At 48.3% G+C, this 71,659-nt stretch overlaps 1 protein-coding gene across 2 annotated transcripts; it reads right to left on the bottom strand.

Annotated features, from left to right (window-relative positions):
- Positions 1-28,845: 28,845 nt before the first annotated feature.
- On the bottom strand, positions 28,846-71,414 carry ACTL8 (actin like 8). Of its 2 annotated transcripts, none has more exons than XM_048824718.2 (3): positions 71,246-71,414; positions 30,951-31,339; positions 28,846-30,275 (listed from the first exon to the last, which is right to left on the bottom strand). In XM_048824718.2, exons 2-3 carry the CDS (start codon positions 31,314-31,316, stop codon positions 29,511-29,513), a joined length of 1,131 nt encoding a protein of 376 aa, XP_048680675.1. In that variant the 5' UTR covers positions 31,317-31,339; positions 71,246-71,414; the 3' UTR covers positions 28,846-29,510. The 2 variants fall into 2 exon arrangements, with proteins under 2 accessions (XP_048680675.1, XP_074977171.1); XM_075121070.1 differs by lacking the exon at positions 71,246-71,414 and adding an exon at positions 61,688-61,767.
- Between the last annotated feature and the right edge of the window lie 245 nt (positions 71,415-71,659).

The raw sequence follows: 71,659 nt of genomic DNA, 5'->3' as shown, positions 1-71,659 counted from the left end.
TCCCCCGAGGCCCCACCCCTGCTCAGCCTCTTCCCCCGAGGCCCCACCTGCGCTCCACCCCGAGGCCCCGCCCCCACTCAGCCTCTTCCCCCGAGGCCCTGCCTGCACTGCACCCTGAGGCCCCGCCCCCACTCAGCCTCTTCCCCCAAGGCCCCGCCTGCACTGCACCCCAAGGCCCCGCCCCCACTCAGCCTCTTCCCCCGAGGCCCCGCCTGCACTCCACCCCGAGGCCCCGCCCCCACTCAGCCTCTTCCTCCTGAGACTCCACTTGTGCTCTGCCCCAAAATCCCACCCCCGCTCGGCTCTTCCTCCTGAGGCCTCACCTGCCGCTCTCACAGGGGTGGGGGTGGGCACTGAGAGGAGCACCCACCGGCAAAAACAAGTCAGCACTTGTGCCCTTGGCTCTATTTGATTCCTCCCTGGATCTGATTTTAATATGCACTGGGCTAGAATTCCAAGTGTGCTCAGCGTGCTCTTGAAAACTTGGCCATAAGTGTCCCGGGGAGAGTGCTGCCATCCAGACAGCAACAACCGTCTAGCCCAACAGCCCACGTGGACCGATTTCAAACCTGATGCCAGCAAGGAAAAGGCTCTGTGTCTCTTTCCAATCCCCCTGAGTCATCCATTGCCTCCCATCTCCTACGCAGTCTCTCAGAACTAAGCTGGATCCAAAGCAAAGGAGTCGCTGAGTGCAGGCAAAGCCTTGGATTCTGTAATGGGAAATCAAGGGGAAAGAATGCAAAAAGTAAACAGAGCAAATGGCCTCCTCTGTGCATTCAGCTGCCTGTCTTCGGAGAGAGGCTGTGCTCTAAATAATCTCCAGGAAATAACAACTGGCTGCGAGAAATTAAAGAAAACACCTAGAGTTCTGCACATTCAAAACAAGAGGCTGTGACAGACAAGGGAGAGAGACGAGAGTGTGCAACTCTTCCGATATGGGGAGATAAAGGAGGAGAAGCTGCTTAAATGGAAATGCACATTAACACCCCCACCCCCAGCCCCTGCTCATCCACTTCAGAGACTTTGAAGATGGAAGGGAAAATTGCATCAAAGAGCTGAATAATTTCATTAAATATGAACCTCCGAGGAGGATGAGCGCTAAAAACAAGAACAGAAGATGCTGCCAGAAACCTTTCAAGTTGGGGAGCATGCAAAGCTGCACCAATCATCTGCCCCTCCATCAGGAGACAGGAGAACTGAGCAGCACAAAGCTGCATTCCCCACCTAGCCTGGTATGTAGGGAGCTACTCACAGCCCAGAGTGCTCAAGAGCCTGTGCAAGCAGGTTGGAGGATGCAAGTCTGGCCGTTCCCCTGTTTGTTGGGACATTTCAGGGCGGAACCAGTGAGTGTGAGGAGTGGATGGATGGGGCTTCAGATCCCACAAGGAGACACTCACACTATTTTGGGACTTACGTCCAAACCTAGGAGACAACAGCCAACAGGAGAAATAATGGCCCCAACCGCCAGAGTCTAAACCTTTTCAGCCCTTCCAAAAGGTCCCTGCTGGGGTTAGAGTTCAACATGAGTTGTGGGAAGTTCAAGCTGATTATAACTTTATCTGACAAACTGATTTCCCTGCTTTCACAGGGACTAGAAAGACACGTCATGAGAATGCAAACCACCCATGAGCTAAGCTTCTCAAACCCATTGCCTCTCATCCAGCACCTCCAATTGGTCCATCGTGGCTTTGGGGGAAAGGAACCCATTGCACCGGATTCAGACACTGCCCTCGCTGCTGAAGTAAGCTCAGAAAGTTTACTCATTTGCTTATTCTACAACAGCTCAACAGGGGACTGAGTTAAGCGTGAGGGCTTTGTCTATGACCTGAAGAACTGAGATGGGAGGTTGAATGGTAAATACCTTTTGTGGCAGCCAGCCGTGCAATATTCATTCAAGGCAGTTGTCCCACATCAGTCTGAACTGGTCTCCAAACTCAGGCCTGCAACGTCTTTCCATGGGCACCAGTTGCAAAACGGCGAGGCACTCTGTGTGTGCGCGTGCTCTCGACGCACGCCTGGGATCTGGGACATCAGATTGCAACGCCAGGAGCCCGATAATATTGTGTTCTGGCGGTTTGATGATGGAAGGCATCTGCATTTGAAACCCATAGAAACAGAGTGTCGTAGGGGAAGCTCACCCAGGAGTTCTATCCTCCATCTGTTGACGCTTGTGCATTCGCTCTGGGCAGGACTTCTCTGGGAACACTGCTCGTGTGCACAGCAAATGGAGATCGCCCCCTATACTTGATGGCTGGCTCTTTGGCGTCACATCCATACACACAGACCAGGGAGCCACAAACTTTTGGGGACAAACTGAAAACAAAGAGACTTGCAGATGAAATACTTTGTATTATCAAAGAGCCAGCTTAATTCTGCTGAGCTTCTGCTTACGCGTTTGTTCCTGTCTCGTCCAAGAGCGGTTTGTTTCTCTCTCTTCTGATAAGTTTCATGAAAACAGCTGCTCTCTAATGAATTTATCCCAGCTAGGAAGAGGAGGTAGGGAGGTACCCCAGGATCGCCTCTACCCCCAAGGAGACTCCCACCCAGAGACACACACACTATAGCCATGCCAGGGCCTTGGCCACCAAGGGGATGCCACATGCAAGGTGGGGCGTTGGGGGCAGATGGGACAGCTCTGGCCTGGAGACTGCTTAATGGAAGGTGGTGACTGGGACTACAGATATATTATTTCAGCCGAGTAAATACACGGTGACTGGTGCAGTGGAAGAGCCAAGTGTGAGCTCAGGCCTGGAATAGCCGGAGGTGCTGTCTCTGAGGACCGAGGTGCATACACAGAGCTGGAGAGGGCCCAGAAGCCTGGAGCTACAGATCGTTTTCTACACCGTGATGAGATCTCAAGAGCATTCAGATCCATGTAGGCAGCTAAGGGCAGGGACCAGCAAATCACAGGTCAGATCTTCAGCTGATGTAGACCAAGGTAGCTCCAGTGAAATGAACTGAACAATGCCCATTCAAAACCCCATAAACTGGTTAGGTGCTTCCCCGGAAAGTCAAAGGGAGTTAGGCATGTGTCTGAGGTGCTTTTGAAATCCCACCCAAGAGATCTTTGAGTTGATATAGCACCTTCCACATGAGGATCTCAACAGGCTCTAAAATGCTAATTATGATAGCTTCCCCCATCCCACCCCATGACAGAGGTCAGAGTTATCCCCAATTTACAGATGGGGAAAATCAAGGCACAGAGGGGGTGTATGACTTGCCTAAGGCCACAAGCAACTCAAAGCCAGGAGTAGAACCCAGTCGTCCTGACTCACAGACCTTTGCTTTAATGAGTAGTCCTTCCTTCCTCTCACAGTGCACTCCCCTTCATCACATCATTGACACAAGTAGGATTGGTTGAAAGCTATAACTAAGCTGTTTGGTTTGCCCACGTTCAGACCACTTATTTGCTATCCATATCATTAGGGTTTTGCTCATACAAATGAGGATGGGTGTTCTTTGCTAGAACAGCAGGATTCCCATGAAAACAGGGGACTGGTGTGTACACCAAAGTATTCATTATTCATCATCCATTGTCCTTTAGTCTTAGCCATTGGGTTAGGGAACCAGAAACAATACGGTGTGACTTGTCTAACTAGTGAGCATACGTACAGCTAAGGGCTTGTCTACACTTGGAAGTTAATGTGGATTAAGGTAAGGTGTGAATTCAAAGTGCAATAGGTACTTCTGAATAATTGCACGTATGGACACTCTTATTCTGGAATGAGAGTGCCTTGCCCCTGTTTTACTCCACTTTGGTAGATTGAGCTAGAGCATTGACACATGGAGTTACTCAGGAATAGCTATTCCTGAGCAATTCCATGTGTGGCCATGCCCTAAGACACCTCTCCAAGATGTAGGTGGCCCACCATGAATAATGAATATTGAACAGTTTGTGATCAACAAGTAGGATGACATATGTTCACATAAACTGCTGATGAATCCATGCTAATGGCTAGAGTGGGCAAAAAAATGCAAAAGGTGGACATTTTTTAAAAAAGGGAAATCTTTGACATTTTCAGATCCCTCCCTCCTCACTGTGTTTTCATAGATCCCAAGGCCAGAAGGGACCAGAAGGGACCTCTAGAACACAAGCTAGAGAACTGCCCCAAAATAATTCCTAGAGCAGATCTTTTAGGAAAACATCCAATCTTGATTCAAAATTCGTCAGTGATGGAGAATCCACCACGACCTTTGGTAAATCTCTCCAAATTGTTTTGACCAGCTCAACAGCAAGTCATACTTTTCCAGTTTTCACAATTCTCAATTTTGGGGAGAAAAAAGGAAAAGTCGAGAAAATGTCCTCACATCCCTTGCTCCCTGGTTTGTTTGTTTTTTCCCCCCAACCAGCACTATTGAAAAAGGGTACATTGGCTAAAATGTGATTGCATGCCAATCCTGAACAAATAGAAAGTCCTGAAATTTAGTTGCAATGGCTAATGCAACTCTCCAAAAGAGAGTTACCTGTGTGAGCAGGATGTCTATGTAAAGCCTTAGAACAGCTGTAGAACCAAGGAGCAACAGCTCTCTAGCCGAGCGAATGGGCTCTCCGGCACCTCTAGGAAGGTTGTGGAGTGAGCATTTATTAATAACTGCCATCTCATTTCCTTAGACCAGTTGCATTAGCATTGATGGGACGTCACAGAGCCATGTTGGTACTGCTGCGATGTGCTATGTCAACACTGCTGGGACTTTTACGAGATGTAAACAGCATCGGTGTTAATCTTGTATTATGGAAGAGAACAAATAGGCCAAGCTTTAATACAAGGACATTCCATCTCAGGAGCCTGGGGACTCTCGTCTCATGAAGCGTGATGGGTACGGTACACTTACTAGAAGAGCTTTGTGTCTTCTTCCTATGGACCACTGCTAGATGCTGCCTCATGGCTTGACCACTGCCAGATGCTGGATGTTTATCCTGGTGGATGAGTCTGGCCTTACGTTCTTAAGTTACCAGATGCCCTTGTTGGAAACAGACCACAAGGAGCTAAACAAGAGACAGGTTCCTTATTTCCTGTGCTTATTATAACTCAACAGGACAAGTACAGGCAGGCATTTCTGCTCCACATACTGCATGAGAGAGCCAGGCATGTGAATTTTCATCCTTGTTTTATGTCTTTGCTCCTTGGGGTTTGAAAATGTCTCCAGCGGCAAACCAACATCTCCTCGAATCTTGTTTGCTCTGTGTCTGCTGACTCTCTCCCCCGCCCTTGACGTCAGCATCTTGTCTGCATAATTCAAGCCCCTTTGGACTGTGCTTACATCCATGCCCCGCCGCCCCTCTCTCCCAGCCTCTCACGGTTGCCTGTGTGTCTGGTGCCACGGTGCATCTTCAGTTTCCATGGAAATAGAAAGGATCCCCCAAGAACAGGGCTAGGTTCACTCCACCCAATCCCTTATACATCATGACCCAGCTGGCCTTCTGCTGTAAATGAGATCTAACCCTCCCAAAGGAAGCTCAGCAAGCAGTGTGGCAGGCTCATGGATTTCGCTCTCCCCAGGAGAGGAGCCCAGCATCTAGTCTGAGACGTAAGAGGTCACCGCTACTCTGCACAAGGGGAGCGTTCATTTCTGTGCAGACGCACCGTCCATAATACAGACAGTAATTCAAGGAAGTGCAGCAAACTACGACGGAAAGGCGCAATGGCCCGGAACCAGCAAAGCACTTACACACATGCTTAACCCTAAACAAATGAATTGTCGCATTGACATCAGTGAATCACATGCTTCAAGTTATAGCACATTCATTGCTGATTCAGGGCCTAGATGAGCAGGGACTTTGATCCTTCCAGGCTCTTGGGTCTTCTGGGAATCCATATTGTGATGGCTTCTTCTTTTTGCCATTGAGGTTGAAGTTTCTCAGTGATACAGTGGAGAAGTGAAAATTGCTGGCAAATTCCAGCAGGTGGGGATGATCATTCAAGCATAATTCCATTAAAGCAATGAGAGTTTACACTCTTGTAACATGGTATATTGGCCCCTAAGATCCAGAACACATGCCTTGCTGCTTAATGAGGATTTTAAAGGTGAGGAAAATTTGGAGCCTAATCTAAATGACTTGACAGCTAAGTGACATAAAAAATAAGGGAAGATTTGGGTTTGCAAACCCTAGGGTCTAACTAGTTTCCATAGGTGGGGTCAGGAAGGAATTTTCTCCCCGGTCCGATTGGCAGAGACCTTGTGAATTTTTCTCCTTCATCTGCACCATGTGGGTGCAGGTCACTTGCCAGGATCATCTGGGTACATCTCACTTAATCAATTACCTGCCATTGCAGGTGCCTTGGGCACTGGTGCACCTGTGTCCCTCATGTTTTCTATCTGTGGCACAGAACAGTCTAGTTTCCTGTAGGCTGTAATATCTCGGTCTAATTTTGGTTGCTGGCTTTAGTGTGCAGGTGCTGGGTGGTGTTGGTGGCCACTGCTATACAGGAGGTCAGGCTAGATGATCTGGCTGGTGGTGCTTTCTGGACTTAAATTCTCTGACTTTACATAGCCAGCTAAGAGACATACAGAGAGGAGGACAATCCAACCTGGGAACAGAATGAAGAGAGGTTGAGCTGACACGCCTGTTACCAGTATCTAGGTCACAAACCTAAAAGGCTTCTTGCTGCTAAGCCAACGGAGGGAAGAGAACAAAAAAAGTGAAGTCCAACACACAAACAAGGCAGGAAATAAAAAATCCATCACATCCTATCCACTGCTGTCCAGGCCAGGGCTGCTAACAGATAAATGGGGAAATTGCAGGAAGGTGCATGGTGACCCAGAGTTAGTTCAAAGCGATTATCTGGGATAACAGTAATTACGTTCAAGAACAGAGAAGGTCAAACTGTCCTGTCCTGCTGCTCAACTCTATTGTAAGTGGCGTTTGAATACGTGTGTGTGTGTGTGTGTGTGTGTGTGTGTATGCGCGTGTGTGTATCGCAAAGAGCCGGGAACCAGAGGGGAAATATTCCCGAGATGCAGCCCCCCTGAAATGATGGAGGACATAATTCAGCAGTAAAGCTGGTTGGGAATTTTCCAGCAAACTGTTTTCTTGTTGAAAGATGTCAATTCAGCCAACTTGGAACCATTCGTGGAAGAGGGTCCGTTTGGACGAATTTCCGGACTCAAAAATAACGTTGAAAATTTCAAAAAGTGTCCCTTTTCAATGTTTGTTAAATGAGAACTTCTGGTTTCCTGGTTCAAAACGACTCTTTGTTTCAAAACTTGAGCTCATTATAATTAAACCAATGAAACAGGGTCAAAAATCAACACGAAACCTTTGACGTTATCAAAAAGAAATGTTTCAATGGACCCCCACTGAACTTTTTGCAGTTTCTTGGTTGGCAAAACATTTCGAGAGTCTGGGTTTTTTCAATCCTGACTTGGGATGGACATTTTTTTTTTCAAAATCTTGAATATTTTCCTGGGATGAAAGAACCATTTCCTGCCTCTCTCCCTGCAGAAGGTTAATCAGATGGATTTGTTCATCGGGAGACAAGGTTAAATTTAACCCTAATAACAGCACTGTGCTTTTCTCAAGTCATTATTTTTTACATATATTTTAGCAGAGCTGGTCAGGACGCCATTGTGCCAGATGCTGTACATACACCTTATAAGAGACAGCCTGTACCATTGAGAGCTCACAGTCTGAACAGACAAGGGTGGGAGAAACAAAGGATAATTCCAAGGAAATATTGGAACTCCCAAGGTGAGACTTGGACACTCCGTTCTTGAGGTCATCAAAGCAAGACTAAATGCATTTCTGGGAAATAATGCTTAGCCACAGGAGGGTTACTCGGCTCAGTACAGGGGCAACCAGGTGAAATTTATGGCCTGTGTATAGAATGTAATGGCCTGTGCTATCCAGGTCAGTTGAGATGATCTAATGGTCCCTTCTGGCCTTCAGTGCTATGGCTCTATTATCCCCATTTTCATACATGAGAAACCGAGGCACAGAGAGATGAAGTGACATGTCCAAGGTCACACAGGGGGTCTGTGGCGGAGATAGGAACTGAACCTTGATCTCCAGAGTCTCAGCCCAGTGCCATAACCATAGACCAGCCTTCCTCTCCGTTCATTGGGAACAGCCATTTAATAAATCCAGCCCTTGCCATCTGCAGACATTTCACAGCCCATGCTACTCAAAGTTGCCCGAGTGCTAGTTTTTAGGAGCACACTGGGGCACCGTGTTACTGGCCATGGTTACCTGCCCCTCTGCAGCCCCATCCCGAGTCTACTCCCAGCCTCTGGCGCGTGACCCCCAGGAGAGACACTGATTTGCCCAGCCTGATGCCTCTGCAGCAGTCTCTTCCGGCCCCTCACTTGGCCTGCTTTGTTCACCGGTTTCTGCTTTTCTCCAGCAGATGCTGCACTGCTGAGCTGTCCCCTCCTAGCCCTGTGCAGCTCCCGCAGCAGCCATCCCCTGCCCAGCTGCACATCTGCCCCCCAGACAGCTGCTCTGCCAGCTCTCGCTGCTGAGTCCCCACCTCAGCACCTGCTCCCTACAGCTAGTCATAGAATCGTAGAATCTCAGGGTTGGAAGGGACCTCAGGAGGTCATCTAGTCCCACCCCCTTCTGAAAGCAGGCCCAATCCCCAATTTTTGGCCCAGATCCCTAAATGGCTCCCTCAAGGATTGAACTCACAACCCTGGGTTTAGCAGGCCAATGCTCAAACCACTGAGCTATTCCCCCTGTAAGACTGCTCCGTAGCTATTCTGAGACCCCGTTTTCTCCTTCTGGCCCTGGACGGGGCTTACTGACCCATTCCTCTGACCCCAGCAAAGTCAGGGGAGTGGGTTGATCCTACCTGAGCCATGGCTCTGCTCCCAGGAAAATGGGCCTCTTCTAAAACCGGCCCCGTTGCGTCCATGGCCAGGATGAGGGACCTGGGCCTTTCCCCAACCCCCCTGCCACCTTAAAATGCCCTGGAATCCAACCCCTATGGGGCCTCATCTGTGCTTTGGACCAGATGCTCAGATTGGGGAGGGTCCCTTGTCAACCTGCAGGACCCAGACCTATGCAGAGCTCAGGCTTCCAAAGGAGGAATCCTCCCCGGTATAAGTTTTTTCAGCTCCACTCTGTCATAGCTCCCATTCTGCTCATTCACCGGTGTCCCTCGGCTTGCTAGGATCTGGATTAGCCCATGCAATGAGACTTGTGCCCCCTCCTGCTTTGACAGGTCAGGGAGCCAGCAGATTGCTCACGGGCCCCATCACCACCCCTCTACCGCCCCCACAGCGGATTCCTGTGCCAGCTGGAGAAACATCCCTTTCCTTTACACCAATGACAGCAAGGCGGCTAGTGACCTGGGGAGCCCTTGGCACGGCCCCCTTTTTTTAAATGGGCAAAGGACAGTTCCATCCTCCCTCCCCACACCCATACACACACACATTCGACTCAGCAATGGGAGCATCAGAACCCATATAAAGGATCCCACCCTCAATCCAGCCGGAATCGGAGTGATGACTGTATCCAATGTCTTTAGGGGAGTTGCAGTATTTTCTTTACACAATGTGCCTTCAGTGGGGTGCAAAAATGGGACCCTCAGCTGCAAAACCCCAGGGCTTTATTGCTTGGGCGTAAGAAGCAGCAGGCTGTTATGGTAATTAGGGCCAGCCACTAGGTGGAGACATAATCACCGGCACGACTGGTGAAATTCACCCCATGCAACAGGCCAGCCCAAAGCGCGTGGGCCTGGTGACTTCCCCTTGAACTCTCAGGCACATGGCAGAGAGTTGCACCGCCCTCGTGCCGGTCCTCAGCCCACGGGTGAACTCTGCCCTCAGCCAGCACGTCCCCCACACAAGGTGCAACAAGCAGAAGCCTAGTTTAAAGCGGACATCTCCCTGAAGCGCTATTGAATTTTTCAACACCCATCAGGTCTCTACAGAGCAGCCCAAACACATGAAAATGAACAGGCTCCTGCCGGCTTCACCCTGAACTGATCACAGGCCACGCGCCTTACATTTTTAACTCTGTTTGGATTGGTGAATTTGTTATCATACACCCGTCCGAGCTGGGACTTCGGCAGTCTCCCTGCAGACTCATGAATGAGGCAGAGCATTTCATAGAATCACAGAATACCGGGGTTGGAAGGGACCTCAGGAGATCATCTAGTCCAACCCCCTGCTCAAAGCAGGCCCAATCCCCATTTTTTGCCCCAGATCAACTAAACAGCCCCCTCAAGGATTGAACTCACAACCCTGGGTTTAGCAGGCCAATGCTCAAACCACTGAGCTATCCCACCCCCTGCGGTGCACGGTGATGGTGGGGGAAGAATGCACGTATGTGTGAGCAATTTCATGCAGGGCAAATGCATACACCCATGAGCACGTTCATTCACAATACGCATACCCCTGAGCCTGCTGCAGTTAAATGAACAATATTTCTTCCCTTTACCCAAACCAGAATCAAACAGAATTAACTTGAGCCAGAATGCTAGAAGCAACTGATGCTACAACTCGAGCACTGCACATTCAAGAAATTGTATGCGGTAACTGTACTTAGACTGTCAGCTCAGAGACAGGAGCCATCTGTTTGTTCTGGGTTTGTACAGCGCCTGGCACAATGGGGACCTGGTCCATGGCTGGGCACTACTGCAACAGCAATAAAATGATGCATGCAGGTAGTAGCTCTTCCTTTTGTACGTGGCCAGGGTTTGTGGACACACACTTCTCTTAGTGTCCTCCAAACAGATGCTCTTGTTGTGTAAGTAGTAATCTGAGATGCAACTTTGCAGGCTGTCACCGTCAGGTATGTCAACAACATAATTAAACAGGCATCCTCGAGTTGTAAGTCTTGTTTTTCCACGGGTCTGTAATCAGCCCTGCCATAAACGCAGTACAGTTCATCTCAGCGTCACTTTGGCCTTTTCAGATGAAATTATTAATGAATCTGAGTAACAAACGCAGCACAATTCAGGTCATTGCTAGTTTCCCTGCTTCCGCGCTGTGGCTAGGAACTTTATGATGGAATGCTGGCCTCGTGGGGGTGAAACCGACTATTATTATTAATTATTGGCAATAAAAGAGCACCTACATCCCCTAAGGGAGATCAGGGGCCATTTGTGTTAGTCCCTGCCCTGAAGAGCTTACAATTTAAATAGACAAGACAGACAAAGGAGGGCAGGGAAACTGAGGCACAGAAAGGGAAGGGACTTGCTCAAGGTTAGAGACAAAGCCAAGAATAGAACCTAGGTCTCCTGAGTCCCAGCCCAGTGTACTGTCCGGGAGACCTTCCTGCCTCTCTGACAACCACTACGATGACACCAGCATCGCTACCAAACAATCTTGAGGTCAAGAAATGGCAAAAGCAAGGAGAGGCCTGACAAAGGGAAGAGAGATGAAAATGGCAGAGAAGGCAGGAAGTCATGTCCAAGAGAAGGTGAAAATACTAATGGGAAAGAGGAAGAGAAAGATGGAATCACTTGAGATGAGACAGGAGAGATAAAGGGGGATGCTCCCCTCGTTTGGCTGTGATGTTCAGCACCTCATCTGGGAAAACGGTCTCTGGAAAGGGGTGGGAGGAGAGATCCAAGATGGACAGTGGAGAGGGAGAGAGAGACACACACACAAAGGGCTCCCAAGGCAACCGGGCAAGCGAGTGGGACCAGAGGGTGAAATTCACCCAGGGCGAGGTCTGGTGTGAGTTCCATCTTCCACTTCTGGCCCACTTCGGCTGGCACCGAGGCTGCAGACACAGGGGTGAATTTCACCAGCAGAGAGCAGCCTGCTAAGAGTGGCAGATGGAGAGACCTGAGTGGTGCATGGGCTCTTCACACAGGAGGGCACTTCGCCCTGAACGCCCGGTGCACACCAGGTCTTACAAGGGAGCGGTAGGTTAACGGGAGCGTCGGACAGTCTGAGGGTTCAGGACCGGAGGAGGGACTGCAGAGAGGTCAGGCTGAATAAACTGTGCCCGACAGGAATGCTACGCTGCACCCTCCGTGCCTGCAAAAGGCTGCCAGCTTTGATGAGACGCTAACTGCTCCAAGAGCCACCTGACATCTTAGCACCAGCGCCACTTGAGGTAACTTGTCAGCTTCGCAATCGGGACCCAAGGCGACGGGTGACTCCTGCGTACAATGGTGCAGCAGACTGCTTAGATAACCCTCCCCCGCCGCCCCCTAGGAAAGCACTGCGGCCCGCTGAGTCCCATGCAGCCAAGAGAGAATCGACACGCGTGTTCCTGCACTCGTGCCGGTGGTCAGAAATCCCCGTGGTTAGAAAATGCGGCATGAAAACATACAGCTGCTTGAAGGCAGAACGCAGCTTGGCTGCGGCCAATGCAAATGGCGGACACGGTTTAGAAGCGTCCGCATTGGTTTGTTTCCCCAAGAAATGGAGGGAGATGGGGAGATTTATCCAGTCCGCAAGCACTGGGAAAGCTGGGATTTCACACTCCCCTAGCCCTGAGTCTGGTCCACAGAATTTGAGAGCAAAATTCCGCACAGATGGCAGTAGGCGCAGGACTGAGCCATAGAGCCTTTGTTATGAAAGCGGAGGAAGGCTGGCTGAGCAGCAGAGCACTGGTACAGAATTTAGAGGCCTGGGTTCAAGTCTCTGCCCTGCCACAGACTTCCTGTATGACCCTGGGCAAGTCACTCAGTCTCCATGTCTCAGTTGCCCACCTGTACAATGGGGATATATATTAGCCCTGCCCTGCCTCACAGGGGCGTTGTGAGGTGCTCAGCTACCATGGAAATGGGGTCAGATGATGACTTGACAGAACATGGTTTTTCAGACCTATTCCTGCCATCAAGGGTTGGCTGAAAGAGGTTTCGAGAGGATCCCTACTCTTGCTGTGGGCCTCACTGCTGGCAGAGGCTAAGGCTCAGGGTTACTGTAGCAGCAACTTTATTAAATACATCCACACTGGCTGGACAGCTCTGCAGGACTGAGCTATGGCCCATGACATACTGGGTCCTGTGCAAAACCTGGTATAGTGTCCAGGGGTGATCTCAAATGGGGTTATTGCAGGGTGCTGGAGTAGAATACACAAGGTGGGCTTTGCAGGCAATTATTCATTATTGTTTGCATGACAGTAACATCCAGAAACCTCCAGCTGAGCTCCAGGCCCCCAGTGTGCTAGGTGCTGTACATACCCATAGTGAGAGAAGCTCTTCAGAGCAGCGATTCTATTGTCTAAATAGACAAGACAGACAAAAAGCATGAGGGGAAACTGAGGCATGGAGAGAGGACGTGACCTGCCTAATGGCAAAGCAGATCAGTGGTAGGGCCAGGAATAGAACCAGGTCTCCTAACTCCCAGTCCCCAGGACCTATCCACCGAGCAGACTTCACTGGCTGTCTCTTTACGCACTATAGGCCTCAGGGTCATGTCTCATCTAACACACACACAGCACTGCCAGTAGCACAGTGCCCCCTAGACCCATTTGGGGGAAGAGACAGCTCAGTGGTTTGAGCATTGGCCTGCTAAACCCAGGGTTGAGAGTTCAATCCTTGAGGGGGCCATTTAGGGATCTGGGGCAAAAATTGGGGATTGGTCCTGCTTCGAGCAGGGGGTTGGACTAGATGACCTCCTGAGGTCCCTTCCAACCCTGACCTTCTGTGATTCTGTGGGGCACTGGCGCAGTCCTGACTCAGCGGAAAGAGTCACTGATCCTTACTGATTCACCAACCCACACTTCTAGCAAAAGGGAGACCCACCACACCGAGATCAGCACTCGGAATGCAGAGAGCTCATGGTCTGCAAGCGTTTGAGCCAGGTTCCCAGATTTTCAGATTAATAGATCTAATCTGACCTTCTGCATCGCACAGGCCACACAACTGCGCCCACTGCTTTCTGCATCCATGCCATGACTTCTCTTGGAGCTACAGGAAGCCAGTCTCCATATCAAGGTTTCATGTGATGGAGAATCCAGCACAATACCCAGGTAAATTCTTCCAGTTGTTAATCACCTTCACTGTTAAAAACGTGCACCTTATTTATAGCCTGAATGTGTCTATCAGCAGCTTCCAAACCCCGGGTCTCATCTGGCTTTTGGCTGCTAGATTAAAAAGCCGGCTATTATTGGACATCTCCTTCCCACAAAGATCTTTGAAAACAGTGATCAAGTTATCTCATCGCCTTCTCATGGATAAACTAAACGGACTGAGTTTCTTTAATCTCCCACAGGAAGGCACAGTTTCCAGGTCCTTGCAATCTAGAAGAAGCGGATTCCAGGAGGATGAGCAGATGGGATCACACAGACAGGCAGGGAAATGCAGAATGATAAGGCTGACTTTAAGGCTAGAAGCACTGAATACCATGTGCGCGCGATCCACTTCGTTAGACTCTCCCGTTACGAGACTTTAATTTTTATGGCAGAGCACGCTCGCACGCCCGACCAAAAGAATCATTTAATTAACGTGGAGAAATGTAATTAATTTTAATTGTTTGTGATAATTCATTGTTTAATAGGATATTAATAATTATAAAAATCCCAATGCCCAGTAACTGTCCTATAACGTAATAATTAAACTCTCATAGAGGAGGCACTTAATTTAAAGTGCTTTGAAATTGCTCCTGGTTACAGAGCCAAAATCAGTGACCCAGAGAGATCGAGCACCTGCATGTGCACCCCCCCTGTGGTGCCAGGAAGCTGGGGCTTCTTTAATGATCCTGTGCAGACGAGCCACACTAAGGGCTTGTCTACATGGGAATACTCGGAAAAGTTGATCGGAATTAGCTAAAGGTGTGAATTTAAAGTGGATTAGTTAAACCACATTAAGCCCCCATGTGAATGCTCTCATTAAGAAGAACGTGGCCTTAATTCAGTTTATTTTAATTCACTTCCAAAGTGAATTAAGCTAAACCAAATTGAGGACCCAATCGAGGCCCCGTTGTGCTAGGCATCATACAGACGCATACAAAGGCTGTGTCTACACAAATCAGCCAAAGGCCTGAAGTCAATGCGCACAAGTTAAAGCATGCTGAACCCTGTGTGGATGTTCTGATCCAGGAGTAAAGTGGATCAGGAAATAACTCCTACCCCAAGGGGCTTACAAGAGTTATTATGCCCATTTTACAGGTGGGGAACAAAGGCACAGAGAAACTAAGTGACTTGCCCAAGGTCTGGGGCAGAGTGGGAAATTGAACCCCCAACTTCTGCATCCCAGTCTAGTGCCTTACCCGCAACACCACCATGGTGCAGAGAGGCAGCCCTATATTTTGCCCTCTTTGCGACCATTCTCCAGAGCACACGCTTAGGCTGATGCAAGTCTCTGTAACACAGTTCTATTGTTTCTGTCTGCACAGGCCCAGAACAAAGCATGTGTTTTTGCTACTTCTGCATTCACACCCCAGGTATTCGTAGCTGCCTGATCGATTTCTGTTCTGATCAGCGCAGGCCACATCTCACAGACTCTCCCTAAATGGACAGACACTAAAATGCACCATAACTTAACAGACATATTCTCCCGGGCACGCACGCCAGGCAACCGCAGGCTGCGATCCTGGGACTGCGTCCCATCAAAACAACACTAATCCCATCGGCTTCACGCTAGATACTTTCTCTGAGCTTCCAAGCAAACAGTGCCCGTGATATCGCAAAGCTGGTTTGCTGCTACAGCTCCCCAAAGGGCGAGAGGAACGTACTTCTGCAGAGCCGCGATGGACGCATGCACTTTTCCCTTTTGAAATTGGCCTGATGGCAAAAAAAGAGAGGCAGGAGGCTCTTGCAGTTAAGACACTGTGCTGGGAGTCAGGGGACACGCATTGAACGTTCCTCTTTGCGCCTGACCCTGGGCAAGTCATTTAACCTTTCTGTACCGCAGTTCCCTGTATATACAATGGGGGGCTGGGGCTGCATGTGTACAGCACCTAGCACAATGGGGACTCTGTTTCAGCTGAGGGCTCTAGACACTACCGTGGTGGTCTGAAAGGAGCAAGAGCCATGTTGTCCTGCAGCAGGAATATGCCTAGGGTGAAAAATCGTGTGAAAAATCGGGACGGGGGTGGGGGGTAATAGGTGCCTATATAAGAAAAAGCACCCAAAATCGGGACTGTCCCTCTAAAATCAGGACATCTGGTCACCCTAAATATGGCCTCTTCCCAGCTGGCATAAATACAAGAGATAGGGTGACCATACGTCCCATTTCAGCCGGGACAGTCCCTTTTTTAAGCCTGTCCCAGCCGTCTCGACTTCTTTGGCAAAAATGGACATTTGTCCCGTTTGCTCTTGCCGACTTGATCAGTTGGCAAGAGCAAAGGGGACAAATGACCTGGGGGGAAGGCGATGCCAGTTCCGCGCAGGGAGGGAGGCAGGGCCCGAGAGAGCAGCGATGCCAGCCTCAGTCTGGGGGGCAGGCAGAGCATGGGTACGCAGCGACACCAGCCCCACCTGAGGGGGAGGGGGCAGGGCTTGGGCTAGCAGCTCGGGCCAGACCTGCGCAGGGTGGGGGCAGGAGGGAGGCTCGGATGAGCGGCTCGGGCCAGCCCCACGCTGGGTTGCAGAGCTCAGACAAGGAGCTTGGGCCAGCCCCACACGGTATCCCGTTTTCTCTCTGGGGAAATATGGTCACCCTACCAAGAGCCAATCCCCAGATCCGAGCTGGTGGGTTCCATCAACCAGGCGGAGGGAGAGACGAATCAGCCAGCTGATACCATCCCTACTCCAGCCACGTCTGTGGAACCTGCCTCTGCTGCCTTTGTTTTCTCCTTTCCTGCTGCCAGCTTCACTGTGGGAGAAATAATGAGTCCAGAAGAACAGGGCGGTGGCGGGTCTAACCTCCCCCGCCACCTGGGGAGAAAACAAAAGGCGCTCGGGGAGTGGATCAGAAAGATGGCATCATCTGAAGCCTCATTGAACTTCCGAAGCTTGAAAACACTCTAATTTCCATGTGCCGGCTGTCCTCCGCCACTCTCATAACCATCTTAAGTACTTAAATATACAATTTACATGAAGGAATTATATACTTTTTAAAATAGGGAAAGGACCCCCCACGGAACTGTTTGCTTTCCTCTAGTGGTATAATCTTGTGTGAAGAATGTGTCTTTTCCCTCTAATTGTACCATCTGTGCCTCGGTGGCTGGGCTGGTGTTTTTTTCCCCTTCTCCCCCTCGCCTTTCCTTCCTCCTCGCCTCTGTGAAGGAATTTGAAAGAGGCGCTATTCCATTCTGAGTACAAAGGCGGCGGATAATCGGAGTGGAGGGCCTGGGCAGAGTCAGGTTTTCATCTCGTGCGTGACGCCGTTCGCCAGCATGGACGTCGCTGAGAAATGCCAAGGCTGATGGGGCTAGATGGGCCACGTGCTCACAGCATGGGGGTTGGGAGGGGAGGGGAGGGATTGAAAGGGATTTGGAAAAGCAACAAAGGTGCTAAGAGTCGCCTTTTGATATATTACAATTCCAAAAGCCGCTCTTTCCCCGCCTTGCCGGTGGGGTAGGTGGGCTGGATTCCAGTTGTGGACCGGGGAGGCTGAGAGTGGCAGGGACCCGCCACTCAGTTCTGCACCCGCCCCCCACCCCCTTTCATATTATAACTTGCATCTCTAAAGCATTACAAGTGCGTTGCAAAATTAGAGCTGCATCATATACCTGAAGAGGCAGAACAAGCCTCATCTCTCCTTGTGAACCGGTACCTGGCCTAGATCAGGCTGCAATGTGGGGTTTGCTGAAGAGTCAAGTCTGGTACCATCATCACTTGGTCTTAACAGCTGCATCTCACACTGAGAGAGCCAGGTTTCAGAGTAACAGCCGTGTTAGTCTGTATTCACAAAAAGAAAAGGAGGACTTGTGGCACCTTAGAGACTAACCAATTTATCTGAGCATAAGCTTTCGTGAGCTACAGCTCACTTCTCTCGCAGATGCAAGTCCCATCAGCGTCAGCCTTGGACCAAGGCTGCCCATGTCCATCGCCTGGGAGGTGAGCAGAGAGAGGCAGTTACCAGGAGAGCTGGTCTAACTCACACCTTGGTTCAGCAACGCATGCGCCGATTGTAATTAGTCCTATTGTAAGCCACTAGGGGGCGTGTGCTGCAGTTTGCCCTCGGGGCTGATTACAGAGGAGATGAATTGAATGCTGTAGCTGTTGGCGCTGGGTGCCCCAGGTCCAATCCCTGCTGTGCTGGCCCATGGAGCGGCCGTCACACGCTCACAGGCCATGAGCATGGTTTGAACACAGGACCTTTAGCACCCAATTCTGCCGCTGGGTTTGAAGGAGTAATTTAGCTAGCGGCATCAGACTGATTGCTTTGCCCATGTGTCCCAGCAGTAGATAACTCAGGCACAGCTTAGAGAGTCAGCCAAAAGTGCAGAACTAATTCCCGTGCCCCTGCAAAGCTCTGTTGGAGCCATTACAGAGACCAGCTCTCCTGTGAGCCCTCCAGGACCGTCAGCCATGCTGGCAAAGCTAGACAAGCATAGGGATTGCCCCTGAAGAACAGGCAAACCATTGTTATGTATATTAGCACCCAGAGGCCCCTGCCACAATCGGGCTCCATTCGACTAGGCATTCTGCAGACACACAGTGCCTTCAAGAGTTTACAGTCCAGACAGAAGGTAGGAGGGGAAACCAGGGGCACAAAAAGATGGAGGGAGCTGTCCAAGGTCACAGCAAGGAATAAAACCAGGTCCCCTGACTGCCTGTGCACTGCCCTAGCCACTAGACCAAACTGCCCCAAGGCAAGGAAGGGTCAGAAGTTGGACATAAACACGCTCCTCCATTATTATCTGGATTATCATTGCGCCTAAGAGCCCCAGTCACAGACCAGCCCCCCCATGTGCCAGGCGCTGTACGGACACAGAACAAAAAGCCAGGCCATTCCCCAAACTGCTGACAATCTAATATACAGCCCACTCATCAAACCCGTAGAGAACATTTCATGGGGAACTTTGCGAGCAAGGATCCAGATGTGATCATGAACTAATGCTGACTACCTATCAGAGACCGTGAAACCTCCTATCAAGGCACTCACTCTAGCCCCAGTCCAGGAGCTCGTATTGAAGCCCTGTTTTCGAACTGGTTCATCTCCAGCATCCTGTGGGGTACAGCCATGCTCTCATGGACAATCAAACCACCTTACCAGTACATCTCCTGGGCATCCTGCACTGATCCAAACGACCCAGAGGCACTCCAACACCAATACATTAGAAACGCAAAATGTTTGTAAGGGTAAATCTAGGAAGGAAAATGTTTCCAAGACAGCGTGAAAACCCCCAGCTCAGCTGGAGTCCACGTGGAGCGGGGCGACATTTTTCAAACTTTTTTTTTTTTTTTTAATTTTTAGACAAAAGGGTCTCTTGATTCTTTTGTGAATGAAAAATGGTCATTTTTTAAAAAATGTTCAGGCTTTTTGCCAAAAAGATAAACAAATGCTGCGGTTTGCATTTTTTCATTCAAAAAAGTTTCCACATTTTTAAACAAATTTCATTTTCCCTACTTTTCTCATCGAAAACAGGGCCTTTTCCAATGGACGCCAGGTCTCAGCCAGCCTTTGACCTCGAAGAAATTGGCAGCTGTGGAAACAGAGTGGCCTGTGGTTTTGCATATAAAGGAGGGATATCTGGAGCAAGTTCTTTACCGTAGACTGCGAGCTCCCCGGTTACCTCCTGTTTGTGTTGGAGCGGCCTTTCAAAGGACACTTGTAAATACAAAAAAGGAGACCGGGTGGGGAGGTAAGCTGAAAAATGTTTGATGACGCAAGGTTCCCGGTCTCCCCATCACACCATTCTGTGAGGATCCCCATACAGGAGCCTGTAGAGTTGAGGTCCTGCAACATCAGCCAGCGCTGACTAAGAACTGCGGAAAATTAGCACACAGTCCGCACTTGTGAATTTCACAGGACGATCCCTTCTCCCTGCAGTCAGGCGCTGGGCACATCAGCCCCAGGGAGCGGGGTGGTGTTCGGGCGTGTTTTGAAATGACAAATGACAGATTGAGATCGCAGGGGGCAGACAGAGAAGTGAAGGGTCTCCAGTGACAGAAGCCGGCAAAGCTGTCTATTCGAAGGAGCCGGCAGACGCAGCGATTCACGACACATCTGCACACACGCAGACGCTCAGTCTCGCTGCTAGACTCTGTCTCAGGAGCACAGTACCGTGTTCACGAGTCTGAATGTCACACGGGAGACAGTAATTGTGTCATTGTATGCCTCAGAGACAAAGAACAGAGTCCTACGGAGCACAGCACATACGTTGGTAATGCCAGATGAAGACTGCAGTCTTTCAGCCAGGATAGGAGGGTTATTACAAATTGTTATTATTTTATTGCGGCAGCCTACTGGAGCTGCAGCCATGTGCCCAGCCCCCATTGTGCTAGGAGCTGTACAAAGAACAAAGATCCAGTCCCTGTCCCAAACAGCTTACAGTCTAAGACTTCAGGATCATTCAAAACCACTCAGCATTGGCCTAACCCTGCTGCCAGAGAGGTTGATGGGAGATTTAACAGGGGAGTGGAGGTAGGCCACCATGGAGCACTTTGGAAAACTGCCCCCTTGTGCACAATATCTTGCAATATTGAGCTGCTCTTTGGGCTCAGTTCAGCTCTGGTGTCAGCGAACAATACGATCGCCATAGCCAGCCCTCACTCAGCAAATTCTCCAGCTAGGACCCCAGCCTAAATGCTATCACTGCGAGGAGGGGTCATGCGGGACAGCCCAGCCATTATGCTGGGGTGGGGGGAATTGTCTTCTCACCTGGGATTAAATTTAACTCTCTGCGGGTGAGTCAGAACCAGGATAGTTAACACCTCTGACACGCCTGGTGATACCGTTGGTGCAGGGCGACAGTTTCAGACTCGGGTACTTAAAGTTAGGTAGCTAAATCCCTATATTCACAGCACTCCCCACCCCTCCTATCTGTGCTCATAAGCAACTGACAGTAGGTCCTCGGAGCTCCACAGGGATGTTTGAGGCCAGGTTAGGGTCCCTGTGCACTGTCCCAGTAGTGCAATGGGGCTGTAATCTGGCTGCAACGCCCAGCAGAGAATTCTCCTGCTGGAGGGGAGCTGCCCCCTGGGCACAGCTGTGCGGCAGCTAAATTCCTAGGATACTTGGCTGGCAGAGGGAGGGGGTTGTATGGCAGGGGGCAGGCACCCTTAGCTACATTCCCCTGGCACAGAATGACCACTGGACTCTCTGGTTCCCATCCTTCTAGCCCCCTGGGGTCAGAGCGCACCGTAACCAGCTCCCCGCTCCTCCCACCAGCGTGCCAGGAGGCAGAGCTCAGCATGCATCCATTCCAGCCAGCCGCAGAACGGACGCGTGTTGCTGCATTTCACTCCGCTGGCTCGGTATGAAATAAGCTGGCAAGGCCTGTGCATTCTGCCCGGGTTTGTTGTACCGGTGGGCACTGCTCTTTTGTTGACCAGGGTCTGTTCACACACACACCCCTCTCTCTATCCAAGACGTTTGAGGAGGGACTGTCCTGCCAGCTCTCAACTTGTGGCTGTCGGAGAAGCTTGGGTAACCGGCTCTTTGCCTCATTAACACAGGGCATGGCGTTCCTGTTATTCTCTAGGCTGTCTAAAGCATTACAGGAGCCCCTCTTTAAACTACCTGCTTTCTGCCCTGCCCCACACGAATAAACACTCACGCAAGCAAGAGGGAAGCAGTGGCTGCAAATGAGACATGTAATGTCTTCTGGAGAGTGAGAAAACCATATAGAAGGCAGAGGAGAGTGGTAGCCCAGGGGTAAAGGAAAGGGTCACTGTTGCAGTGTCCTCTTTAATAAGGCAAAGGGAGCCGTATTTAACACTTGCATTGCTTTCTATTTGCACATCACCTAACTGAAATACAACAGCAACCCCAGCCCAGTGTTGACTACAGGCCACAGCTCCGTGCAGTCCACAACCCTGCCTTCGGCCTCTACAGGTTTCCCACCCCACCCTGTTCTCCCACACAAATGCCAGCGACCCCACATGCCAGCTTGAGGGTGGAGGGGCGCGTGGGGGTAGCTAGCATGGTGGGTCCATGAACCAACCTTTGGGCTGTGAAGGAGGGGGTTCCAATCTCTTGTAAATCACACAACTACACAGCCGGTCACCACCCCACCATGTTATCCAGTAGCATTAGCAGGCTACACACAGACTATCCCTAGAGCCGCAGCAGCAGGGGGTGCCGATACGGAGGGTGGCTCATTAAAAAAACTGCAGGGGGTGGGGATCGGGATGAGGACCGGAAGAACGGGAGTCGTGTTGCTCAGGATTTAGGAGCCCCGGGACCGCTGAGTTGGGCACCCAGAACTGGGATCCTGCAGGGGAGGGGGGTGCAGGGTGCAGGTTAGGGCTGGGGTGCATTGGCAGAGTGTGTGTGTAGCGGGAGGACAATCAGCAGAACTATGCTTGGGAGTCCCGGACTGGAATTGTAGTGGGGGTGCAAGTCAGGGGTGAGGTGCATTGGCAGAGTGGTGGGGGTGCGTAGGACTGGAACAGAAGGATGCGATGTAGGTCAGGATTATGGGCCATTGGCAGAGTTCTTACAGATGCCAGGACTGGATAAGCAAGACAGCTTTGAGGTATATTGGCAAGTGCCGAGGACTAGAAAGGTCGGACAGTCAGGGCTGAAATGCATTTATTGGCAGAGCTGCGGGGAAAGAGAAACTTGCGTACCAGGCTGCTCACCTCTTGCCTGATGCTTACCCGAGCAGCCAATCCCTTAATGAGTTAGTCACACTATTAAACCTTGCATTATTAAAAACCCACTGCAAACTATTTAAATAAGAAAAGGATAAAAGTTAATGAGGAGACTTTTCAAACACAGAGTGCTCTGAAAGCAAATGTCTAGGGAAAGATTTATCGTCCTTTCCCAGCAGTTAAACACAGGTGGACGACCCAATCCCATCTCACGGGAGTAACGTTATGGGTGAATTTTTGCATTTGTTCCATTCATTTCATAGTCTCCTCATCCCCATAAAACTTCTGTCTCTCTCTTTTTCTTTTTTAAGGTCTGTGCATCTCTTTGTAAAGGTTCTAGCTAACTAATCAAAAAACCCCGCACACACGGAGTAAATCTCTGCAAACTCGTGTCAGGTTTGCCGTGAGATCTAGGCAAATGCAGCCTCAGGCAACAGATAAAAGGCACAAGTATGAGGTTGTGATTTTGTGCTATCATAGGGAGACTTATCACTGTTTTACAGTAGCATCCAGAGGCCACAACCAAGACCAGGGTGCTAGTTGCTGGACTAACAGCCAAGGTCTTCACCACAAGACCATTGTCCAAACTGTAGCGAGATTGACTTTCAAACTCCCGCCTCTGAGTAGTCCATACCCACCCTCCCCTGGGAGAATCCTGCAAATAGCAAGATGTTCTCTCCCGATATTCACAGCCCGAGCCTTTACACTCAACATAGTGTGAGAGAATAGGTCAGGAAAAGGAAGCTGTCATGTCCTACCTGCACCCTTTACGATTCTACCAGGACAGAGGAATTGTCTCTCTCTACGCTCCGGTAATGATGTCAGATGAGGACCTGGCCTACTAAATGAGCAATGGAAAGAGGCACACATGGTCAGTGGCTGCTAACGGGGAGACGTTACCACGCAATCCACTAGAACTAGATTGTTCCCAGAGCTGCCTTAACATCCCAGTCAAGGGGATGAGCCTTTTCCTTCTGAAACGGAGCTACAGGCTCCATTACCGCTCTACTGCACATCTCGCTCGGCAGAGTCTCATCCTCCAAGCAACGAGGGGACGCTCCTGCTTCCTGACACACTGAGCTTGTCAGTCTGCTAGGCCCACGGGTCAAGCCCCCAGGTAACTGTGAAACAATGGCTCCAAACCTTTGCAGGAATGCAGCTTGCATAATCCATTGGGCTTTTTCTGGGCTGGAAACACAAGACAACTGTTTAACACGATGCATAGCCATTTTAATTGCCCAGCTGGCCAACATCCTCGGTGCGAGGAAGTACAGACTGCCAAAGAAAAGGGGAAGGATGGTCTTGTGGGCTAAGACTCAGGAAACCAGGCTTCAGATCCTGCCTCTACACTACCACAGGCTCTGAATGACCTTGGGCTGTCACTTTAATCTCTCTGTAACATAGCTCTAAAGCAAGGATAAACCATCCTTCCTGTGTGTGTCTCACCTCTTCAGACTGTCAGCGCGCTGGGGCAGGGGCAGTCTCTCACTACGTATTACGATGAGCAGCTACATTCTCACCCCTTTCCGCAAGCCACGAGATTGGCCCACGTCCGATGCCACATCTAGGGGAGCACAGGACGGAGAGCGATGTGGGTAGAGTGGAAAATCCATAGCTATTAGCTGCTTTCTGGGCCCCGATTGGCTCAGCCACAGGCCACCCTGAACGCAGCTGGCTGGTTTTCAGGAAACTCCTCCAAATCAATCAGCTGCAATTAGTTAAATTCTCCCTTGAGCAGCTGAGCACGCCTGAGCCACTAGAGAGACTCAGCGTAACACCGAACTTGGGCACTTGCAAGCCTGCCACCTCTTTGTGCGTACAGGCATTCAATAAAAGAGGTTGGCTGAATAGAGCAACACTCCTCGCACCTAATAGCGCCAACCCGTCATGCTTTTCAGCTTGACCTCTAGTCCCAAACCAGCAAAACCAGGGGTCAGGGCTGTAATAATTCACAGCAGATACCCACTTCAGTTCCTGACTTTGTAAAATCACCACATGTCCTGCAAGAATGGAGCTAGCCTGGGCACCACAGCAAAGCCAGAACTGCTTGACTGTATGTCATGGGCCCTATACTGTGGAGATTCTCCTGCAGCTCAAGCAGCAGGGGCTTGTGCTTTTGAAGCAGGAAGATCAGAGTTCTCGTCTCCGTTGTCACATTGAAATCTTAAGTGGCATTCAGGGTGTTTTAGTATTTTGTTCCTCATGCCTTCCTCTTTTTCAAGTGCCAGGGATAGGCAATCTTTGCTTCAAAACACAATCACCCTGGCGAGGTCAGCTAGATTGGTCAACAGACACTAAGTAGGAAGAGCTGGTGCAAGTGACCCCAAAGTGAATATGAATACACTCGCTTCCTCCTTTTTATCACTATGTTAGCTAGGCACAAAGCAAGACAGAGACTTCCAACTCAGCGACGTCAATAGAAAGGCTCCCAGCGGGCATTGGATCAAACTCAGAACCCTGCAATCACTGTTCCCTCTAAGCTCTGCGCATGTGCCCACGCACACAGATCCTAAACCCCGCACACATGGCAAAACACTGCATGCACAAAAATTTGCACAGAAGAAATTTTTTGCACACACGGCCTGTCAAAAATTAGAGGGAACGTTGCATGCAGTGCTATTCTTGGCCCTGCCCTGCACACACCGCAATCCGAGTGGATCTTTGCCTGAGTTCTCCCCATGTTCAAGCCAGATAGCATTCACCTAGCTCTTGGGGGCCAGCAATGCCTATTCATGAGATGCTTAGACCTCCTTGTGTGGTAGAAGGTACCACCCTAGGCCAGGTTGTACACATGGCAAAGGCAAATGTAGCTGCAGAAGAACATGCCAAAATGAGGTACATTCCGAGCATGAAACCAGTCTCTAGCAGATCATTCAAGAGGTCGATTCACTGGCAGTGAGGGCTGGAGTGTCCAACTAAGCTGATTCCCAAGGGCCACTGCTGAGAACCCCGCAACCCCACAGCATGAGGGTGCTGGACCTGCCCTGCCTGACTCCACCCATGCTTTGTGCTTGGCTTTCACCTTTGCTGGCTGTAGGAATGCATTTCCCCAAGTCACCCCTCTGAAGAAGCTGGTCATTTCCATGGAAACCCTTGTTCGGCAGACATGCGTGAAAGGCATCACTCTAGATAGCAGCTGTTCAGAGAGGGCCTGTTTATAGGATGGGCTCCTTTACTATGTCTCAGGTTTCCCCCTTTGCTGCACACCAGGGGTTTAATTTCAATATATTCTTTTAAAGACAGCCTGGCTGAGCATCCGAGAGAAGAAATGCACAGATCTGCTGCTCTGACTACTAAGTTTAAGTTCTAGTGTAAGTCTGAGGCTTTGTCTAAAAATACCTCCACAGATTTTAGTTTTACACTGTTCACTTTGATCAGACCAGAGGAGACAGCTCCTGGCTCCCAGCTCCCTATGTATTCAGGAGCCATTAACAGCTTACATGGAGCTGGCTGGCAGTTAAGTAGCTCATCTTTAGACTACAGCTGTAAAGAGCGGAGTTTGTTTTATTTCCAAGAGCAGGAATTGTTGCTGCAGACTTAACAGAGAGGGATTTGCTACAAATGCCAGTTAATTCCATTTCCACCTCCCAGACAGGTGGAGCTAACAAAGGAATAGGAAGGGTTGAGAGGCTCTGAGTAGAGCACTTTCTGGAAAGGTTTGATTGTGTAGCCAGAACCAGATTATTTTAGACAGGCAGGGCCAGGGCCAGGGCCATTGGGGTGGCAGATACAGCTGCAGGGTAATTCAGCCCTGCAACCTCAGCTGCTAGGCGCTTTCATCCCCTTCCATCTCTCAGCATTCCCTCCTGCTTTCAGATAGGAATACAAGAGCCTGTTAGAAGCGTGACACTGGCAAAATATTAAAATTGGCCCAGCCCAACTCATAGCATGGATGGGGCATCTCGTTGCCTTGAGGATCCTGCTAGCTCCTTCTATTGATAAACTACTAAGGGCCAGCCTGCCCTTCAAAGTTACACCAGCTTAAGTCTGCATGTTTTGACCTTGTTTTACACATGTCCACACCTAAAATTTGTCTCCTGATTACACACCCCAACTGATGTAGAGCAATGTGTTCTGTTGACTTTAAGGTAACAGTATCTACATAAACATTCACCCTGCCAGGCCTCCAGTGGCTGCTTTGACCAAAATTTTGACCTCCAGAGCACAGGGGTTAGATAATGGAAGCCCATCCACTTCCACCCCCTTTAAAAACTTCAGCATGTTTTAGAAATGCTTTTTCCTGGTTGCATGCTATGTGAGCACTTGTACTGCCCACCTTTCTGAGCTCCAGCCATACCAAATGGCTTCTTTTGCTGCTGAAAGAGTGGGGATATTGCTGCCCTTCCTCCCAGGATCTCAAACTTTTTTGCATTAGCCAGAATAGAGAGACATTTGAAACACATCCCATTGCATTTCCTTTGGGAGCCATGTCACTCTTAGCTAGAAACAATTCAGGGACACAGGACTAAATTAGACAATACTTGTACCCTTATCCTGGCCCTGATGCAGAAGGAAGGCTTGTGGAGGTGGTGGGAGAAGAGGTGGTTTCCCTTTGACTGGCCTCTAAAGGGATGGCTTCCCTCTATAGTCTCACAGGAGTGGGAAGCTTTCATCTTCATAGTTTCTGGCCATCGATCTTCAGCCAGCTCTTCCTGAAGGGGTTTCTTGGCTACCTGTTCACACTTCACTGGCATTCTGGGTGGCAAGACAGTGGTGTGAAGCTGACAGCAGCTTTGAACTTTAAATAAAAGGCAAGATTGTGTGTCCCAGGGTGAGGCAAGTTAAAATGCCAAGCTTGTTCTTAATTCTGTGCCACATTTTGTTCTATACTTAAATGTAAAGGCTAGATGTTGCCTTTTGAGTTAAAAAATGAAAAGCAAAAATGGAGTCCTGGTCATATTCTCCCACCCCAAGCTAAAGAAACCCTCACACCACTTAAGGTGTTAGCCCAGCATTTGATGTCTGTGGGGGGTGAGCAACTGCTATTGATCCCCTGTGCCCAAAGTGCAGAGCAACTGAAGCCATCAGGCTGAGGTTTAGTTTAATGCATCTGAACATGGTTTGGGGGCATTTCTGTTATGCAGGGCACCCTCGTCATTAGGGACTGTTTGAAGGACCTCTGAACCTCACTGCAGGAGCCTCTACTGCCAGAGCAGGCTCAATTGCTAGGTGATTGAGTCTGCACCAGAGGTGGTCGGTCATACCAAGTCAGTACATCTAACAGGAGTTTTAGCACTAAAGTACCTCAAGTAATTTGGCCCCAAGATGAAGGCCATCTCCTGTGCTTTTCAGTGGAGATCTCTAGGCATTCAACATCCTTGAAAAAAATCTTACGAAGGACCTCTGTTTTAAGAAATCTAATGAGTCCTTTTAAAAAAAAACCTGACCCTTTGTAATTACACCCTTAGAGGGTGCTCTGAAACTAGCAGTGTGCCTCAAGAGCAAATTCAATTGGGGAATGGGGCAGATATTAGGAACCTAAAGATTGGAGTGGAACACTAATGAAAAGCCCAGCCTCCAGGCAGAGTTTTGGAAATGGGTAGCTGGAGTTAGTTTTAATCCTGATTTAGGAGTGTAAGGCCAGGTCTATGCACTTACTTTGGTATGACTATGTTGCTCAGGGTGTGGAATATCCACACCTGAAAGATGGTTATGCCAATCTTAGCATGGTCTACATAGGGGTGTCATGTCTGCAAGACAGATTCTCCTGCAAACATAGCTACCTTCTCTCATAGAGGTGAGTTAAACTGATGGAGAGTTCTGTCCTGTCAGCTTAGAGTCTCTTCACCAGAAGCATTACAGTGGCACAGATGTTCCAATGCAGGTTTGTAGTGTAGACCTGCCCTCAGTGTCCATTTTCCAGAAATGCAGAGCATATAATGGCTCCCATTGCAGTCAGTCAATGGAGGCTCAGCACCTCTGAAAAAAGCCAGCTGCTTTTTAATCATGTAGCTTTGTGACTTAGTTCCAGCCATTGACTGATCCACCACCACCGGAAGCAGACATTTCCTTAAATCAGGCAGTGCTGTCTGGACAAGCAGCCCCCAATAATCTGCCACCAATGACTGGTTGCAGTGTCAGATACCCATTTAGTCCTGCCCTCTTTCCTGCCAGGAGGCTGGAAAATGAGTATGTATCCCTGCTAAAGGTGTAACATTTGATCCTTGGACCAAAAGGCATGGTCTTTGTGAAAGCAGAAACCTCTAGTGTCTTGTCCCAATCCCTTCCCCAAAGAAATTCAGTCAGTCCTGCAAAGCACTTTAAATATTTAATTTTTAAATTTCCCTTGATCACAAGACTATCCTTGCATATTACAATTCTCCACTTTGCCTTAATGACAATACAAACTCTTAAATCTTCCCAATGTACAGAGATTTCCTTCAAATTAGTATGAATACAGCAGCTTGCACATGTAGCCTGGAGTAGCCTTTAGCCCCCATGGCTATTTGTTGGTACAGTTGGGTGAGAAAAAAAAAGCAGACAGGCCCCTTGTCTCCCTACTGTACCAGCAGGGATTAACTGGCAATTAACATTTGCACTTGCCAGCCTCTGAAGAGGAGTTATGGAATAATTACTCAATCTTTAGATGCCTGACCTTGAATACATCTTGCACCAATCTCATCTCTAGCCCTAAGAATATGACAGGACAATGACAAGGAAGAGGGAAGAATGCTGTTAGTCGGCGACACATCCGTAGCCTCACATTAATGTGGTTTTACCTCTTAACCTTGTGATGAGTCACGAGTACGAGGGGTTTAGCACATTTTTACAGGTGAACACTGCATTAGGTTATATGCAATGGGACTTGCTTAGTTTGGAAAGGTCTAAAGCAATCTTAAATAGGATATGTTAAGCAGACAACCCTTTATGGAAATATTCCTTTCTAAGCTGTTCCTATCTTAAAGGAACACAGTTTTGCCCAGGCACATCTGACACTTCCATCTTGCTACAGGATTCAGAAGCATTTCCTATGAACTATGGATGGACCAGCCTCATCGTATTCCTGCTTGCTGATCCACATCTGCTGGAAGGTGGAGAGAGAAGCCAGGATGGAGCCACCAATCCAGACTGAGAATTTGCGCTCCACTGGGGCAATGATCTTGATCTTCATGGTGCCGGGGGCCAAGGCAGCGATTTCCTTCTGCATGCGGTCCGCGATGCCGCCGTACATGGTGCTGCCACCAGACAGCACTGTGTTGGCGTAGAGGTCCTTTCGGATGTCGATGTCACACTTCATGACTGAGTTGAAGGTGCTCTCGTGAATGCCGCAGGACTCCATGCCCAGAAAGGAGGGCTGGAAGAGGGCCTCCGGGCACCTGAACCGCTCATTCCCAATGGTGATCACCTGCCCATCGGGCAGCTCGTAATTTTTCTCCAGAGAGGCAGATGTAGCAGCTGCAGCCATCTCTTGCTCAAACTCCAAGGCAACGTAGCATAGTTTCTCCTTGATGTCACGCACTATCTCCCTCTCGGCCGTGGTGGTGAAGCTGTAGCCCCGCTCGGTCAGGATCTTCATGAGGTAGTCGGTCAGGTCACGGCCTGCCAAGTCCAAGCGCAGGATGGCATGAGGCAGCGCGTAGCCTTCGTAGATGGGCACAGCGTGGGTCACGCCATCACCAGAGTCCATCACGATGCCAGTGGTACGGCCAGAGGCATACAAGGCCAGTACAGCCTGGATGGCCACATACATGGTAGGGCAGTTGAACATCTCAAACATGATCTAGGAGAAAGGGAGACATTTTTACTGTACTGCAGGGATCAGCTGTCCATGCCTGCAACCAAGTACTGGTTCCTGAATCTGTAGCTAACCAGGGCTAGACCCAGACAACACCAAGATTAGACTGTTCTGGGCTCAAACATCAAAACCCAGGTCTCCCCCTGCTGAACTAGAAGGACTTCTGCTGTGAACAGTATGCCGGTGTAATCTTGGAGCCGCATAAGACCACACAGGTACCTGGATACTATGCTGATTGACAACTAGAGCAAGTCAAAGACACCTTTGGCATGAAAGTATATCCAGAAGACAACTCTGAATGTTAGTTTTAGCTCACCTCTGCCTCACCTGTCCTCTTTGGAATTCAGCTGGGAGAGGAAAAAGGTGACAGTTTCTGAAGTCTTATGAGTTTCACTCTAGATAGGTCTGTTTGACCCCAGCAAGAGCTTGAGACTTTTGACATGTCTCATGAAGTGCTGTTTGACTGGTTCCCTGGGAGACCTTAAAACCTGGACACTCAGCATCAGACAAAAATAGAGACAGCCAAGAAACTTGGAAGCAGAAGTGGCAGGGCTGCCAGAAAACATCAGGGAAGCAAGGGGGGAGAGAACCAAGACGACACCCACTTAAGTCAGCTGTAACACAGGCATGGAAGATATACACATAGTTGCAATACTTCACCTGGGTCATCTTCTCTCTGTTGGCCTTGGGGTTCAGGGGAGCTTCTGTCAGCAGGACAGGGTGCTCCTCTGGGGCAACACGGAGCTCGTTGTAGAAGGTGTGGTGCCACACTTTCTCCATGTCATCCCAGTTGGTGACAATGCCATGTTCAATCGGGTACTTCAGGGTCAGGATGCCTCTCTTGCTCTGGGCCTCGTCACCCACATAACTGTCCTTCTGCCCCATCCCAACCATGACTCCTTGGTGCCTTGGGCGTCCGACGATGGAGGGGAACACTGCACGAGGGGCGTCATCTCCAGCAAAGCCAGCTTTGCACATCCCAGAGCCATTATCAATGATGAGAGCAGCAATTTCTTCTTCGGCCATTTTGATGGGTCTGAATAAGGAGACTGAGAAAGACCAAGCTTTTAGGTAAAAGGCAAGTCAACTGCTCCTGCTGAGGGAGCATCTCAGGGCATTGGAAGCTAGTAGTTGGCTTAAATATATGCATATCCTACAGAGATGCTTGGATAATGATTGACTATAGGTGTGATTAAGTGCCCCATGAGGCACTTAGTCTGTTTCTTCTAGATAGGGACCCTTAAGGGGAGACATCAGGAGCTGGGACTGGGAGTTTTTGGAAAGGATGTTGTACCTGCCAGTGTTTGAGGGCTGCTAAATACCTAAGCTCTTTCCAAGGCCTCTTTGGCCAGCTAGAGGAGTAGAGTGACAAGTGAGATGTGGAGATGAAGTGCCACTCCTCACCCTCCCTTCTTAAGGAAGGGCCTGTTGAATTAAAAGCCAAGTGAGAATTAAGGCCATTTCCTCCCAGCTAGCCTGGGCAGCTTGAGTCCATTCAGGACAGAATTCAAGACAGAATTTGTGGGGGGGTTATCTTGTAATTCATGCAGTTCAAAATCCCACATCCCTGAGAGTCCTGGATTTTTAATTTTGGAAGCTACTGCTGTGGTAGAGACCATGTGTTGGCTTGGCCCTGGCCTTCCAACATCTGGGCAGTGATAAAGGAATGACATGACAAGAGCCAGGATTTCCAGAGAGCTCAGCATAGACACTCACATTTTGGGGTGACAGGGGAGGGGGAGTGGTGTTCCCACTTTGGAGCCCAGATTTCAAAAGGAAAGAGACCCACATGGCATGGGGAGCTCTTAGAAAGCCAGGCCCACGTGGTGACCAGCTACACAGTCTGCAGCTGGAGGTGCCAACATACCATCTGCTTTGCCAGCAAGTGAGGAGAGCAGGAAGCATTGCCCTGCAATGAGAAGCCAAGCACTGTCCGACCTACAAAACCCAAGGATTTTTAGAACGGAGAGACAGCGACTATAGAAAGCTAATAGAGTCGCACACAGGCTGAATCCAATAGCATTGGGAGGGTTTACTTTCCCAGCTCTACGCGGAGGATCAGGTCAATAGGCCAAGTACACAAGCCAAAGAAAAACTTCCTTAGTTTTCAGTCAAACAAGCAGGTGGCTTTCTATCACCGCCAGCTTTATGCGAAAGGCTTTAGTTATATCCTGACCTTACAAAGGTCTCCCTCCCTCACCCAAGCCCACTCAGTTTGTTGTAAGGAACAGTTCTATTCTAACCTTTTGTACTTTTGTCTGAATTATTCTTAACCCTCTGCCCCAAAGCAAAGCAGTCTCATGGTAGGTGACCAAATTGAGATGCAATAGCATTAGTTAGGAAGTGTGGGAAAATTGGTAGTCTAGGTGCAAGACCCATGGATTCTTTAGATGGTACCTTGGGCCTTTTAGAGGGCCATTCCATGTAGGGTCTGGATGTGGCAGAGCAAGCGTCTCACCCTCTCCACAAACACAAGCATGTGATGAGGTATTGCAGGTCTTTCCTCCACCCCTAACCCATTATGGTGGGGACATCAGGCAGACCAAGACTGGTCTCCTTGGGTGGGGGAATTAGAGTCTTGACAGTTCACCGATTTTCCCCAGTTGGGGGGAGAGGGAGGAGACTTCTCCCCAATTCTCAGGAGGTTTGTGTATTGTGTAGATCAGACTAACATGTGAACACTTATCCAGAAGTCTTCCCTCTAAGGAGCTCTGGAAGACAGGCTTGGGAGACTAGAGTACTTCCTGGAGTTAGCTGGGCTGGAAGTATTACAAGGCATCACGTGAGTTACCTAGCTTCCTGCTAATGGACAACATCAAGCTGTTGATGCTAGACAATGTAAAACTACTCCTACAGGAAGTCCTTGAAGCTACACACCTTTGCTTTTAGTTACCTAGTTCACAAGATTTCAGCTAAGTTTATGCTGAATTTACTGCCTTATCCAGTTTATATTACACCAACTGGGTTATTGCACTGCAAACCCTTTGTAGATTTGTTCTTCCTGCTCCACATATCTTAGAGAGTTACCCAGTTCATGCCTTAAGGAATAGACTGAATACTGAGCTAGCGATTTAAAGCCAAATTCATTCCTGACCCAGAGACAGTTTTCAAAGTCACAAGACCTATTGAAAGGCCAGTCATTGTTATGCGACCAGCCATTCTGCAATGCTGGAATCCCAGCATCTAAGTTTCCCCATTAAACTAGGTGTGACTGATGCCAGATTCTCCTTCTGGTTTATGTTAATGTGGTAATGTTTGGGTTCTTTGTAGCAGAAGTTGCAAGATTGTCTCCACTCTGCTAGCTTACAGGCACAGCCTTCAGAGGATCTTGGCATCTCCACCTGTCTCCATCTGCTGACTGGTTGCTCCAGTCACACAAGTATGAAGTTAACACCAAGATACAAAGGTACAACATCTTCCATGCACTTGGATGTCAAATGCATGGGGATTTTCTTGATAGCCTTCTGAAGAGTATAGTGCTGGAGATGGAGTATAAACCAAGCAGGTGGCATTTGAGAGAGTAACTGAATATGCAACTCTAGTGTGTTGGTCTCCAGTTGGATACTGTGGTTGTGTAGAGTTACCCAACAGATGCCATTTTCTCTCATTATATCCTTAGGATTTTTACCTACAAAGTGCTTTTCTGCATTTATTAGGACTAGTGTGGGGTCTACTTTTGAGCCAGTATAAGCTTCAGCAACAGCATCTGCTTAAGAGGGTTATGGGAATATACCTGATGCTTCAGCTTCAGCATAGCAGTCAAGGCTACTGGCAGAAGCGTGCTATGAATGGTGATGCGACCATGGGTTTGGATGCTTGTACATAGCAGCAACCTGCATGGAAGAGCTTTACTAGGTGGGACTGTGCTCCTGCTCGCCCTTTTCAGGAAGATTGTGTGCTGGAGTCACAAGCAGGTTAGTGATCTGCAGATGTGCTTGCTTAAGGCTGCTCACCAGACACTAGGTTAAGCACTTGCCCAAGATCAAAGCCTGCACCAGGGAAAGATCAGTAAACCAGGATCATCAGATGGGGCTGCTGCTGGTCAGCACATGAGCACAAATCAAGGAGGGAGGTGAGGAAGCTTTCACCAATGCCTGCCTAGCCTGGCCCTAGCTAGAGCCAGGGAGCTGCCTGTCCATGGAGCAGTTAATGCATGCACCTGCCATGTGGTAGAGAGTTATTTTATACCATGGCTCTGCTAGAAGCAGAGACTGAAATTGGGGAGCATGATCTGACCTATGTAGGATCTGACATGTTATTGCCAGCTTCCTAATGAACATCTGGGTTTGTTTTGTGTTGGGAAAGGGAAGAGCAGGGGAGGATGTGCAGGGGAGACCAGGCCAATAGAGACCAACAACAAAAATTTGCTGTAAGCAAGGAAGTAATTAAAGCTCTGCCTAACCCCACTGTACCTTGGAGGTATTTTAACACTACTCTCCCTGGCAGCAGGGGATTGATTGATTGCCCCTTGGCATGCCAAAGTCCTGATTAATGTAAAAGCTAACCAGTCCCTCCAAACTCTGGGGAATTAATCACTTAAATGTGGAAGTTACTCACTAAACCATTCATACATGCAATAAACCAAGCCATTAAAAATTAATCGCTTGACATGACTGCCATGTAAACATAGCTAATAAGATTCTGATTGAGGGGATGGGGAGGGAGGGAAGGAAGACTGCCAGCTGTCCAGACCATGCCAGGAACAGACAAGGCTGCTGAAGAAAGCAGAGTCCAGACAAGACCCAACTAGGTGTCTGGGGGCAGATCTTTAGTCCTCATTTGGACATCTTTGCAGCCTCTGGGGCCATGCTCTCTCCTTTGCAAGGGGAGTTGTCAATAGGGCCTAAGAAGGGAGCTCTAGACAGTCAGGCATGTCCTAACAAATGCCAAAACCTGCAAACAGATCTCCACTGTGATCATGATCAATAGCTGCCACCCCACCCTGCATACTTTTCATGATCCATGGGTCCTACACATGCCTCATCTAGTGCACTAGATGTCCCCCCGACCTAGTTGCTGGAGCCAGGCAGACACTATGTTCCCAGATGAGTGATAAGACAAAACACACCCTGCCACCCATGGGCAAACACTTCACAAAACGATCACTCTGTATCCAACATGTCACTCTTCACCCTCCAAGGAAGCCAGCACAACACCTTCAAGGGACTAGTGTAGGGATCTTAAATTCATAATGGCTATATGTCAAAAGTCATGGACTCAAGACCCTGAATTATGGCCCATTACAACAATCTGTAACCCTCCTTCTGCCTATGACTTGCAGAGGCATCAACTGCCCACTTCACCTTGAATGGCCTCTTGCAACATGAGTTAACTCCTTTGGCATAATCCATTCCACCTAGTATTAGCTACTCCACATCAAAGCTTTCCCAGACTTGATGGGCTCTATGCAAGTTCAAATGCTTGTCTCACCAATGGAAGTTAGTCCAATAAGAGACTGACTCACTCCTTGTCTCAGATGAAAAGGTGACTGGAGTGGTGTTTAATTAGCAAAGTGGGGCAGAGAAAGCCAGTCTAGAGATATTTGAACAAGGCTGTGAAGAGAAGCTCATCTCCTCCTGCAATGGAGTTGATGCTGAATTTGTGATTGCTTTGGAAGATGGGCTGCACGACACAGAACGATTAAATAAATATTTAATAGCCTATGGTGCCTGTAGAGCTATTATTCCAAGGACCAGTATTTGCAGGGAGAAATTGGGGTTTGCAGGATAGATTGCTTATCCATTCTCTAGTGAGCCCTGGTTTTGTTGGCAGAAAGCCTTGCCATGTGAAGTAGAGATGTGCAAGTTTTGACCAAGCTATTTGGCGAAATGCAGATTTGGCAACAGCCAAAATGGCTAGTTTTGTCAAATTGTTTTAAATTCAGTCAAGTTCTTTTGATATTTTTGAAGTGACTGGGTTTTTGTTGATTTCATTCATTTCTTTAAGTTAAAAGACGACAAGATGTTTTGATTCAAAACAAGGGTGTGTTTTTGGGTATCTGCCAGTGAGCTGAAAAATTTGGTATTCACACACCTGTCCTCATGAGAGTTTCACCCTGCCAGAGCAGTCAGCCTGGGGAGTCTGGAATACAGGGAACAGTAGATGGATGGGAAGGCACCCTGCAAGCTTTTTCTACAGTTTTGTAGACACTAGAATTTGCAACAGCAAAGTTAAAGATAAACCTAAGAACTCAGTGCCTGGTTGTGATAGCAACAGAAAATGAACACAGCCAATCTGAAACAGTATTCTAGTCATGGCTTGGCTTTCTAGTCAAGTGTTCTGACAGGTCTGGCTGAAACTTGGAAATTCTAATTTCCTGGGAAGTTTCATCAAGAGATTGTTGAAACCACACATGTTTTTGTCAGAAAGGTGTTTGCTAGAAGTTCTCACTGGGTCTACATTTTGATCATGGCAATGCAATAGCCACTGATCTCCTTGGGAGTTTCCATGGAGCCTTGACAGCTACATCTCCTCCATGCACTGCCCCTTAAGGTTTAACTGGATTGAGGTAAGTTGAGCCCACCCTCAGAAAAACGGCATCCAAACCTTTACACCAAGGCCTGTGCACACTTCTCGTTGTGAAGCAGGGCAAGTGCTTCATCTCAAAGTGGAGATGCTGAACAGTCCTGGCTACATGGACATTTGCTAAGTCAAAATGCAATTAGATGCTAAGTCACTACTTCCTGAAAGGATTCTGGTGCTGTCAATTTCTGGCATCATGGTCAGTGACCAAGAAGCTTGTATTACCTGGAATTTCCCTCCCCCAACCACAAGACCAAGACTGACCACCAAAGGATAGCAGTGTGCTTTTTGGCACAGCAGTTAAGCACCAGCTACCTCTACCAAGAGAGGTAAGCTTCATCTGCTGCTATGGTGTACGTGCAGGGAAAGGAAGCAAGACCCCAGCACGCACTTCAGGCTAGAGGTTTTGAGCATGAGAGAAGGATGAAGGTTAAATGGAGGGAGGGCAGTGCAGAGCATAGTCTGCCCCTGTTCATGGGTGTTCCTGCTGTGCAAGCAATAAGATCAACTCCACTGAACTGGCTTCAATTCCAATGCGAAGAAAGGGCTTTTTAAAAAATCCCTTTCCTCCCATGATGCATCTGACACTAATCAGGGATCCAGCCCTGTGGGAATCAATGATTAATGATGTTAAATATAGCAGGAGATTGCCAGGGTAAAATTAGGCACCATGCATAAAACATCACAGCTCCTTGTTAGATAGTCAAATTAGACTAATAGTTTGATGAACATCTATTCACACCAGCCCTGTAATTACAGATGGACTGGCTAACCCATTCCGTGTCCATGTATATAGCTTTGATGCCTGTGCCCCAAGATGAAATCTTCCAGTCTTCAGTCTTAATTGGAACATGGCACTCCATTTATTAGAGTTATGGCTATTAATGTAGGGTAGAACCTCAGTCAAGTTCTTAACAGTTTTACTTTACAAGCTGATCAGGAGGCCTGAAACATACATGAGCATAGAGGAGTGCAGGGTAAGTGGAGGCTAATGTCACTGGACTGATTCTGTACTTTGTCTTAGATGCCACCATTGCCTGCTGGAGGAGATCACTAGAACATGGGTGTTTGCTGTAGCCCTGTTGAGACACTTATCCCCTTTGTAGCAAATAGTCTTTTGGACACTGCTTTGAAATGGGTGACTTGGCTGTAGGTTATGAAGTGACTCCAGGCTAAGCACACAGAGTCACAAGGAGCCCAGCCTACCAGAGAGATTGAACTATGTGTTAACACCTTAAGGTACAGCAACACTTCATTGAGTGGAAGATGCTGGCTTGTAGAGGGATCTGTGGAGGCAGCTGGATCTAGACTGCCTACTGGCCCCACCCCAGCTTTGAATCCAGCTGGTGGGTGCCATCTGGCAGTGGTGATGCACTCAAGTCTTGGGTGGTTTGCCAAGAGTCCTTCAACAGAGAGTCCACCCCACACCCCTGCAGAGCCCAAGTGGAGTGTGTGGGGGGCAGGGGGGTTCTGAGCCAGGATGCATTCCAGCCCAAAGCACTGGCTACACTAGTGTGTACAAACAGCAGTGAGATTAAGTCACACTGTTGTGAGATGCAGATCACAGTGGGCTTCAATTCCAAAATGAGTGGTTACACCTTCTGAAATTGGTCTACACTCCAAGATGAGCTAGCCACGGACCACATGGCAAGGACAGCCATATTAGTGCTCTTCCTCAAGGAGAGAAAGGCATAAGATCCTGTAAGTTGCAAGGTTGTGTGGCCTCACTCTATAAGAGGTCCTGCAAACTCTTACTACCTCAATAACTGGGTCTGGTGAATCATCTCATGAACAGCCAGAGTCCAAGTCTGTATTTCAGAGAGTGACTAAAGCATTGTTCAAAAGGACAGCACCATCTTTAAAGACTGTCAAGTTCCTGGGGACCTAATAGTAAAAGCATCTCAGTGCAGGGCTCCAGGCAATTATTCAGTTCTGAGCCTTATTCCTAGAGAGATTTGCCTGGTTTGGCTAGGCTAAACTTATTTTTAAAATAAAATGCACGGCATGAAAATAAGGCATCACTATGTTTGCTTGGGACAGTTAGCAAACTGACAGGCAGAGAAAAGCTACCAGTTGACTTAGACACCCATCTCTTCCTTTAAGAAGCCAGCTATAGTCAAGTTCTTTGCTTAATCATGTTTTGACTGCTGAAGTTTAAAGCAGATAATCTGACCAGGTTATGAACTTGGAGCGTCACTGCAGTTTTATGTAAAGCCATCCTCCTCTCTGGAAGGACCCCCCTCCATCGAATTACCCTTCTAGCTACTAATTAGAAGTAAAGGAGACTTGGGGGTGTGGGGGGGGGAGATTAAGTAAGAATACAAAGCCAGCAAACTGCAGAGAAGGGGGGAGGAGGAAGTCAAAAATATAACCAGTTCTTCAAAAGACACCACTGAAAAGGCAAATCTCAGTATAATTAATCTTATTAGCTAGAAAATTAGAGACATGGGAATGGTTTCATTTCTTGAAAGGGTTGTCAAAAAAATTCAGATACAGAAAGATAATCCTTTGTGAAAGGCAAAGCTTGGATAGCCACAAGAATTCAAGAGACAGTTTATGGAAGATCAGAGGATAACAGTGGAAGAGATACAGGAAGCCAGCCCACAGGGACCAATTTAACAAGAGTCTTATTTCACTGCATCTTTCCTAAGGCAGTCCAAAAATACCCCAGAAAAGCTTACTGCTCTGAGCCTGTCACTAAATTCCATCAACCCTTTACATCCCACCTGTAAGGAAACAGTTCACCCCATTTTAAAATACCACCTTCCCACAGAAGGAGATTCTGGTCAATCTTTAGAGCCCTCTAGGAAGTCTAAGGAAGAGATTATCACCCTGGCTTTGATGGCCAAGGCAATCATGAGTGAGAGCATGGAGAGGGGAAAAGTCAGCACATGAGAATGGCCATATTGCATCAGACTAATGGCTCATCTAGCCCAGTCACTGGGCACCAGCCACTGCTGAAGACAAGTGCTTCAGAGGGAACGAACAGAACAGGGCAAATGATCCATCCCCTACCAGAAGCTAGGACTGGATAACAGAGGTTAGGGACACCCAGAGCATATGGTTGACCATTTTGGCTTACAGCCATTGAGGGACCTGTCCTCCAGGTAATTCTCTTTTGAGCCCCCATTATAGTTTTGGCCTTCACAATATCCCCAGCAAGGAGTTCCACAGGTTGACTGTGCATTGTGTGAAGAGGTACATTCTTTTGTGGCTTTAGACCCAATGCCTATTAATTTCATTGGCTAACTCCTGGTTTTTAGTACGAGAAGGGGTAAATAACTGGTCTATTCACTTTCCCTACGCCATTTATGATGGCATGGACCTCTATCATATCCCTGTCACATTCTGGGATGCAATTGGACCACAATGGTTTGCTGTTGTAGCTTCCAACCTGGACTGGTCACAAAGAGCCTGCATGTCACACCCTGAGTGTCTGAACTGCCATAGCCCTGGTCTAGCAGCAACACACCGGTCACAGCCTGGCCTCCACCAGCTTGGTTACTACGTGCAGGGCGATCACCAGACAGGTTTAATCTGTCCAGGAGAGGGCTGGGCAGTGCAGTAAGTCAGTTGCCCCTGAAAGGGTCAATATTCAATAGTTTGCTACTTTAATTGGGGTTACTCAACAGTTGAGTTTGAGCACACCATTGGGTTGTTTATATTAAAACTAAACCGAGTACAAAGATTAGGGTTTAAAGGGAGTACAAGGTATTAGAAGTGGTTACAAGAAAAATAAAGTCCTTCTTAGTAGCTAAAATGCAACAAGGCAGAAACCCTCACCACATGTTCAAGAGGACTGACCGAGTTCACAGGTCAAGATCTCCTCTTCCCTCCTGCCCAAAGTCAAAGGGCAGCTTCCTTTGTCTTAGCAGACAGAACCTGGGTGGTTTTTTTGCCCCTCATTTACACAGTCCACTCACCCTTTGAAAGGCATTGTGGGTTACCCCAAGATAAAGTTCATTCCAGCTGAGAGAGCTGCATGAAATCTATGTCTGAAACAGGTTGTTTCCTAAAATGCCAATTTATCTGTTCCTGCCCACTTTGTTGCCAAAGAATGGCCCCTTGACAGGCAATTGCCCATCAACTTTGAGGACACCTGGTTGGAGGCATCAGGTTGTCCTTTGTCTGAGGAAAGTTTACCCCTTCCCCAGACTCATCTGGGAAACACATTTGTCATAATTTCAGAACTATGACTGTAAGCTGAAGACATTTTGTATAAACACACTGCTCATTGATCTTTAAGGTGTAATCAGTTTAAGGGATACTCACCAGGTATATTATAATAGCAGGTGTCTTGTCGAGAGGTGCTTTTGGTCCCCTTTTATAAAAGGGGGAGTCTTTAATCTCTCCTCACATGGAGGCTGTTCCATACCACTGATTGTTGTCCTAACTTTTCCTACTCAGAGGTGGAGCAACCAGAGCTGCACCCTGTATTCAAGGTGTGGGCATACCTTGGATTTATAAAATAGCATAATACCACAATATATCCATCCCTTTCCTCATGGTTCCCTAAGTTAGCCTAACCAACAGCCCTTGCCTGAAGGGGATCTTTGGGCTGAGTGTTTTACTGGTTTGTGTAACTTAAATTGCTAGGTTCCACCAAACAAGCAGAATCTGGCCTGGTGTGTAGATCCCCCTTCCACTCAGGGTGGTGTAAGTCTGTGGGAATTCTGGTAACATTGGTTCCCAGACCAGAGAAGCCTTTTCCATTCTGTAGGCTATCAGAAATATAGCAAAAACGTATGGACATGGAGAGGAAAGTTTTAGTCTTGTCCACAGACTAAGGACAGGTCTGCACTAAAGAGTTATACTGAGCAATGTAACTGGGTCAGTGAAAAATCTACACCCCCAAGACAGTTAAGCAACCTAACCCCAGTCTCTATAGCACTGGATCAGCAGAAGACTTCTCTTGCCAGCCTAGCTACGGCCTCTTGGGGAGGTGAGTTAATGATACCAATGGAAGAACACCTTGCATTGCTGTAGCAAGGGTCTACAGTGGAGCAGCTGAAGCTAGGATGCTGAAAGCTTAGACAAGGCTTGGATATCTTTAGATCTACTGCTGCAAGACTTTGGATTTGCAGGTTGAACACTCAAGTAGGACAAGCCTAGCTGTCCCAAGACACAGAAGCTCAGTGTTCCTTCCACAAATTAAGTCCTTTGTTTTACAGGCCTCCTAGCCCTTAGTTCAGAGGGAGAACTTCTCTGGAATCCTGCAGTTCCAACTGTTCCCATGTATGCCATGGGGTCACTTACCTGTGCAAAGTGGCTGCAAGATGCTACCAAGTGACCACACAAGCTTCAGTGCAGAATGGACCCAGTGTCTTTCTGCAGAAGACCAGGATTTCTTTTGAAGCAACTTCAAGTTAGGCAGTGGTCTTGAGGACCTGGCCAGGCTAGAGGCCATTACCCCATCCTATAGCACCAAGCATCAGTTGGAGCCCACACTCGATAGCAACAGCACACTAGCAGAGCTGTTTTGGAAGAGTCTCTTCCCTTGGAGGCAGTTGGGCAGTCAGTCAAAGTGCTTTTCTCCTTATGAGAACACACTAAAAATTGCAGCTGTCTATTTTGTGCCATTTCAACCGAGATTGTCGATTGTTTCAAGAAGGGCAGATTATAGGCTGTCAAGCAACCTGAAATGGAGCCAGCCAGGAAGCTTCATGATGTTGAGCCCCTGAAAGCTACTCAGCAGATTAAAAGAAAAAGAAAATAGATTATAGACTGGAATAGCCTGCATGTCTCCTCACCCCCCTTGGCTATAAGCTTGACAATAGCTGCAGAGAAGATAGAAAGGGAGTATTCTTTAGATGCCACTATTCCTGCTTAACACTGATTCACCTGCCACCTCATTACAGGGCACCAACCCCCATCCTGCTTTAGAGTCACCTAGAGGGGTAGGCTGGGCCTCTGGTCATTCTGGAAAGGGCAGAGGTCAGTTTGGGCAATATCGAGGATGCAGAACAGTGACCTGAAAGAGGCAGGAGTACTGGGTGTGTCTTTAGCCCTGGAGGTACCAGCCCAAGAGCTGGTTGCTACGGGAAGGCTTGGTGAGCAGCCACAGAAAGCCTTTTAGAGCTGGGGTCAGGGCAAGAGACTGGCCTAGAGCAGAGATTCTCAGCCAGGGGGTACATGTACCCCTGGGATATGCAGAGGTCTTCTGTGCGTACATCAACTCATCTGGATATTTGCCTAGTTTTACAACAGGCTACATAAAAAGCCCTAATGAAAGTAAAATGTTATACAGACAATGACTTGTTTATACTGCTCTACACTGAAATACAAGTAGAGTATATTCCAATTGACTTATTCTATAATTATATGGGAAAATGAGATCAGCAATTTCAGTGATCACCTGCTGTCACGCTTGTCTTTTTAGGTCTGATTTTGTAAACAGTTTAAGTGAGGTGGAACTTGGGGTACACAAGACAAATCAGACCCCTGAAAGGGGGACAGTCATTCGGAAAGGTTGAGAGCCACTGGCCTAGAGCAGCAATGCTGAGAAGCTGTGCAGTGTGGCTGGCCTGGGAGATACCTCTGTTAGTGTGGGACAATATTGGTGGGATTAACATAAGTAGCTAGATAATCTGTTCAAGTCTCACATTTAGCAGCGACATTAACTAACAGTTAGTTTCCCAGACAAGAAGAAGAACACCAAGCTTGAAAGTTTCTCTCATGACCAGAAGTCCGTTCAATTAAATTATATAGATATCTATCTAACCTCACCCACCAGATCTAATATCTTGGGCCAATACAGCTACAATATTGCTTTCAACCTGGGAAGATTAAAAGTGGAAAGCTGCTAGATCTCCTCAGCCAGATCTTTTAGGACTCTTGTTGCAATGATGCACTCGTTTCACATTGCCAAGCTTCTCTGCACCTGATGACTGGAAGCTTGTTTAAAGGGAAAGCAGAGACTGAAGGCAAGAAAAACTAGAATCAGGAATGTCACACTTTGTAACAACCACTACCAAGTTGCTTTTGCTCTGACCAGGTAAGCCGAAGACTGACATACCTCTTCCTGCCCCTAAGGTGTATGGGTTTGGAGACTGACTAAATCAGAGGGACTGGCCTTGCACTTTTGGACTGCCCTTTATAGGTGAGGTTTGGAGGCTCTCTATGAAGTAGAGAGCCTCCAACGCTTGTTAGGATATTTACATTCTAAAGGATCCTCTACTAGGGCCACAGGTAAGAGAGTTCATTGGTGACCCGCTTGGGCCAGTTGAGTCCAGTGATGAGCTGGTGTAACTGAAGAGTTGCAACTTTGGCACTAAATGGTTGCATCCCCCTCCACTCATAAATGCCAAGTCTATTGGGGAGCAACAAGTTACATCTAGGGTGCAAGCCTGCCTCATCTGCCAAGCATTCTAGTCTAATGAGAGTCCCGAGGCTCTAGGTAAAGCCAATGGTTAATAGGGACCACCTCATGTATGCAGTTCAATTTACTACACCCTTCTGCATGGTGGCTGTTCCAGCCTAGATCATAGGCAGAGATTCATGATTGAAGAGGATGCGGCCAACTAGCTTGGAAAAGTGAGAATTTGCTTTTATCAGTGGGGCAAAAGCAGCATTTCAGAGTCAGCCCCAAAGTGGATCTTTCCCAACCCAGTTGGGAGACTGCCCTCATTTCTGTAAGAGCTTGTTAGACACGGCCAAGAGCCCACTGCTGAGATCACACTGGTGCCCTGCCACTGTGGCAGCAGCATTATGCAGTGCTGGGCTTGATCTGCCAGGAGGCAGCCTTAATTCTGTGCAAATAGGAAGCGTTTTTGTTTTTAAAAGTAACTCTGCAGTTCACTTAAGTGAGGGAGGAGAGATGCCTGTGCCACCTGCATGCTAATCAGATTAGTACATCCCCCTCCATGCTGGGAGGGAAGGAGAAGGAGCACCCAGGAGTCTAGCAACTTGCTGGAAGACAGCATCAATCTGTGTTAAGGGGCAGCTGTCACAAGAGGCAGCTGTTCAGGAATGCAGCTGGAAGCGCTGCCCTCCCTGCTCCCTAGCATGCCCCCAAATACATTGTGTACTTATACCAGCTGAATCCAGATTCAGCCAATGTTGGCTGGAAGCCAGCCCATTCGGTGAGGCACTTCCTCCAACATCTCTAGTTGGAGTCAGAGCGCCACCGGGCCAGAGCAAGACGCAATGGAGATGATTATTCCTTTGATGAAACAGACTGAACTAGCCTCCAAAATCCCAGTGATCAGGTGTTGATATCATGGTGCTGATTTTTAGATTGCTCTGTGGCTCAGGAGAATAAAGACAAAACCAACCCACCCTGCAACATTCACAGAGAACCTCGGCATTCTGCTGAGGAGCTAGAGAGAACTGGGGAGGAACCCATCCAGGGGTTCTGCTGACTTTGTCAAGACAAGTTCGGAGCTCAGAACTCAACCTCAGGATGGAATTTATTTGATGCAGTTCAAGGCAGCCTAGTTCTCGTCCTCAGACAGGAGTCTCCCATTGTTAGACAGCAGCACAATTATGTCTGGAGTAACTGAGGGACGCCAGCTCCTCAGGACAAGTGGTGAGCCTAAGTAATTCAGATAATTAATACTGTAAAAGTAAGACAGAATCTGTTGTCTCAGATCATTGCTTTGAGGACAATTGCTGCACCAGGTAGTCTAAGGCCTGGTCTACACTACGAGTTGGTCAGATTTAGCAGTGTTAAGTTGAATTAACCCTGCATCTGTCCACACAGCTTTTTTTTGGTTTTAAGAGCCCTTTATGCCAATTTCTGTACTCCTCCCCACCAAGGGGATTAGCGCTGAAATTGACATTGCTGTTTTGAATTAGGGTTAGCGTGGATGCAATTTGAAGGTATTGGCCTCCGGGAGCTATCCCACAGTGCACCATTGTGACTGCTCTGGACAGTGCTCTGAACTCTGATGCACCAGCCAGGTGTACAGGAAAAGCCCTGGGAACTTTTGAATCTCATTTCTTGTTTGGCCAGGCGAGCTCAGGACAGGTGACCATGCAGTTCCAGAATTGAGAAAGAGCTCCAGCATGGACTGAATGGGAGGTACTGGATCTGATTGCTGTATGGGGAGAGGAATCCGTGCCATCAGAACTATGTTCCAAAAGATGAAATGCCAAAACATTTAAAAAGAGTCTCAGACCATGAGGCTACAGCAGGGATGCAAACAGTGCTGCGTGAAACTTAAGCTCAGACAAGCAAACCAAAGAATCAAATGGACGCTCTGGGACAGAACCCCAGACATGCTGCTTCTACGCTGAGCTGCATGCTATTCTAGGGAGTAAAGCAATCATCCTAGAGAATTGGATGGGGAGGAGGGGTTAGTTTGGTTTCTGCTGCTGCATGTTAACAGGAAAACTGCAGCACTAAATGGCCAACTCAATGTGCTTTGGTTAGTATGGGAGAGGAGGGGGCTGCTGTTATGAAGGTTGCAGAAGCCAAAAGACTATGGCTTACCATGGCCACCTGCAAGCTGAATTCTGTTGCCTGGCCCTGCATGTGTGATTTAACACCAAAGCTGCAGGCACTCAATATAAGATGCAAAAATGGCACCTTGTACCAAAAATCACATGTGCTATGTAATGTGAATCATGTTGTTCACTGTGAAAGAGTATAGCCATTGTTCCGTAAAAATTTATCTTTAAATACTTCACTCCTTTTTTCCTCCAGCAGCTGCAAATATTTCAAGCCTCCCTCCTCTGTCCCAAAGGCTCTCAGATAAGGGCAGTGGGAAAATAAAATGCACAATGAAGTGTTCTGAGCTCATGCAGTCATCCGGCACTGACAGAGCTCAGCAGATTGCATGGAGGGACAATAGCAGAGTACAGGAAAGTGGCCGATGAACGTGAGGAGAGGTGGTGGCAGGAAGATCAGAGGAGGCAGGAGGCAACGCTAGAGCTACTGCAGGATCAAACGGACACGCTCTGGCATCTGGTGGAGGTTCATGAACGGCAGCAGGATCACAGACTGCTGCAGCCGCCCCTGTAGCCGCCCCTGCCCTCCCTCCTCCCCAAGTTCCATAGCCTCCCCACCCAGACGCCCAAGAACATGGGGTGTGGGGGGGAGGCTCTGGGCACCCAACCACTCCACCCCAGTGGACAGCCCAAGTGACAGAAGGCTGGCATTCAACAAGTTTTGAAGTAGCCTTTTCCTTCCCTCCTCCCACACCCCACCCGGGCTACCTTGTGAGTTCTCCCTATTTTTATAATCAATTAACAAAACATGTTTTTTAAAAAATAGTGACTATTTCCTTTGCATGCAAGCTGTGATCAAAGGGGGGGGGGGAAGAGGGCGGGTGGCTTACAGGGAATTTAGAGGCAACCAAGGGGGTGGGTTTTCATCAAGGAGAAGCAGAAATGTCACACGGTACCCTGGCCAGTCATGAAGCTAGTTTTCAAAGCTTCTGATGCGCAGCGCTTCCTGCTATGCTCTAACCGCCCTGGTGTCTGGCTGTGTGCATTCAGTGGCCAGGCTATTTGTCTCAACTTCCCACCCTGCCATAAACGTCTCCCCCTTACTCTGAGATTGCTGCTTGCTGTGTGCTCCGCAACAACGGGAATATTGGTTTCACGGAGGTCTGAGCAAGTCATTAAACAGCGCCAGTGACCCTTTAAACATCCCAATGCACCTTCTACCACCATTCTGCACTTGCTCAACCTATAGTTGAACAGCTCCTGACTACTGTCCAGGCTGCCTGTGTATGGCTTCATGAGCCATGGCATTAAGGGGTAGGCTGGGTCCCCAAGGATAACTATAGGCATTTCAACATCCCCAGGAGTTATTTTCTTGCCTGGGAAGTAAATCGCTTCTTGCGGCTTTTGAAGCGGACCAGAGTTCCTGAAGATGCAAGCGTCATGAACCTTTCCCGGCCATCCCACATTGATGTTGGTGGAATGTCCCTTGTGATCCACCAGTGCTTGCAGCACCATTGAAAAGCACCCCTTGCGGTTTATGTACTGGCTGCCCTGGTGGTCTGGTCCCAAGATAGGGATATGGGTTCTGTCTATAGCCCCACCAGTTAGGGAATCCCATTGCAGCAAAGCCATCCACTATGACCTGCATGCTTCCCAGAGTCACTACTTTTGATGGCAGCAGCTCAATGATTGCATTGGCTACTTGCATCACAGCAACCCCCACAGTAGATTTGCCCACTTCAATTTGATTACTGACTGACCCGTAGCTGTCTGGTGTTGCAAACTTCCACAGGACTATTGCCACTTGCTTGTGAACTGTGAGGGCTGCTCTTGTATTCTTGTGCTTCAGGGCAGGGGAAAGCAAGCCAGCCAAAGTTCCATGAAAGTGTCCTTATGCATGCGAAAGTTTCAGAGCCACGGGGAATCATTCCAAACCTTCAACACTATGTGGTCCCACCACTCTGCTCTTGCTTCCTGAGCCCAGAATTGGTGTTCCATGGCATGAGCCTGCCCCAGTAACACCATGATCTCCAAATTGCGGTTTTAGAGAAATCTGTGTTTATGTCATCGTGCTGCTGTCGCCTCCTCGCCTGGTTTTTCAGGTGTGGGTTCTGCATAATGTGTTAGGTGTTCACAATGGTCACAACTGCTGCAGTGAGCTGAACGGGCTCCATGGTTGCCATGCTATGGCATCTGCTCAGGCAATCCAGGGAAAAGAGCTTGAAATGATTGTCTGCTGTTGCTTTCATGGAGAGAGGGAGGGTTGACTGATGACATTTACCCATAACCACCTGGGGCCCCAAGTTTTCCCATCAGGCATTGGGAGTTAAGCCCAGAATTCAAATAGGCAGCAGGGACTACAGGATAGCTACCCACAGTGCACCACTTGGAATGTCAATGCTTGCCACTGTACTGTGGATCCATACAGCTGAATTAATATGCTTAGTGTGGATGCATGCACTCTATACAATCTATTCCCAAAAATAGACTTCTGTAAAATCAGAGTATTTTCATTGTGTCGACATGGCCTAAGATGCTGCCTCCAAGGTCCCTTCTTGTGTTAAGTGAGAGATTTCACAGCATAGGAGCAGGTTCCATTTCTGGTGTCCTTATACACAGCCAGTTAGAGGACTAGTGAGACTGGAAATCAAAGTCTTGCATTTACCCACACTGATATTTGAGGGGCATTTAAAGACAAGATGCATCTCATAGCAGCCTCTGGGCTCTTTAGTTAGAAGCGTCTGCAGGGCAAGGAAAGGGAGGGTATTTTCAATCATTTGGGTAGCCAGACTAGCTGTTCCAGTACCCTTGGGATCCAAGCAGCTAAGCAGGGTTAGGTCAGGTCAGTAATTTGATTCAAGAACTCAGGGCTTTGGGAAATGGTGTTGACAGTTTCAAGCAGCCATCTTCCCTTTGCAAGAAGAGAGTGATTTGGCAAGAAGCAGTCTGCTGTTGGAGCTGAAGTTTTGTGCCCTATCTGGAGAGATCCAGCCTTTAGTGTAGGCTCTTTAAGGCACAGTAGTGCCAACTCTGGTCACCTAAACCAGAGTGATTTGGTTCTGCCTACCCAGGGGTAGCCTCTCTATGCAAGATTCGCTGGCTTACTGTATCCTAGCAACAGTGGCTGAGTAAATGGTCCAATGGTGCCTAGCACCCACTGCTTTTTAAAAAAAAAGTGAGGAAACACTGACTGAGCCTGGTTGTTGGCAGGTGGGATTGAACCTGGGGCCTCTGGAGCTAAATGCATGAGCCTCTACTGCATGAACTAAAAGCTATATGGCTCTTCATTAAGGCTGTAGAGTAGACTCAGTCTCCAAGTGGTCTTGGTGCCACTAGATGGACCAGATCACCACACCCAGGAGGTGTGGGTTACACCTGCAGTAACCCAGCCTACAGGGAAGCCTCTTCCCACTAGGGCTGGCAGAACATGAGCCATTTGAAGCTCATAGGAATCTGTTTGGGAAAGCTATGGGAAGTGTCGATTTGACCAAAAGGGTTTGTGGCCAACACTGAAGAATGCTTCAAAAACTTGTTGCCCCCCCCAGAGGTCCCAGGAGGAAATTCAGTGAAGACAAGGCAGGTTCAGACCAGCTCTATTCCTCAATCCCATTACAGGGACAGTCCTTCTGAGACACTAGGATTTTGTCTGGCTGTCAGTTCTATCTTATAAGCTCTTGGCCTCAGCAGGTTCGCACTCCTGGTTGTGATCACCTGGCAGCATAAGCACTAACTCCATGGATGCTCAGCACCCACTGGCAGCCAGCTCCTCCCCCAAGGATCTCCTGATCAGCACTTCCCCTCCCAGCACCTCCCCACCCACTGCAACCACCTGCTCTGCAGCATGCAGGAGACATGGCAAGGGGGTAAGAGGGAGGAGCAAGGGCCAGGTGTGCTCAGGGGAGGGGTCAGAATGGGGCAGGAAGAGGTGGGGGCAGGGCCTGCGGGAGCACCCCCAGCACAAAGAAACTTGCTGTGTATGCCTGGCACTCAGGAGGAGTCCCCTCACCTTCTTGCACTATGCCATCTATTACACAAGCCAGCTGCCCAAGAGTCACCCATGAAGGGACTGCAGTGATACTGACCACCTTGCAAACCTATAGAGCACATGGGAATGAGATTGCAGTGCCATTGGGATAGGCCTCCCGACAGCATGGAATGGGAGAACCAAGGAATCTCACACCAGATTTTCCTACAAACTGGGAGGCTGCCCGGCCACAAGATCCTTGGCACTCACTATCCCAGTGAGTGAGCCTGACAAGAGCCTAATCCCCATTATGCATGTAATATTCTAAGAGCCCTGCCCCACTGAATGTCTGGGGATTGTGTGTCCAATAGCCAATTGACTTATTAACACACCAATAATGGCTGGGAGATTGTGGCTTTGATAAGTGCAGCTGAGGTCAACTGCATTAAGAAAATGTAATTAGACGAATAAATTCTTGGCAATTTTTTTTTTAAACTCTCTCAAGAGGGAGCATCTTACGGTGCCTCATTAGCTACAGAAGCCACAGATCCCAAGCACTGGCAGAAGGCCAGGAGAATGTGCTGGTGGATTTTACACTCTTGTTAAATTGGACATAAGCATGTGTGCGTCAGCAAGGGGCGGTCTTTAGCACTTAGGAAATCAACAGTACTAGTGGGAAAGTCCAGCAGGGTGCTGTGTTTGTTGCTAGATTCTAGAAGATGGTTAATAGGGACCCAGCTTCATCTGCTCCTGCCTGGCCTAATTTGCCATTAGCTGTGGCTTGAAAAGCACCTCTGGTTTGTGCATAATGCAGAGAAGGCCAAACCCCCTGCAAGGACTAGCTCTTGCATGGAAGTGAAATATTCCTGGCAAAAAACCCCTCTATTTACTGATCTCTATACCACACGCTTTCCAGCCTACTTCCTCTTGCATCCCCACCTTCCAGCAGCAACAGCAGGGAAGCTACTTCCTTGATGTGTCAGGAGTGGACCACAGGTCATGACTCCATCCCAGCAGTGGGCAGGCGAGTGATTTTAACAAGATGCGTGCCTGAGGCAAGGTTTGGGATAGCAGGATTGATTGCATTGCTTAATATTTCATAAGCATCTGCTGGTGAAGCTCTCCCCCTTGCCTCTCAGGAGTTCTGGGTGAGCTTTCCAGAGATTCTTTCTGCAACCTTCACTCAACTCTGCTCCCAGGCAGCCTGGTCTATACAAGGTTTTACTGCTTTCATCTCTGTAGTATTATCTGAGCACCTACAGCAGCATATTAAGCATTGGGACTAATTGGTCACCTGCTTGGTTCTCTCCTTGGGGAGATGCATGTGCAGCGGAAGTGTCTCGTTTGAAAGCATGTGGTTTTAAATAGAAATGTGTGAGCCTTAGTGCATCCCTTTACCAGGGAGGGAGTGGGTGTATGCCCTGAAGTCCAGCTTTTGGAAACAATGAAGCCTGATTAAAACAGCTGCTTCATATCCCACTGCAGCGACTAGGACGCTCTTCCCGTCAGTTTTAAGCTTTAGAGCAGTCAAAGCAAAGACTCTTGCACTGTGTCCTATTTAGCTGGACTTGCACTCCTGCTGACCTGTTCCACCAGATTAAGGTGCAATACAGCAGAGATGTTCATGGCAAAGGTGACTGGTGTAACGTCAGTGGAAGATTTGCCATCATTGAGAAATTTTGGTGGAGACAAGAGGTCCAAAGCATGCTCTAGCTCCACTGCACGTTCACACTGATGCAGGGAATACTGGGTGACAATACAGCCTGTGGTCCTGGAGTATTAACTGGGTCCCCTCTTTTTGCAGGGTAGAGATGTTGGTGGGTAAGGGAGACAGCTCTCCAAATCCTGTAGGCCAACTTGGCTGCAGAATCATACAAGCACATAGACAGCCCCCACTTAAGCAAGTGTTCAGTAGCCTGACTGCTTCCAAGGATAACCAGCAGTTGTGTCCTTTTTTTATAGGCTGGGACTATGAAGGGGTGTTCCCTTATCACTGACTGCCAGAGGGAGCTGGTTATGAAGAACCCCCTCCTCAACCCACATGTTTTGTGCAGCATCATGGCATGTTTCTTATTGTTACTACAGTACTAGGCTCTCTGGACCTCCCTGGGAGCATAAGGAACCATCTTTCCAGCAATTGCTTTGTCCATGGCAGCTGATGCCTTTCTCCAGTGGGTGGTCTATTTAACAGGACCAGGCAGATGTCCCATTTGAAGACTTGCAGTTAGAATATTACCTCGCTTCAGGACTGACAAGAGGGGACAATTTTATCAGGGCCCTCCCCCCAGCTCAAATCTGTACCTGTGGGAAAGTAGGAATGGGTGAGGCCCTAGACAGTGTATCAGGACCCCAAATCTCTCAATGGGCTTGTCTAGCTCTTAGCTGAGAGGACTGAAGTCAATATTGTCATCCCATTTTACAGATGACAAAATGGTGGCACAAGATAATGACTTGCCCAAGGTCATCCAGATGAACCTAGGGCTCTGCCACTATCCTATTCCTGGCTCTAAGTCTTAGTCAAGTACTCTATTAGGCCACACAGTGCTCCAGGGTAGGACAGGAAGCAGCCACTCTGTCTCCTGTTTTAGATTGCAAAAGGCCCTTTGCCACCAAGTGTGGCCAGCACCCAGAATTACTCTGGCCTTAAAGGCATGGAATGAATCCCAAATGTGTCAGCAATTTGACAGAAATACTCCAGAGGTTAAAGTAAGTAGCCCAGTAAGACTAAAGTAGGGGAATGCAAGTCTGAGTGAATGGGTCTTGTATGTGAATGCTCTGACTATTGGACAATCCTGTTGAGTCCTCCCTAGATCTAGGGCAGAGAAATTGCTTTCCAGAGACACTGTGGTGATCAGTTTCATCTAGTGTGCCATGCAGTGTTTTTAGCCAGGGCACAATAGTCCAGGACCAGACCATGCAATTGGCTGGCTGCAGACTGGTCTTGTTTGTCAGTATGGACAAGGAAACAAGTAGCCAAACAGCTTAAGAGGTGAGAGGTCAAACACCCAGGTACGAGTTAATGCTTCAAGCATTAGTAACACACGTGAAACAGCGTGTTCATTTAGCTACGACATGAGGAGGTGGCAAGACTGAGTAGGAACTGCAGGCTTATGCTCTGAGCAGCTGTGGTTAGTGTGATGGCAAGTGTTGCCCTCACACAAATTGTCTGAACCTGTACTAGGCTGTCTGAGTGTTCAGATCAGAGCATGCCATGTACAGCTGCTGACACCATTGCAAATGCTCCAGGTTCACATACTGCTGCCCTCCGAGCTCAGCCAACCCTCAAGTCAGCCAGTTCAGCTTCCCAGTTATCCCACAGTTATGTCTCCACTACAGCTGGACTTGGCATGTCTGCTTAAGTGTTTAACAAGACAGGGGGAAGTCTGATCTCAAGGTAAGGAGTGATTGTAGACTAGACAAAAGCTCCAAGCCAAGCTGCCTATGAGCCCAAGCTAGGTTACAGATCTATGCTGAAAGTCCTAGTTAATGTTCATTCACTAGGACAGAAGTGAATCAGGTCAGAGATCAAGGTGTTGCTAACATTCTCCCAACTTCCTTGGCTGAGGGGGCTTCTGCCATTAGTAAGGCCAGGAAAGGATCCCATCTGTTGTCCCACTGTCCTGGTGAAGTGGAAAGCATCCAGCTTAAGCTGCCTGCAGTTAGCCTATTCCTAGGTAAGGCTGCTTTCCTGAACTCATGTTTAGTTGTGTAGCAGAGCCATTGAAGGGTGTGCTATTGAGCTTTTGGGACACTGGGTAGTTCCCTTGCAACAGATGGTATTGCAGCCTACCTACTTAACATGCACCCATGTGAGAGATGTGGTGTGCTCAGTGCAGACATCTGCACCTCTAGCAGCTAGAGCCGAGTAGCAGCTGCCACTGGTTGTGAGCACTCTGCTTAACACACCAGGCTCTTCCTAGAGTCTTTGGTACAGCTGTGTGGGGAGCTGTACCAAAGACTCTTGGAAGAATTCAAACAGGAGAACCACTGCATAACACACCAGGCTCTTCCATTACCAGCTCTGCTTCAATAGATAACATCTCAGGAAAGTGTTGGTACCTTGTCTAAGTCAAAGTCCTAGTATTGTCTGACCACAACTGTTCCAAGGACAGTGCTCTATTGAAAGACCTTTGCCTTGACAAGCCCCAGCCACTGGAGTCTAAGACAAGGGGCACACGTCTGCAGGACTGTTTGAATGAACTTGAAGATAATGTTCAAGTTGCATTGAGGGAAGACAACTGCTCTTGCTCACCCTGTACCTAGGCAGCATGAATTAATTCAGTCCTGAACTCTAGATTGATCACCTCACTTAATCAAATTAAGAACAAATGAAATAATGACAGCTGTGGAGGAATTATTATCTGCAGTAAGGCATCTCAAAATTTATGAAGTGTAATAAAAACCATATCTTTAACTGTCAGTTAGAATCACACTTAAAATGCTCCATGTGCCTTTTTCATTGAAAGTCGATTGAAAGGAAAGGAAGAGACCTACCCTGGAGCTTATGGATTGGTTTTATCCAGGGTTTGGGAGGATACATTCAACAACTTGCCACATTGGAAGCAAGCCACCCCTACTAACTTAAGCCAACTAGTGGGGCATGCTTAGCTGGACCACTGATCCTGGAATCTCCACCAATTTAGTCCTGTAGCATTCCCAAGGAATATACATTTGCACATTTCTAGACCCCATAATGCAGACCAGTTGTGGTCTCCCTGTGTTGCCAAGATTTAAGCTGTAGTTTGAGTATACCACTTAGTTTGGTTTTGGTTGGTTAGTCTTGCTAGTTTGCAAGTGTCAGCCATGGAGTCTAGTCAGGGCAAGTTCTACTGTAGTTTGGTTTTTGGGGCACCTAGTCTCAGGTATCAGAGCCCTTGTCTGGAGTTAAGGGAGCTTGAGAGTACTTGAGACAAGCATCCAAGATTTGTGCTTAGCCTTAAGCATTTTGTTCTAGGCAGACTACTGAACTCAAGGCTTCTCCCCCAGAGGGTGTGTTGCTACCAGTGACACAGAGTGGTTAAACTTTGGTTCTTTAGATCACTGTACGAACAGTAAAGCCTTGGCTATACAGCTATGTCCAGCATTGCCTTCTTACTGATAGAAAGAGGTAGCCAGGGAGTTTGTTCTAGTCCTGACTTTGGGAAGAAACTTGGCGTTAGCATGCTAGAACACCTTGCTAGGATCTACAGTAGACACTGCAAGCGGTACTCAACTTTGGGCCACATGCCAGGTAGACAGAGCTTTGATACTAGGCTTGGTAGTCTACAGGTTGCAAGTTCATGTTGAAAGTGACCTGTGTAGGGTAGGGGGAAAGATATTCTTATGCCTTTGGCTACTTTAGTCAGAAGAGCCTGGAAGACGCCATACATCCTGATGGGAGGGAGGAAGAACAAGGAAAGCCTGTTTTTCATATTAGAAAGTTCAGGTCCCATCTCATTAAAAATGGCTATGAGGTGATGTCGTAGCAATCTTTGAATGATTACTTTTGATATGAACAAGAACTTAAGGTGTTTATTGCTGGTAATGTCTTGGAGGAGGATGTCTTGTTAGAGATTTGCAAGAGAGAAAAGGAGTACTTGTGGCACCTTAGAGACTAACCAATTTATTTGAGCATAAGCTTTCAGGAGTTACAGTACTCCTTTTCTTTTCGCGAATATAGACTAACAGCTGTTAGTCTGAAACTTGTTAGAGATTCAGCACTCAGTCCTTCAATTATGGTGAGTTTGCAATACATGTTGTACAAGACCCCTTAACAAGTCCTTCATGCCCACAGTTGGCTTTCTTGAGGTTTCCAAAGTAGACTAAGCAAGAAGGCCCTTCCAAACTCTTCCCACATGAAGAGTTGGGTTGCTGCCTTCAGAATAGGGTGACCAGATGTCCCAATTTTATAGGGACAGTCCCAATATTTGGGGCTTTGTCTTATATAAAATGCCTATGACCCCCAAACCCCAGTCCCAATTTCACACTCTCTGGCCACCCTACTTCTGAAGTCCTTTGCAGGTTACCATTAGAGATGACATTGGGCAAGGATATCTATAGGTTCCTGAAGCCACTGTGTTTGCTTCCATTTCTTCAAGAGCATCCAACGTCCAAGCCTGGGGCAGAGTGGAAGAATTTCCTGTTCAGTTATCTTAGGACTAGCAAGTCCAAAGACCCTTCATGATTTAGTTTAAAGGCCTTTCAGAGAAATCCATACGCTGGGCCATCTAACTGTGATTTGTTGCAGCAAAAGTTTCAAAAGAAGCTGAAGTCACAGGAGACCACAAGACAGCGTTTCAAGGAAGTCCTGAACACTTGATGATATATGCTGATCAAAATTCAGCCTCTCTACACATGTAGGAAACCTTCAATTGCTCTAGAATCAGAGGAAATTGCTCAGGGCAGACACTGGAAAAGTCACCGGAGTGGTAATGGAAAGATTAAGAGCCATTTGCGTACTAAAGACAAATTTTAAATAAATAGCTTTAAGAGGGGAGGCTTCTGTAGCAGTGAGAAGAGCTGACAGCTGATGGAAGCCAGGTGGGTGTATATTGTAAGAAACTTGAGTCAGAGACAGTCTCTTTATGTTCATTGTTATGCTTCACTGCATCAGTCACTTGCGACAGCACTATTAGGCTTTGCCCAAGGAGGTGGGCAAGTAGCACATGTACTCACCTGCTGAGTCAATGCGCTTCCAATTGCGGCAGCTTTGGCACGCAGTGGATGACACAGCCCTGCCTGCTCTCCTGTCCTCCCCCTTCTAGACAGGCACACGTCATTTACACTGGCATGCCTAGGATGGCTGCACCACGCCATTGTGCCCACTGCCAAATGAGCATTTGACTCAGTGAAGTGACCAGCTGCTGGCCATAGAGTAAACAGACCAGCAAGGTCCAGGGAGTACAGGCACTGGAAGCCGAACTATTAAGACATGCCTTGGCTTCTACTTTGCCATCACCATGGCATCAGGAGAACTCCTATAAGCTTAGGGGGACAATCAAGTCCAGCGCTTTACCACATCCATGCTAGTGGTTACTTGTATCTGGAAGTACTTTCTGCGTTCACCTGCCAGCTGAATGGTGTTTAACTAGTTACAGCTAAATCCTTGGAGAGTTACAGACACCAGGGTTATGCACTGGCCAGTCAGCCACACCCCGCATTTGGGGCCAGGAGTACAAAATCCAGCAGCAGAAGCTAAAAAGCAAATATAGTAGCGTGTTAAACGTAAACTACTAAAATAAAGGGAAAGCAGCATGTCTCTTCTGCATAGTAAAGTTTCAAAGCTGTATTAAGTCAATGTTCAGTTGTAAACTTCTAAAAGCCACCATAATGGTTTGTTCAGCATTACAAACGCCTTGGTAATGGAGGTTGTTTGTAACTGAGGTTCTACTGTATTTGTGTTGTAACAGCACCTCCAGCAGGTTCCCATTGTGCTATTCCCAGCCTCAGAACTTAAAGCCCCAATAGGACAAGACAAGAGGAAGTAGCCCCATTTTACAGACTGGGGACAGAGTGAGGGGACTTGCACTGTTATACAGGAGTCTATGGCAGCTGAACCCAGACCTTCTGAGGCCCAAACCAGCATCTCCAACCACAAGATCACCCTTTCTCAGCAAGGAGAGTACAGGACAACTTCTACCGTCCTGGAGTAGATTTAGGACTGGCAAATGCCAAGAACCTAGCCCTATTACTCCAACGTAGAGCTGGGTAAATCTCTCCCCTCCATTATTTCTCAATCAAAATAACCAAAACAGATTCTTAAACTTGTCAGTGCTGCTGAGTTAGTGTTGGCTTCAGCCAGTTTTGTTAGAAGCCGCCTAGATGTTGGTAATGTTTTGTGTTTTGTGTTGAAACAGGCTTCAGACAAAAATCAGCGTCAAGATTCCCTTTCATCTGGTCAAAAAAGGGTTTTTAAATGGAAATTTAGAGTGTGGGGTTTGTCTGAAATTAAGGGTTTGTTTTATTTTAATTATGCCAGCAAGACTTGTATACATCTCTACCCCTTCATTCTCTTCCCCACCAAGGCAGGCATACACCTTTTAAGATTCAAATACTAGTTTCCTTGGATAGGAAATATATTGGCAGTTCATCACAAGGCCTCCATCTGCTTAAAGGAGTCCGCTTGGCTAAAAAGCTTTATTTCCACTGCTTTGGGTCCTTCCAGACATCCCCCAAAGTAAGGGGAGAGTCAAAAAAAATGAAAACTCACAGTTGCAGACAATTAGGTGGTGTGAAAGGCAGCAAAAGCTTGCGGGAGCACGGAATAAAGAGATGGTTTAAAGATTAGCAAAGTCTTGAAGTGACCAGACCACAGCTAGGCTGTTCATTGGGGACCGGTAGCAGAGCTCAGGGCCAACAGAACCTGGTACTGCTCTTCGCAACCACTGAGAAGAGCAGCTCAGCACAGAGAAGAACTTCAGGAGGAAAGCCAAGCACCATGCTGCTCAGTCAAGCCTAAAGTCACTACATTCCAACTCATGTCGAGTTAGGGGAATCACTGCTGAGATTCTTGGCCTTCTAGAGCATTCAATGAAAGGACAAGCCACATTCCATTCTACAGAGTTGCTAACTAGATCCTTCCTAATCCAGAATCTTGGCACCTGACATTGCAGCAGGGGATAAATCAGACAGAACACAACTGGATATTCAGGCAACATGCTGAGCCTGTACTTTGGAGTCCAAATGCAATTCGAGAAAGCCCTTGAAGTCTTGATCTCCGCTAGTCTCCTGGAAGTAGACTTAGTGGGCCACCAGACACACTGCTGACCATACCATGGTCTGAAGATTTGGTTGCTTTTTCCCCTCCTAGTGGTGTGCTCAGAAAGGTAAAGGACACTTTCTGTTAAAACTCATTTTATCCTGGCAAAGGACACTTGCTCTCTTTGGAGAGCCCTGTCAAAAGCCAGCTTGTTTAATGGAAGAGCGGGTAAACTGAAAGCTAGTTTTAACCCTCCAGTATTAGAGGCAAAGTTCACTTCTAGGAATGGTTGGCAAGAATCTCTCATTTAGGTACCAGGCAGATGCAGCACTCAGTAGTTGGACATCAGTCCACTATTGCATTGTCTAGGCTAGGATTTAAGGTGTGATCTTAGTACCTTATAGTTGACATAGAATATCCAGGTTGGAAGGGACCTCAGGAGGTCATCTAGTCCCACCCCCTGCTCAAAGCAGGACCCATCCCCAATTTTTGCCCCAGATCCCTAACTGGCCCCCTTAAGGATTGAACTCCCAACCCTGGGTTTAGCAGGCCAATGCTCAAACCACTGAGCTCTCCCCACCCTCCCGTGTCTCCACCACGGCTGTGGAGATTTAGACAGGGCACTCAGTAAGATGGGCAAGTTAGAGCCCACATTTCTTCATTGAGCTTGTGTTGTTTCACAAGTATGGATGTTGGTCACGAACACTCGGTCTAGTCTAGGAACTAGACACCATTCAGTCCTGGCCTGGATAAGGCCTGATGAATGGTTAAGGGGAATTACCACCTGACATGGCATCAGTTATACCATGCCTTTGGAGATTCTTGACCACTGGTCTAGCAACTCCCTGCGTTTGTAGTTCAAAGGGAAGCAGCCCTTCTTGTTTCAAGATGTAAGCCAAGATCACCGCCTTGGTCACTAGTCAAGAGCATCAGTCTGTATTCATGTACATCTGTAGAAATACCAACAGGTCCATCCCAAGTTCAGGCACCCCGGAAGTGACATGGGCTCTTCCCATGTAAACCCCACCCCCAGTTCCTCTCCCCACCCACCCTAAAGAAAAGAAAAAAGACAACTAAGGGTCAGACTATTGGTGGCTTTGCTCTAGCACAGTCACTGCCAGCTGGCCACAAGATCAGGGATTTACAGGTTACTGTTTCCTGTGTGCACTTTGCAGCTACACTGGGGGTGTGCAAGAGATTCCACACCCTCTGAAGTGTTCAGGTTAGATGTTACAACCAGGCAGACAATTCCATTAAAAAAATTAACAAAACCAGGACCTATTGAAGTGTTTCAACAAACAGTGAGGGAGAGACCAACCACCCCCATTCCCTCACCTCTAAAGTTAACCACAACTGTTTCCACAAACGCCACTGTTGACAAAATGACATTTTGGTTTTGGGAGCAGGCAGGGGGGATTGGAACTGTTGACTGATCAGTCTTTGCTGATTGAAGGGTACCTGAATGGGCCATACTTCTCTGTACTGTACAGCACTTTCCCTAATTGTTTGAAAGTGACTAGGCTGCAATTCCTTCCCTGGGTAGTGCAGAGGAGGCAAGCCAGATGAAGACATTGAAGTGCAGCACCACTCAGAAAAGAGATCACAGGGTTACAAGCCTTTGTCTCAGCTTCCCTAACAGCAACACAAGACAGGTGATTTCTTAGCAGCTGGTGGGGCCCCGAGTCCAGCGGCCTTCTGACTCTCTCATGCCACCCCTATGGAGTGCAGAGCAAGTTATGTTCAGTTCTACACCTGCAAACCCATGGTCTCAACGAGCGGAGACAGGGCTCGGTTTGATCCTGCAGTTAGAATTCGGTCAATGCTTCAGACAGAACACAACCTAGCCAACTAAGTATCCTCTCTCCAGGGAGGGAGAGAGTTGCACTCCCTCATTACAACAATCAGAAAGAACTCAATCTGATCATTCAGAAACAAAGTTTATGGGTGGTGGTTCTCTTTTTTTTGCGGGGGGGGGGGGCAGTAGCTACTTTTCAGCTTATTGTTGCACTTTAAACTCAGAAAAAGCTGCAGCACACAAGGGGTTAACCATCCAGTCCATCATTAAGCAATTCAAATGAATCTCTGCCTTGTTTTGGACGTCTGCCCTTCTGCAGCTCAATCAAGTTAAATAAGCAATTGGAGCAGGTGAAGGACACAAGCTCCTTGAATCATTAGGAAGGAAAACAAGTGCTGAAGTGCATTTCCCAGGCAGGTTTAAGATTTCCTTTGCCCTCCTAAGGCTACAGCATCAGCTGGATGCAGTGGAATGCATCCCCCAGCCCTCTTTAGAGAGAGGATGCTTATTGAGCAGGTAGACTACAGTGCAGGCAAGAACCAAGCTGCTCTAACCAGAGTGCTTATGTGCCACAATCTACTTAGCACAGGCCACTAGCCAACAAACAGGGAACCCAAGCCAGCTTCCAGGTAGGCTGCAATTCCCTGGAGGAGGCAGCTAAGAGGGCATATTAGACACATGCTGACCTAGTTCCAGAAGCTAATCATGGAGCATCTCACATAGTTTCACACAACACCACTGGCCAAGCCTGTCCTCAGGCTGAATCTTACACACAGAGCTCCAGTCAGGCAAAGATTTCCAACAGGAGGGAGGAAAGAAACATATCCTAGCAATTCTTAGGATACAAGCCAGGGCTTGATCGGTCTTAGTAACTAATATTCCCACCTGCAGAGTCTCATTTAAAAGGTGAAACCCAGACATCTGTAGTTAAGAAGGTAGATCGGATGCCACTGGAACAAACTAGGCTAATAAATCACACGCAAGGAAACTTACAGCCTCTGCTCCAGGCCCTCCGCAACTGGGAACAGAGACTAAAAACCACTCCTTACCTGCTCAGATGCCCTCACAAGGAATGGAAGGATAGCCTCACCCCCAGCCCAGGGGCCTGCTTTTATACAGTTAGTCTAAGAGGGCCCCGCCTCTCTCTTAAAGTGCCAGTGAACCCCGTTCCATCTGGCTACCACCACTATCTCCATTGCCTTCCTTCCCTGTTGTGTCTACTTCCAAGGCAAAGACTCTGCTGAACGCAGTGGAGCAGCAGTGTGGCCTAGGGAATAGGGCTGACCCTCAGGAAACTTGGCTTCCATCCCAGCCTTGCTGTGCGACCCTGGGTGAGTCGCTCTGTGCCTCTGTTTCCCCTCCCACCCTTTGTGTATTTAGATTGTGAGCTCCTCGGGGCAGGGACTGTGTTTCATTGTGCATGCGTGCAGCGCTGAGCGCAGTAGAACCTCAAAGTGTAACTGTAATACAAATAATAGTATTGAACCCACATGCTCATCGGCCAAGGCTGGGGAAGCTGCTCTGGATGCTAGACAGTCCCTCCAGTGGTAATTAAACGCCAGCCGGAAAACGAGTGGCAGAGGATACAAACTGATTCCGCCACCTCCATCACTTGTTCCTCCTGCTGGGGAGAGATCCGACGCAGGGCTTGCCAATTAGGACTCTCCCCAGCCCGAAAGCAGCAATGTCAGCCAAACAGCGGGAGACAGCTCCTTCCTACAGCATGCAGCTAACTGGAGCAGTTGTGCTTCTCCTGCCCCGCACCTACAAGGCAGAGAGAGAGGATCTCTCTCCCTTATTACGCATTCCCCTGAGGGCACAGACAGCTTCTCAGCAGACTGGAGGCAAGACCAGTGTTAGATCTCAGGAGGGGAAGAGCACGGGCTTTAGGAAGACAAAGTGGATGCCAGTGCCCCAGACATGAAAGCAAGAAAACATGGAGGAGGGGAAATATTTGTATGGAAAGAAAAAAGAACCAAGCACTTAATTCAATGAACCAGAAAGTCCATACACAAAACTACACCTCTAGATACATGCGCAGGCTAGAAAAATCACATTCTATTTACCTGTAAGGTGCTACCATGCACTGAAACTTTCCCACCACCACCGTTGCTCAGAACTGGGGTCGCTCAGCTGCACGGCACGCTAGCAGAAACCCCAGGCAGTCTCCTTCACAGCTAGCCCCAGCTAGAGGGTGCTGCAGTAGCCTACTCTAGCAGTAACAAAGGTCTACATGGTGAGATCCTCATCTAATAGCAAAGGGCCCAATCTCTGGGCCAGCCAAAGATAAACGAAGGCTCTCTGGGCATGAAGGAGCAGCTCAAAGTCCAGCAGGCCCCTGAGAAAATGAGCTGCTTTGACAATGGACTCGCAGATGCCCTTAACTTAGCGTGAGGATACTGACTTTGCTAGTTATTAAAAATCCAGCAGCATCTCTTCCATCTTCGCTGACTTGAGCATAGCAAGGCGGCTCTCCTCCAGGCCCTTATCTCTGCCATCCATTAGCAGAGACAAGGGGCCTCCAAGAGGAATTCACGAGAGTTAGCGTTACTCATGGGAATTACTAGTAACAAAATTTGGTGGAGGACAGTCTCTCAAAGAAGGTGGTGGGAACCCCATTACTCAAGATGGACAAGGCACTGAAGAAGAGACTGTATGAAATAACTTTCTGCTGGTTCAAGAGAGGCATAAGAGGAATGAACAGATCATTTAATCTATAACTGCAGTTACAGTTCAAAAATCAACGAGCAGGGTTATTGGTGAGTGACAGTTGCTTCTGCCCTCTAGTGGTGGAGCGTGGTGTTCCTACCAGACTGTGATACTCTGTACCTCAGGGGAACACCCTACACCCCCATGTTCATCTTTATAAAATGATTGTGTGGTATCCAATGCAAAGTTTGTCATGTTGGGTGTCTTCGGAAGGGTCATGATGCACTGAGCATGGTTATTATAGTGATGTTATTGTAATTGTTACAATTATGTTATAGTAAGGTTATAGGTTATAATTTCATCTATATAGTTATGAGGCTGAAAATGTATCCTCATGCCTTAAAGCAAGCCCAGGCAAAAACTCTCCAAGAACAGAGGGGCAGTTCACACCCCATCAGGGCATGAATGCAACAAACCCGGCCCAGCCTCACAGGAACAAAGGACGATGGCCTAGGCAACAACAAAAGGACCTGTTAGACTTTTGAGTGAGTCACCGTCCTTCCTTTGGTCAGTTTGGAACTGTGATGAGGTAATGCTCGCCTGACTCTGAAGTGGGGGGCAAAGCTAAGAGGGAAAAAAGAACATGATAAAGGGGAGAGACATTTGTCATGCTCTTCCTCTCTCTTCCACCTACATCTACAGACACCACACCAAGCGACTGAAGCACTAGTCAAAGGGGAGATCCTGGCTGAAGGGCAACCAACCAGCCTGTGGTGAGGAGCATCTAAGTTTGTAAGGGCACTGAAAGTGTTAAGATCAGCTTAGAATGCGTTTTGCTTTTATTTCATTTGACCAAATCTGACTTGTTATGCTTTGACTTATAATCACTTAAAATCTATCTTTTTAGTTAATAAATGTGTTTGTTTATTCTACCTGAAGCAATGTGTTTGGTTTGAAGCGTGTCAGAGGCTCCCCTTGGGATAACAAGCCTGGTACATTTCAATTTCTTTGTTAAATTAATGAACTCATATAAGCTGGCAGCGTTAGATGGGCATAACTGGACACTGCAAGACGGAGGTTCCCAGGGTTGTGTCTGGGACTGGAGATATTGGCTAGTGTCATTCGGTTGCACAATCCAAGGAGCAGCTTACATGCCCAAGGCTGTGCGTGAACAGCTCAGGAGTGGGGGTTCTCACAGCAGAGCAGGGTAAGGCTGACTCCCAGAGTCAAGGATTAGAGTGACTTCGCAGATCACCAGTCTGGATAACACCAGAGGGGAACGCCACACGCACACACTACCACCAGGTGTGAGCCCGTTTCATGTGGTGTTGAGTAGAGCTGGTCAGGAATTTTCCAATGAAACTTTTTTTCACGAGAAAACACCAATTCATCTAAACCAAAACTGATCCTGGGAAAGAGTCAGTGTCAATGACTCTCACAATTTGAAAAATGTTGGGGGTGGGGGAATGTTTCAAGAGTTACAAACCATCCCATTTTTATCTTTTTGAAATGAAAAGTTTCATTTCCCAGATCAAAATGACTTTTCATTTGGAACGGTTAGTTACGTCAGATTATAAAAAGGTCTTTACAAAATTAAAACTGTTGAAGTAAAAAAAAAAAATATTTCCAAATTATCGGAACAAAATGTTTTGAATGATTCAATTGGATTTTTTTTTTCAGGTTAGTAATTTGCAAAACTTTGGGAGACTTTGAATTTGTATCCCCATTTGGGATGGGAAAAAAATTCATAATCTCAAAAACTCGCACACGACAGGAAAACTATTTCCTGTCCAGCTCCCATGCTGATGCAGACCCACACTTCCTGTGGGGGGCCCCAGCAGTGTCTGCAGAATTTCAGCTTTCAGTTAGTGTACGTCTTTGCAAAACCTGGTAGCGTAGACACAGTCCACACCAATGCAAGTGGCTTTTTCATCATTGTAGGAACACCAGCTCCCCAAACAATGGTAGCTACATCAATGGACACAATCTTCCATCAACACAGCTGTGTGTCCACCGGGAATTAGGTCAGCATAGCTCGGGGTGTGGTTTTTTTCACACCCCGACCAACATACTGTAGCTGCATCAACTTAACTTTTAAGTCTCGACCAAGGGCCAAAATTAAGAGCCTGAATCTCTACCATGTTGCACCTTATCTAGTCATTTATGCTGGTGCAAAGCAGGTGTAAAAGGCTGCTCTTCTGATGTGGTCATGCTCTGCGCCCCCTTTGCCCCAGTGTGACTGATTGGAGTAAATTCACTGGTGTAAACACAGAAGGTGCAGGGCGAGAGTGAATCTAAGCCCTGAACTTCACCTCCAATGAGGCTGCAAAGAAAACCACATGGCTGTGATGCCCAGTGACTAGCACTGAGCAGCGTGAACAGCCCCAACTCAACTCAAGGAGGCATTAATCTGGAAGCCTAGCGCTGATCAGTTAAACATCTGCACTGGTAAGCCGCTTTTAGCTTTGGGATCATGAGAGACGTGTCACCACTCTTAGCCTTTTCTTCCTGAGCCCAAGGCCCCGCCTCTTCTGACCTCCGAGGAACACAGGGCGAGATTTCAATTCTACTCTCACACAGGACAGCGCAAAATGTTTATCTTTAGATATTTTTGTTCATGTGTTTGCATGTATGCAACTGCTAAGAAGGGCAGCTATGCAAACGATCTAGACACAACTTAAACATGCAGCTCAAAAACCCTAATGAGGATCATTATTGGTGATACAGTAGCAGCAGAGGCTCCAGCTGAGACGGGGGCTGCATGGTGCTCGGGGCTACACACATGTACATAGCAAAAGCCAGTCCCTACGCTGAAGAGTTTGCAGTCTGTTTAGACAGAGACAGGGTGGCAGGGGAAACAGAAGCAAATAGATGTGAAGTGATTGGCTATTTACACAGAGCAGGGGGATGGCAGTGCCTGGGTTAGAACTCAAGTTCGCTGGAGTCCCTATCATAGGATCATAGGCCTGGTCAACTTCAGCGCTAGGTCAACGTATGGCAGCTTACGCCAACCTAACGCTGTAAGTGCCTACCCTACGCCGATGTAAGTCACCCACTACACAGACCTAATAACTCCCCCTCCACTGGCAGCCCATACTGTCATCCCTACATGGCGGTGCAGGAGCTGTCCGTGTCCCACGCAGATACATCGGTGGAAGTGCTCCTGGTCAGGACGTGCAACACCAACAGAGGGAGCCTAATGCGGACATGAAAAACCACCGCCATTACTGCGGTGGCTGTACATCAACCTAACGGAGGTCAACTTAATTTTGTAGTATAGGCTTGCCCTCGGACTGGAAGAGAGCTCAGTAGTTCATCTCGTCCAGTCACCCGCACTCAAGGCAGGCCAAAGTAATAGCTAGACTATCCCATGCCCCATCCACTGGACTGCACTGCAGCACTTTGCCAAGCACTCAAAGCCACGAGAGGAAGTCATGAAATGCAAGTGCTTCCTTCCACGAATGCTCCCCCGCTGGCACAAGCTAAGGCCTGGTGCGCAGGTGGAGGGGCATGGCTTCGCCCAAGCTCATAAGGAAGTCTGTAACCTTATTTAAAAGTCACTTTTGCTCATAATTGGAGGCACTTACCCCCTCAGATACATCATTCGCCTTGCACCAGTTTTATTACTAGTAATAACTCTCATAAATTCCTCAACAGATGGAAATTTTATTTGCCTAATCATTGCCATTTGACTTACTGTGGAGCTGCATACAGTGGCTCGAGGCAGAAATGTTCCAGCAGAGGTGATGGCTGTGGGGGAGCCGGGAATGTGGCATTTATTGCCAAGGCCACCTTAAAGATTTGTGGATTTGGGAGGCGGCGCCATAAAGTGGCTTCTTTTGCATTCCCTTCCCCCAGCAACAGCAACCATTCAAATTATTATGTGCAGCTGGCTGAAGAGCTGCTGCTCAGGTGTTTATTCCGTAATCCCTATGGAGAGCCTAGGAGACAGCTCTGCTCTCTGGTGAATGGCATTGCAGTGCTTGCTTGGGTTCACCCAGGGTGTATGTTTCCTGTAGATTGCCCAGGGGATATCCCATAGGTCCTACTGAAATGGCACGTTGTGGTATCTCCCCAGACAATGCTGGGGTGCTCTGCCATTAGCAATGGTCTTAGAAGAGCTCTCGCCGCACCTAAAGGTAAGATGACATCTTGAGGAGAGCTGGCCAAATCACAGATTTTTTCAAACCGACAAATCAAAGTGTTTTGACCTTTGGGGAATTTCTGGTGGGTTGGGTGGGTGTGGTTTTGTTTGGACGGGAACAGCTGAGGGAAATGCACACAAATTTGCGGCACGTTTTCATGTCGCTGAAGCTGAATTTTTCACCAAAATAAAACCTTGGGCTGAAAAATGTTGCCCAGCTCTGATCTTGAGGTCTGTTGACAGGCCAAAGATATAGGCTATCTGGGGGCACTATTCTGCCTTCCAAGAAGGGGATCGGGCACTGCCTGCTTGACCCCTCTCCAAACCCCACCAGCTAGGCCTGGGGAAATGAGGCACTTATATAGCAAGCTAGTTAGACACATGTCCACTTTTCAGTAGGGGAGTGGTCCCGCAGACTGCACAAGGGGGACTTTACGCTGCCTCGGGCATTTAGATTGCTGTATCTAACTTCTCTAGGGCAGCTTTGGGAATCTCTGCCTAAATCCCCAGCAGTACAGCCACTCCTCAGTTCCAGTTCCTGGCATGTGAGGAAGTTCCTAAGAGTTTCCAGAGTCACCATCCAAGCTTGGTAAGGAGATCCCCTTCCATGGTGGCCGCTCTCTTCTAGGGACCATCCCTCCTGGTCTCCCCAGCTCCCCGCTGTGCACAGTGGGATGTTCAGTCATTGCTGGGCACAGATGTTGACAGCTGCACCACTGATTCTTGGCACAGATCCCTTATTGCCGTGACATTCCTTACAGCTGCTACATTTTCAGGAAAGTGGGGCCTACTTCAATGAATATGATAAATGGCCCACCTTGATTATCATGCACATTGTAGGGAGAGTGGTCACTTTGGATGAGCTATTATCAGCAGGATAGTGAGTTTGTGTGTGTGGTTTTTGGGAGGGGGGTGAGGGGGTGAGAGAACCTGGATTTGTGCAGGAAATGGCCCAACTTGATTATCATGCACATTGTGTAGAGAGTTGTCACTTTGGATGGGCTATCACCAGCAGGAGAGTGAATTTGTGTGGGGGGGTGGAGGGTGAGAAAACCTGGATTTGTGCTGGAAATGGCCCAACTTGATGATCACTTTAGATAAGCTATTACCAGCAGGACAGTGGGGTGGGAGGAGGTATTGTTTCATATTCTCTGTGTATATATAAAGTCTGCTGCAGTTTCCACGGTATGCATCCGATGAAGTGAGCTGTAGCTCACGAAAGCTCATGCTCAAATAAATTGGTTAGTCTCTAAGGTGCCACAAGTCCTCCTTTTCTTTTTGCCTTCACTGTGTAATTCTCAAGCAAATGATTCTCTGCTTAACCAACCTCCTTTGCGTCTCTCCTCCAAGGCGTTACACAGGCTAGCTGCTCCCAGGTTTAAGTTACCGCCCATCTCTTCCTAAGCAAGCACCTTTATTCTTCAGGTACAAGCACGACAGAGAAAACCTATTAAAACAATACAAGAACCTGCACATGTGCTAAAAAGCTGACCAGAGATCTCACACACCCCAACCCCAACAAGGGCTCTGGCTGGTGTTTAGTTCTTCAGACCCCAGCCAGAGTTTCTCCTGGGGTCACAAGTTCATCACAGCTTCAGCTCAGAACAAGTACCCAAGTCTTGTGGGGCTTCAGTGGGTCCAAGACCTTCCACCCCTTCCTAAGGATGGGGCCCACCTTGGAGCAGAGGTCCGGCCCATTTGCTGGATCAGAAAGCAGGCCCTGAGTCCATTTGAATTCAGGCTGTTTAACCAAAATCCCTCCCTTTGTCCATTGGGCCCTGGAGAACCCAGTCTAAACCAGTATACACGAGCATCTCTCCAGGAGGTGGTAGCTCTCAGGAGGTGTTACAACGTGAGTAAATTTGCCTAATCCCTCCCAACTATTCTTAGCTCCTGGAGGGCTGTGGTCCTCTCTCTCCTGGGATTACATGCAATCCCTCAATAGTACATACACATTTGCATTTTGAATACAAGGAACTCCCAAAACACTTAACTCAGGAAGGTTTGTCCATGATATTGCAGGAGATTGTGAACCTGTCACACCCTGTTTTTAATCTCCTTCCTAGCCCCAGGGAGGGGGCATCACTCCATGTGATGCATGCTGGGAATGTACCGCCCAACCGTCGCGGGTGTGCGGCTTTCTGCTATTTTCTCCATCAATGGCTCAGGCAGATTTTGTCTCAGTCTTTCTCGGCTTGTTGTTGCATTTAATTATTTTTTTAAAGAGCCAAATTAGATTAATCCATCTCTAAATTAATTTGTGGGTTGATGTGGAAACCGGATCGCCATCTTGGCAGCTCCTAGGGACAAGGGGAAACAAGCAAGGGTTCATGGCTCAGTGTGTCTCCTTTGGTGTTGTGTGTGTGTGTGTTTGGTGGGTATGTTTGTGTGCATTATGTATGAAGGCATCTTTCTGCATGTGTGTGTATCGTATGTAAGACTACATTTTAGTCACAGGTATTTTTAGGAAAAGTCATGGACAGGCCATGGGCAGTAAACAAAAATTCATGGCCTGTGACCTGTCCATGCCTTTTCCTATATACCCCTGACTAAAACTTGGGTGGGGGGCCTTGGGTACTCTGGGGGGGTGGAGTGGTTCAGGGTCACCACGGGTGCTGGCGGGGGCGGACAGCATCACGTGGCTCACTACCCCTGCTGGCGCTGTGGGAGGGAGGGTTGGCGGCGCTGGCAGGCTCCCTACCCGGCTGCGAGTGTCTCTGCAGCTCCTAGGCAGCAGAGGGGCCAGGGGGCTCCGCGTGCTGTTCCCGCCCCAAGCACCAGCTGTGCAGCTCCCGTTTTCCGGGAACCGCAGCCAATGGAAGCTGTGGGGGCGAGGCCTGCAGGTGTGGGCAGGACGCAGAGCCCTCTGGCTCCTCCACCTAGGAGCTGCAGGGCCATGCCAGGGGCTCGGGCAGCCCCTGAGTCAGCACCGGCCACTGCAGAAGTCAGGGAATCCATGACCTCCGTGACAGACTCGCAGCCTTAATCATATGCCTAGGTTTGTGTCTAGGTGTGTGTGTGTGTGTGTGTGTGCGCAGGCCTATAAATGTTGTGTGTGTGTGTGTGTGTGTGTGCTGCACAAATCCATGCCTGTGTGCATATCTGCAAGTGTGTGTGCTGCCTGTATTTGTGCACACTTTGGGGTACCCTTGTGCATGTGCAGGTGCATTTTTGCATTAAAGCCCCAAATGGCCAGACTAAAACAAACCCCGAGGTCCAGGCCCGCCCTGCTGAGTGCACTGCTGTCACACCAGAGACGAATTTGGCTCACAATTTTTTAACCAAACTAAATGTAACTCCGAACCCCACTCAGGCCCACTCAGCTGGCCTGCCGTTATCCCACCGCATCAGGCCCGGGCCTGCTCCTGTTCCTAATTCAGTCAGTCAGTGGCAGATCTCACGGGCTCGAAATTCTGTGCTGACACATCACCTGGGATTGCATAGGGGGTAAAATCAGTGCAAGATTTGGCCCTATTCACGGCAGTGATGCCAGGCTGGGCGTTAAATGGGTGAAGGTGTGTTGAAGGGAGCACAAACTGGTGTACCGGACACCCTGAGGGTCCTATCCTTGGCCCCGGTCTGGCTGCTTTACACCACTCCGCTGGCACAAAGCAGCCCTGACCTGCTTCACCATCCCACATTATTACTGTCACGCGTATTACAGTAGCACCCAGGGCCCCGTATGAGATCAGCTCCCCTGGCTCTAGGCGCTGTACAAACGCGTAGGGAGCGACAGTCCCTGCCTTGAAGAGCTTATCATCTAAGTAGACAAGGCAGACACAGGAAGGGAGGGGAAACAGGCAAAGTGACTTACCCAAGGTCACACAGCAGGTCAGTGGCAGAACTGGGAATGAACCGAGGTTTTCTGAGTCCCCATCCAGAGCACCAGCCACTAGATCACACTGCCTGCCCTGGGGAGATCCCCCAAAGTAGCCTCACATGGCATAAAGCTGACGTAGGGACTCCTATGCTTCCTTTCCTACCGGGCCTAACAGAGAGGATGTTCCGAGGTGAAGGCAGGTAGGTGCTATCTGCTGGCACAGCCGTGTGCGTATGTAAGCATCCACCTGTGCCAAGTTCATTTCAGCAAATCGGCTTTTCACTTTTATTTGGATTACCAACGAGCCTCACGACCGGGTTCTATGCTTCCCCGTCCCACCGCTGGTGAGCAGAGAAGCCGCACGCCATCAGAGGCACCGGTACAGAGAGGCAACTTAGCCACAGATGA

This window comes from Caretta caretta, chromosome 18, assembly GCF_965140235.1.
Source record: "Caretta caretta isolate rCarCar2 chromosome 18, rCarCar1.hap1, whole genome shotgun sequence".
Lineage (NCBI taxonomy): Eukaryota > Metazoa > Chordata > Testudines > Cheloniidae > Caretta > Caretta caretta.
The sequence above is the reverse complement of the archived record's forward strand: the minus strand, read 5'-3'. Positions and strand labels throughout refer to the sequence as shown.

Excerpts from the sequence above, each read along its gene's own strand:
- ACTL8 (XM_048824718.2), bottom strand. The coding sequence starts at position 31,316 with ATGGCCGAAGAAGAAATTGCTGCTCTCATCATTGATAATGGCTCTGGG. Across the intron at positions 30,276-30,950 it reads ACAGAGAGAAGATGACCCAG|ATCATGTTTGAGATGTTCAA; the intron begins GTGAAGTATTGC and ends CCTTTCTCCTAG.